The sequence below is a fragment of the Akebia trifoliata genome, chromosome 11, assembly GCF_017979445.1.
Source record: "Akebia trifoliata isolate Shusen 1 chromosome 11, ASM1797944v1, whole genome shotgun sequence".
Lineage (NCBI taxonomy): Eukaryota > Viridiplantae > Streptophyta > Magnoliopsida > Ranunculales > Lardizabalaceae > Akebia > Akebia trifoliata.
In genome coordinates, this window is record NC_141385.1 from 4,759,041 (window position 1) to 4,813,999 (window position 54,959).

Below are 54,959 nucleotides of genomic sequence, written 5' to 3' on the forward strand. Positions count from 1 at the left end.
TCATGATTCTATGAATTTAATTTTCTAGAATGTTTCTTGTTTTTTTTTTTTTTTTTGAATATCATGGCCACTCAATTTTTGTCCTATTGTCAGATTAAAACTTCTCGCAAATCGACAAGAGGAAAAATTCTTTAGAGGGTATGGACAGAGTTGATTAATTCTAGGATTTGTCTTTTGCCCTTTCGTGTGTGGATAAGATACGATTAGACCTAGAAATGTAGATCCGAATTGCTACTAAACTTTTGACTCTTGAGAGTTAAAATATTATTAAAATTCAACTACGAAAGATTATGATTTGACCTCCACATCCATTATCTTTTCCTGTTTTGGCTCTATTTGCCACTGTTATCACTTAACTTAGGAAATATTTTTGTCCTACGAAGATATCTTTTCAGATTCTACATCAAATCAACAAAAGATTAGATGGATAAGCAAAATATTATTAAGAATAATAATTTTCTAATTAGAAAGTTTTCACTTGGTCGGTACTTGGCTGACATGTTAGGACACGAAACCATAGATCTGTTTCCTCATAAACACAAATGCAAATCCCCATAAAAAATGTATATTGGTGTATCCCAAGAAACAAATCTACAATTATGTGTCCATAACACGTCAGTCAAGCATTGATCGAATGAAGACTTTTTAGTTAGAATATCAACACTATATTATGAATCCACAAACAAACTATCGATTTTGGGTGGATAGCTTGCATTTTTTTTCAAGTAGTGATGAATGCACGCGTCTTGGCATGCGGCTATCGTGGAAAGGGCACAAAACCAAGGATCGTTTTCATCAGGATGCATAGAAAAAAGATGTGCAGTTTTGTGCCCTTGTCATGTCAATCACGTACCAAGGTCGCGTGCATTCATCATTATTCTTTTTTTTTCCTCACATCTCTTGTTGGGGGACCCATTTTGTATGTGGTGAGTCGGTAACGAAAATGAAGTTTTTTTTTTTTTTTTAAAAGGAAGATTAAATAATTGAAGCATTTCCTAGAAATTTACGTATGTGATGATGTTATACTAAAGAGAAGTTTTGCTAGACTTTAAAGTAGCCAAGTTTGATATATCTACCATCCAAAATAGCTAGCTACATTGCACATTCTATTGTGATAATTATTTTTTTAAACAATAAGATAATAGGAACAAAATCAGTATCTCTCCAAATGCATATCATAGGCATTTACTGCATTTACTAATAGCATTTGGAGTTTGAACCAATTAAAATATTGGCTTATTTACCAAAAACATATTTTTACTAACTTTGTAAATAGCTTAGAATGTGTATTGCCCTAACAAATAAGTCAAACTCATTAACCCTATGGGGTTGGGTCAATGGCAATTTCGGATCGATAAGCAGTTGATGCCCGTAGATCGTAAGTTTGATACCCAATATAAGCATTAATTCCTCAAGCCACCCATGAGGATACACCCTCACTTATCTGGTGCGTGTGATGTGCGGGTATTGCAAGTGCCACGAGACTAATCCTTGGACAAAATCATGGTCTATGTATTGGGCCAAAGTCCAAATACATGTCCAATCTCCTATCTACAGGGATACCCAATTATTCAAAAAAAAAAAAGACAATTTCATTACTGATAAAAATAAAATTCTCGCATGTCTTGGTAGCATACCCACTTTTTCTATCCAAATGATAAAGAGCATAAGGTGATAAAGATTTCATGATTTTTTAAGAAATAGAATCATGAAGAGAAAGAAAATGTATAAGAGGCACCACCGATACAATTTGCACCACTATCCCCCAAAAAAAGAAAGAAAAAAAAAAAGAGTGGAGTCATGTACGCATATCTTCTTTAGGCACCATGTTGCAAAATCTTTCCACAAACCTACACCCAAAAATTAATTTTATTAGTGATTTCTAGGCTTAATTTTTATATAATCCGACTAGTCCTTGCATCCAAAGATAAAAGAAGGGCTAAGTACTATTGGACCAGTGGGCTCGAAAGAGTGCCATGTGGGGGCATTAAAGAGGACTGGAGTTGTGTAGCATGGTGTAGTGTAGATGATGTTGGTGGATATATAAAACAGAAAAAGTAGAAACCTACAATTTAGATAGAAGACAACAGTCTGCGTAGGATTGTCTACATGATGGCTGTTTAGATAAACTGCTTAGACGACTTTCCATTATCCAATGTTTTAATTACTTTTCAAAACTTAAAACAATGACACACAAATTCATGTTCTCCCACTAATACTTGTCTCTTCCCATTTGATTTTCTCCTACAAATATCGGATTCCATTACCTGTTACTAAACTACTTATAGCCTACTTCACTCATCTTGGTTGCTCAAGCTACAAACCTTCTTCTTAGTACCTTAAGCATTGCAAACACACACACACACACACACACACACACACACACACACACACATATGGCTAATTCAAATGCGGCACAAGTATTCATATTGATTCTGGTCACCCTATCAGCACTCACAGAGAATTCCATGGGACGTGTTTATCCTAGGGTTTCGATTACCCAAATGAAGATTGATAACCATCATATTTTTGAGAAGTTAGGGTTTGGTTTCTTGAAACTGGAGTTACATCGAAGGAGGTCGATGGAAGATTCATCAGGCATGAGACTTGCACCAGGAGGCCCAGATCGCCAACATCACGATGGACCACCAGCATTTCCCTAGATTCGCTTCAAGGAGTGTTTGGTTGCTGGAAATGATCTAATTACTAGGATAAGTAAAAGGATGTTCTACACATTCAGATAAAAGTTTTTCAAAATTTATGTAACTAGTTATGATTTTAAAATATTTACGTACTCAGGTAAATTTATCCGTCTGTTAAAAAACTTTTGTAATAAATTTACTTTTATGCCTATTTGATTTTTCAAAAATTATGAAATCGAATGTTTTAAAACCAATGGTGTACACAAGTAAATTCACAAGAGAAGTTTATAGACAGACGGATAAATTTATCTGGAAATGTAGTATCTGATTACATAATTTGGTCAAAAGTTTTATCTGTTACCATGTTTTTGTTTTCACCTAAATAAAAGCTAGAATAAAATTTTATTCTCTATTTCGCCACCTAGTATTAATAAAGCTGGTAGGGGTGTATAATAAATTATCTAAAGGTTGTCTTTTAGATGGATAAGGCTACGTCCTTTCCAACTATGTTTTACGCTTTACACTTATTAACTCTTAAATCATCCTAAAATAACTGGGACTTGCAACCAAACACTCGAGTGTGAGATCTTGCTGGATTGAGGACAAGAGGCTTGTATTAGAAGCAAATTTTCTAAGGAAATGGAATTAAATCTCTCATGTCTAGTTTTCTTTTCTCTTTCTCACCTTTGATTTAGATCTGTTTGGACTTAAGCCTCAAATGCAGAGTTCTCTTATTAAGATTTCTTTAGCATGGAAGATTGCTCCACATCTATAATTTTCATGAATTCATGGGACTAATATTCCCCAAACTGCATAGGTATTGAAGCCGTTAATGCTTCGACCATGGCCTTCTCTTCCAACTAATAAATTTCTTGCACTGGGAGGTAAGAATACCTCTGTTAGAATACAGATGAGATGAAAAAACACAGGCAAACGATGCTTAAAAAGTAGTGGCCTGGTTAAAATACCAACTCTCACTTAGCTAAAAAAAGTGCTGCCCTTTGGTCCGTTATCATCATCCCTTCTTAAAAACAGTTAACATTAAAGAGAGAGATCATGTATATGGTATGGACTGAGAAGTTTGAGAAAGTGTTTGAAGCATAGAAGATTGCTCCCCATATGAGGAAGTTTCACATCAATTGAAAATCTCATGGGAACCTTAGTATTTTTCACTAAATTTTTTTTCAATAATATCCCTATCTATTTTATCTTTTAGTGAAAAAGACAGGAATATGTTGGTCTTTTATATAATAAATGTTTGTATACATTGATTGTCAAAATATTTATTATAAACAAAATATTTAAATCTAAAGACTAAATATCATTACCATTTATTATGTAAAAAAAACAAATATACCCTTATCTTTTTCACTAAAAGACAGAATAGATAGGGATATTATGGGAAAAAATGGGTGGAGACTGCTAACATCCCCATGAGATCTTGGACATTAGCAGTCCCTATATATATATATGAATCCAGATCCTATGCACCCAAGGTGGAGGAATAAAACCCTCCTCCCACACCTCAACACATGCCATGTTAGCTACATTTAAAAGAAATTTTAAAAAGGAGATATTTTAGGCTTTAATTCCTTGAAATGTTGGTAATGTGGCATGTATTGAGGTGTGGGACAAAGGTTTTATTCCTCTACCTTGGGTGCACACAATCTGTACTCATATATGTATATAGGCATAAAATCCTCGTTCAATGAGAACTTCTATCTATTATCAATAGACGGTTTCCCGATCGGAACTAAGGAGACGAAGGATCAGATAAAGAATCAGAGAGGAACTGCCGATCTATTGGCTATTGTACGTGTAGGCACAGGTGTAAGAACCGCCTCTCCTCGGTTCCTGCACCCGCACTAGTCAAGGCAGGTTGGACGAATGGATTGTCAGGAATGGTATATGGAGCAAGGATGCATAGCAGGCTTAAAACACGACACAAGTGGGACGCACTGAGGCTGAGCTTTCCTCTACTACTCATTGGAGCTAGCATACGAAATTTTCCGTTGAAGGGTTCAACTATCAGGGCGGCCATTTCGAGCGATATTAACTTGAAAGAGTCACCTTGGGTGCACACAATCTGTACTATATATATATAGGAAACAAATCAAGGGACATATGTAAAAACAATGTAACATTAATAAATTTTCAAAATATGGGTTTGAAGTTTCGAATTAAGCTGATTTTTTGTGAGGATGATATCTATGATGAGAAGATCATCCAGAAAAAAAAAAATCGGTCCAATATGAAACTTCTAACCCCATTAAAAGTGATTTAGAATGTGGACCGTCGATTGTTTTTGCCAATTTTTGTTAATAATTTGTAAATCACTTTTGATGGATTTAAAAGTTTCAGATTGAGCTGATTTTTTGTGAGGATGATCTTCTCATCATAGTGACCATCCTGGCAAAAAATCAGCTCAATCCAAAATCTCTAACCCATATTTTGAAAAACCATTGTTTTTCCATATGTCCCTTGAACCGCCCCATATATATATATATATATATAGGGTCCCGTTCAGCAACAAACATTTTGGCAAAACATTTTTCAAAACATGGGTAAGAGGTTTTGGAATGGGCTGATTTTTGGCGAGGATGATCTCTACGGTGAGGAGATCATCCTCACCAAAAATCAGCCCATTCCAAAACTTCTAGCCCCATGTTTACAAGTTGAAAAATTGTGGACCGTCCATTTTTTGTAAATCATTTTTGATGGGGTTAGAAGTTTTGGAATGGGCTGATTTTTGGTGATGATGATCTCCTCATCGTAGAGATCATCCTCACCAAAAATCAGCCCATTCCAAAACCTCTAACCCATGTTTTGAAAAATGTTTTGCCAAAATGTTTGTTGCTGAACATTTCCCATATATATATATATATATATATATATATATATATATATATATATATATATATATATTACTAAGCAAGCGAGATTTTACAAATAAAAAAGGAAAAAGATTACAACTTCCTGGTGTTTGAAAGACACATAAAATCTCCAACAACCGCCTTTTTAACAATGAGAGGAAGTTTATTTACTAAGGTAAAATTAGAAGAAGATTTAGTAGAGGAAGCGAAATTAGCTAGCATATCTGCCGTGGAATTGGCCTCTCCAAACACTTGTCTAATGTCCCATTCAATTTGATGAAGAATGAATGAAAATTTAGCCACCACTGCTTTCCAAAACCCCTCAAAAAGCACCCACTATTCATCAATGAAACCAATAAAGCTGAATCAGATTCGATGTGGATTTTAGAATTTAGCAAGGGAATCAACTGTAACCCGATTAAAAGACTTTGAAATTCAACTAAGTTATTAGAACCCTATATATATTTGTTGAACATATGTTATAATGAAAGCGAATGAAAATATGACTTTCCTTGATGTTGGTTAGAAGATCGATAAGTTCGAGTAAATTTCAAAATTTTGCTCATGTATTTATGTCCATAACTGATATGAAATTAAAACTCGTTTTTCTATAATGAAGAGCTTAAGCCAAAATGGATGAGCATTGTTGTTCGATTTTTTATTGTGGATGTTTTTCTTAGTGTTGTCCTTAGTATGATAGACTATATCCTAGCAATTATTTTGTATGGTTGATTATGATTTCAACCATTTTTATTTTTATTTTTTTCAAATAACAATTTATATGGTGGATTATGCCTGTTTTCGAGATTTAATTTTCAAGTATACTTTTAGATGTTGAATTAATTTGTACCTAGAAAACTCATCCTCCTATATTTGTTCATTTTATACATTATTAAAGTGAAAATCTAAAATAAATAAATAAATGAAATCAAAATCGTTGAGATCAACAATTCAATCATTGAGAAGTCAATGTTTCCTATCATCAAGTTCAACATTTCCAATCATCGATTATTCAAACGTCGATCTCGGCAATTAAAATTATTTTTTATAATTTTTTGAGCTCAATGCTAGATAGATCTTCTCGAAATGTATAGAATATACTTGCGAAATGGACACTCAGATCAAACGTTGCGACCAAATCATCAAAATTTTGAGGATGTCATTCTTTGTTTGCAATTCATTCGCACAAATCATTAAATTAAATATAAAAAAATAACATCTAAATCTTTGAAATTATGAGTATATCATTATCCATTCATCGTTTATTGTCACAAATCTTCGCGATGGATCACAATTGCTGTTGAAAAATTCAGGTGTGTTAAAGAGGTATTTTAGTTACTTTAAAACTTTTTCAGGTGAGGGGGCCATTAAGAAAGAAAAACTCTAATAACTAGGCAATCAAGTCACAACTCACAACCCAGAAGTAAGGAGAAATTAGAAATAAGTTCGTCCCGCATGATTCATTACGAAATTTTCCTTATTTTTTATTAGTTTATCAAAGAAGATTGTGTTGAAGACGTTGAGGAGATGTCAATTTGAAAACATAAGGGTAGTTCAAATGTTCTCCAAAAAATAGAGGGTAATATCTAAAACATCTATTATATTTTATACTTTCTAAGTTCGATTTGAAGTGACCTCCTGCTTCAAAATTTTGGAGAAACCTCTCAAAATAAAACATGGCTGCCTTTTTTTTTTTTTTTTTTTTTTTTTTGTTTTTGTTTTTGTTTTTGTTTCCAAAATGATGACATAACCCTCCAAACGGTTTGATGAATATTTGATGTGGAGATTTTTCAATCCTTCCAATCAATCCTCAAGATATAGGGTGAAGTGGATAAGATGCTCTCTGATGAATTAGGTGTTTGGGAAATCCATCATCAATGTCTTATCCTTCTTAACATCTTTAAGGGCAGTTGTAGTAAATTCTCAAATCCAACATAGTGCAAGAAAGAATGAATGAGAAAAAGGGAAGCCTTAGTATGGTGTATGTCAAAGATTCTTCAACTATCAAATTAGTAATAATAAGAGAAAAAGAGTATAAGTAATTAAAGAAGAGAAAAATTAATGTGAAGATGAATAGTAGATTTGCATAGTATATCTAATGGTGAAAATGACAATTCAGATTGTGAACCCCAGGTGTGGATTTAGAGTGGAGGCAATGGGGGTACTTGCCCCGATAAGAATTTTCAAACCTTCTTTGGAGTAATGAACTGTTGCTCTCCCAATTTGTTTTACACTCTTAGTTGCCCCCACAAAACAGTTTCCATTGTTATGTTGCCCCCACACAAAAAAAAAAATTACAATCTTCGTTGCCCTCACAAAAAAACTTCCACTCTTACATGGCCCCCACATGAGTTAAATCCTGACTCCGCCCCTGGTGAACCCCCATTCTCATCTTTGAAAGGAGTTTTTATTGACAATTTTTCAAGAGAGTTGTTGCTACCTAATTGATTTAGATATATTATCAACTGGATGATGAGTTAGACAAATGGGTAACTGAGAATTACTTGAGTGACATTGGGAGACGTACATGTCACAGTTAATTATGCTACTTGAGTACGATTTGTGAGAGTCGCAGACCATTGAATGTGGGGTTGGTGGGATATTTATTTTGAGGACTTCTCTAAGAAAGAATGCTCCTAACTACCTTTTATAAGGGACAAGTGGTATCTCTTAATATTAAGATTTGGAGAGAGAGAGAGATGTGATCTAAGAGAGCTTGATTCTCTTTATATTTTATTACTAGAGTTTGCCCATGCCTATAACACAAACATCATTTCTTGGGTTAAGAGAGTAAAAACGTAAAAAATAAAGTAGGAAGGGGTATTATTGAAAAAATTTAAAGTTAAAGGGGTAAAAGAAGAAAAATAAAAAAAATAAGTTAAAGAGGTAAAAAATGAAATATCAAAAAATTATAAGGGGTGAAGTGTAAAGTAATAAAGTAGGTCCCACAAAACTATAAAATGATGAGAGGGTTAAGGAGTAAAATTGAAAAAATAAAGTTGGAAGGATATTATTAAAGAATTTTGAGGTTAAAGAGGCAAAAGATGAAAAATAATAAAAAGAGATTAAAAGAGGTAAAAGAAAAAATATAGTAAAATTAGATAGAATGAAGAATAAAAGAAATAAAGTGAATCTCACAAAATTATAACTTGATAGGAGAGTTAAGGGGGGTAAAAGTGAAAAAATAAATTTGGAATGATATTATTAAAAAAATTTGAGGTTAAAGAGGTAAAAGATGAAAAACAATAAAGTAGATTAAAATGGGTAAAAGAGAAAATATAGTAAAGTTAGACGGAATGAAAAATAAAATAAATAAAGTGAGTCCTACAAAATTATAGCTTGAAGTGAAATTTATCACCCCCCTCACCCCTTAAAATGTAACATTGTGAACCCTAAAGTCGAGTTAAAGGAGGTAAAAGCTAAAAAAGTTAAAGTTAGAGGGTAAAAAAATTAAGATTAAAATGATAAAAGATGAAAATAATAAAATGGATTAAAGGGGTACAAGAAAAAATATAATAAAATTAGAAGAGATAAATAATAAAGAAAATAAAATGGGTTCCTAAAAATTTTAGTTTGATAAGAGGTTTATCTCACAAAACTATAAGTGATGGGGCGTTAATCCTAGTTGGATTTGTCTTCACAAAAATGGGTCGTACCGTTGTTATTTAAAAAAAAACTTGAGGTTAAGAAGTAAAAATAAAAAAAGAATAAAATGAGTTAATTAAAATTGAGATTTAATAAAGCTAAAAAGAGTGGAGAAGAAAGACAAAAAAGTGTGTTGTAGGTCCATGTGACATTTGTCCAATTACAAAACTATAGTTGAGGAAACATTTATCCCCAACTCAAAAAATACAAAATTATAACAACTTAGTTGTGTTGTATTATATAGTTGTATTTGCAATTTATGCCAAGATGGGCTGTAAGTACCAAGCTAGTTGAACTTAAATCTTTTAATCGAGCAATGCCTTGCTCTAAATGTGATTAATCTCATATCCTATGATTAAGAAGAATGGAATTCTCAATTTCTTAATCACCACCCAAGCAACTATTAAGTAGGGGCATTACAATGGGTTTGGTCAGCCTTTAGATACTATTAATTGTATTAGGAACGTCATTCCCTCGATTTTATGAAATGTTTGAGCATAAAAATATTCAATTGTCTTTTGCCTCCTGATTCATCTAATTTGGCATTTTGCAATTCATCTTTGGTTAGTTAGATGTAATCAAGTTGATAAAAATTTAGGTGTCAAGGATCCTCATATCGAACTTTTATACTTTTGGACCAAAGATAAACATCTTCCTGCTACTTTTGTATAATCCTAGGTACAAGTTTCATTAAAGGAGAAAGGGTCTCGTTAACATGTGCCCTAAGGGCACACATTAAAGTGAATAAACACACTTTGGGAATTGGATTTTATAATGATAAATGACCTTAAAAAAAAAATTTGTACCAAAATATCATAAGATTCCAATTTTCAAAGTGTATTTATTGCATTTTAACATATACACACATTAAACATCTTCCTACTACTCTTGTATACTCCTAAGAACAAGTTTCATTACCAGGTGAAAGGAAAAAGGGTCTTGTTAACATGTGCCCGAAGGACAAGCATTAAAATGCAATAAACACACACTTTCGGAATTGGATTTTGTAATGACAAATGACCTTAGATAGTGGAACATAACCTCAAATACCCTTATCATTAGGATCAACATCGTCTCATCCAAGCAAGCGAAGATGACTGTTTTTGGAAGAAAAGTTAAGGGTTATTAAGTCATTTTTCATTAGTATATAGGAGAAGACCAAGGTCAAGACGTGTGTCATCAATTATTTGACGAACGTGGGCTCAAAGCGAGGAAGAAGGCTTCTTCAAATTTTTAAAGGGGGGATAGTCGTTTCAGAGTTATTTTTTCAATTGGTGTCGACAGCTGAGAGTCGAAAGTAGTTTGGAAGGATTTGGGTATTGTCGAGTCTTGCTAAGACTCGTTTGCCTGATCGATCCAGAAAACCGAGTTATCATACACTCCTACGTACGTAATAGTTCGCAAACCGAAACGTCTCATCATCGAACACGCTTCTTAAGCAAAACAGAATAACAGCATGACACGGAGACTTTTAGCCCTAATTTTGTATTTCTCTCCGAAAATTCTACTATTTTTTACTGCAAAATCTTAGGGTTTATCTGCATAAATCTTTCCAAATATCAAATCCAAACCATTCTGTTTCTTCTTGGATTGCACTCTGAACGCCTAATTTATCCAAAACAAAACCAGTCTCTTTCCTTGCAAAAATCCTGTTTTGTTTTTTTTCCTCTAAACAGATCGATTTAGGGCTTTCTTTACGTGCATATATATATGGCTTCAGGGCCATTGATCGGTGGAGGCATTGATGAATCTCGAGGAAATCAAAGAGGGACAGAGGGCAAGGTTTACAAGAGAAAAAAGACTCACAAGGGTCCTAATCCTAAGAACATTGCTGAATCTCTCTCCCGTCAAACCTTAGCCCTTGAAAACGAGAACAACTCCTCTCAACAACAACTATCGGCTGGTTTCGATGCGGCCTCGGTGGATTCCTCGAGCCTCAATTGTCTCACAGTTCCAAACTTCAACAGTTCGGTTCCGAGGTTAGATAACCTTGCAACTATTAAACTTTCAGTGAGATCGAAGCAACAAATTCGAGAGCTTCGGTCGAAGCTTGTTAACGAACTCGATCAAGTTCGCAAGTTGGTGAATCAGCTTGAATCTGTGGGGCATTGTGAGCCGACGCCAATGTTGCACGGTGGGGTTGGCAAAATTGTTGAGGAAGAGAAGAGGACACCCAAGGGCAATGACTACCATCAAAATTCGGACTTCATTCTTGGAAACAAGAAATTCCCACTTTTGGAGGGAAACAAGAATTCAAATTTTAATGATGGTAAGATTGAGAAACATGGGTTTGGGACGGATAAGAATTCGAGTATGGTTTTCAAGAGTTGTGGTGCATTGCTCGCGAAATTGATGAAACACAAGGATGGGTGGATCTTTAATACACCGGTGGACGTTAAGGCATTTGGCCTTCATGATTATTATTTGATTATTAAGCACCCAATGGACCTTGGCACAATCAAATCCAGACTGAATAAGAATTGGTACAAATCTTTGAGGGAATTTGCAGAGGATGTGAGATTAACGTTCCGTAATGCAATGACATACAATCCAAGAGGAAATCCTGTTCATACAATGGCTTATCAGCTTTGGAAAATATTTGAAGATAATTGGGCAGTTATAGAGGCCGACGTTGAATCAAGATTGGGTAGGAACCCATCTTTGGAGAAGCAACGGAACATGACGGATGAGGAAAGGCAGAGACTCATCGTAAACCTGCAGAATTTGCCTTCAGAAAAGATCGAAAACATAGTTCAGATTATTAAGAAGAGAAATTCAACTCTATTTCGAAATGATGATGAGATTGAATTGGACATGGATTGTGTTGATTTGGAAACTCTTTGGGAACTTGATGGGTTCGTAACCAATTACACAAAGAGTTTAAGCAAGTACAAGAGAAAAGCTGAAGTTATTGAAGCAGAAATGGTGAGTCCCTAAATCATATATGTATTCTTCCCGTCTTCCACATATTTAAGGTTGGTTGTTAATTCTTGATTTGTTCATTTAATCTTTGCAGAACCCAGCCTCAACCATGGTAGCAACGGCAAAGGAAGCTAAAACAGGTAAACCTTATGCAAATAGGAGGTTTGTTTAAATTTTAAGTTTATCTTTTTACTTGCATATGATAGAGAGAATTATCTCGTACACCAAGATGCACTGAAATCTATGGTGTTTGATGCAGAGGAGAAGAATGAGCGTTCTTCATCACCTGTTCAAGTAGAAAAACAAGGGTATAATGCGAGTAGATCAAGTAGTTCTAGCTGCTCTAGCAGTGATTCTGGAACCTCATCAAGTGGTACAATTATTGTGAATTTCTAATAGTAGTGCCGCTAGACATATTTATAATGGTTATACGTTTGAGATATTTGAATAAATACTGATGCTATTGTAATATTTGATTTTGTTGAACGTCAATTTACTAATTCTATTTTCATGTGTATATTGTATAGATTCTGACAGTGAAAGTTCCACTGCTTTGGATGGTGGGCATTCACCTATGACTTGAATGCATTCAAATTAGGTTGGATTATAATTTTGCACATAATTAACTTCTGTTTTATTCAACAATTCATCATTTATTTGGTTCAGTATATGTTTTTTTCTCCGTTTATCTGGTTGTGCTATAATTGTCAAATATTTGATGATAGCTCGTGTAGTTATTATTATTTTATTTTTTTGGTTCAAGAAATCTCTCTTTTTTAAGTGTTTTTTTTTTTTTATGGGACGGTTGAGCTGCACTCCCATAAGCACAAAGTTGCATAGCAAATATTTCAACCAACAAACTGTAAAAGGGGTTTGATATGTTGAAAATTGAAGACTACATTATTGGTGTATGCTGTAGGTGTCACAATCACCTTATAAAGGGCCATTCAATTGAAATATATGACCTCAAGCAGACATAATTTAATAAATGTAGAATCCCTTTCTGTTCATTTGCAACAAAGACGATAGCACTAGTAGAAGGAACTTGCAGATTTCAGGTTCTGAAAGAGCAAGTTGAAGATAAAATAAACTTGTATCAAGTTATTAAGAGCAGATATGAAGATCCCACATTGTTGAAATTAATATTTGATGATGATGAGTTTTTGTCTGAAACCACAGACATGTATTATCTTGAACTGTTGATTAAATATTAATCATTTTCCTGTATTGGCTCTCGCAAAGTCGTTATACATCTATGTCAGGAGCCATCAAACTACTAGTAAATAAGTGTTGGGCGAGTGTTAGAATACCAGCCCATGATATCTTTTTATAACTGTTGAGGTTGAATCTGCTATTAAATAGCTCTTATCTCTGTCTTTGGGTTGTGTGAGGTGGAAATAGCATGTGTTTTGGGATATCTGGACAAGTCAAAATTATATTCTAGTGTTTCTCTCATTGTTGTTTCTAATGGTTAAGTCATGTTCATGCCATACGAAATGTTGTTAGGGGCCACTTGGAATTTTGGCATGTATGGTTTATGAATGATAATAAAAAAAAAAATATTGGAAAACAATTCTTACCTTGGATCATCCGCGAAGAAGGAAAAAATAAAACTCATTTTGAACGAATTAATGAAATGTGAATGATAGCAGATCCATTTCCCTCACAGATCTGCTCTCTTCCGTGCCCTGTCCCCGGTATCCACGGAGAAAAATCACCAGGTTTGGGTAGTAAAGCAAGATGGGAGATTCTCAATTAGCTTGTCTTATGGCCCTTTGGTTTCCTCCTTTCGAGTTTGGGGTATGATTTTTGTTGATTTTTTGCTTCACTTTCCCATGATATTTAGTACCACTTTATTGCTCTTTCCAGTCTTTGTTGGTGATTTCTTAAGTCTCTCTCTCTCTCTCTTCTTTTTAAAGGTTGCGTAGAACGTGGCCAATGGAAAGAAAATATTTACAAGTATTGAACACCCCCTCTCCGTCTTGCTGTGTGTTGGGGGATGTGGAAGGAAAGAAACAACTGGGCTTTCAATAGAGAGAAGCACTTGAAGTAGGAATTCAATCATATCGATCATGGGTTGCTTGTTTTTTTTTCTTTTTATGTCAAGTTTTTGAAGAGTTTAAGGATGTCTTCTTTGAAGATGTAATTAATAGATTAGAATCGGGGTTGTAAAGAGTCCGCCTAAGTTGTCTTGCATTTTTTATCTCTATATTTTCCTTTGCTCTATCTCTTTAATTCAACCTACATTCATCCAAAAAAAATTATGATAGTTCAGATTTTCAAGTGTTGCTGTTACACTCATGTTTTGATCACAAATATTGAAATAAGAAAATGTTCACTGTTTATAATTACTAATTTTTTTTGTTGTATAAATATTTTTTTGTCCCTCCGACTTGGCTCTGAGTTTCTTGAATGAAATCTGAATCATTTAGATGGACCCCAACTCTTTGGCACAAGGCTTTGATGTAGATGATTATGATGATGACGATTTATGGATGTAATCTTTAATATGCACATTTTACTTGCTTAAAAGGCGTGTATGCCACCAACAATCCTTGGGTATGGGTTTTTCTCCATAGTCATTCTTATTCAGATCTGATATTTTATTTTATTTTTAATTTGGATCCAAATTTGACTCGAATCCTGTTAGATAAAATCATATCTGAATCATTTTGCTTTTACTTAATCTGGATCCAACCCGACCTTAATTGCTTGATTAGATTCCAGTTGAGTTGGATAACTCTGGACCGTTCAACATTTTTTCTACTATATTGTTTTTGCTAATTTCTATAATATTCTATTTTAACTTTATAATCTTTTTATTTTAGAAGAATTCATGTTGTATTAAAGTAGTAGAAAAGGATATTTTAAAAAAACCTAAAAATATAATTTTCAAAGCAATATTTCATTTGAATCTAGATGGATATGACAGGGATGGATCTGTATTCAACCTGGATCCAACTCAGGTCATCAAATCATATTCAATCCATTGTTTATTCGTATCTAGTCTCCGATAAATTTGGATTTTGGATCACTCAAATTTGAATCAAAATTCAACCCATTTTATACCCTAATTTTGTTGGTGCAATCATCCCTTTTTACTAAGCTTTAGGATGTATTGGATGTACTTCATGGCATATTGGGTTGTGACTCTTAATAGGAGACTCTTGTCACTCAACTTAGGATTACCCTGGATTCATTAAAAAATAAATAATAATATCTAATATTAGGCTAAAGGAATTAGGTGATGATTGAGGATAGGGAGAGGTATCAACGGTTCGGTTTTGATTATAAGATTTGGAATTAAAACCAAATTCGCCAAGAACTCTAGGAATCTGTCAACATTGTAGATATTGGTTATCAATAATCATAAATACCTATATAATAGAACCAAATCAACTCTGATTCTCCTTTTAGACCTAATTCTAATTGAGGATATAAAAAATGATTTAAAATTGAAGTTTTCTTGTTCCAATTTCAATTTCTATTCCAATTCCAAGTGTGATTCAATTTTAGTTAAATAGGTACCCATTCACACCTATTAGTAGAAGAAGTAAGAATGAGTATTTTTGAAACTTTAAAATTTTTGTTAAGGTGAGGGTTATTGAGAAAGAAAAACGTGAAGCTCTATTTAAACGCATTCCAAAACAAATAAAACAGTTGGGAAGTGTACTTTTTTATTAAGTGCACATACTTGATATGAAGTAGGCTTTCACCATTGATGATGAACAACGAGTTATGAATTTAAAGAAACTAACAAACCCTTATCATCACAATTTGCTGATTTAAATCTTTCAAGACATCAAACCTAAGTCTCTTCTAATTTTGTAATATATTTGTAAAGGTAAATCACACAAGTAATAATGGTAATAATAAATAAAAAAATTATAAATTTAAGATCAAATGATAAGAATACATTTGATTGTTTCAAAATGTTTAAACACATTCTTATATGGTAATGGTAATAACATGATTTTTAAACTCGTCCGAGACCGAGACGTATCGTCCGAGTTAACTCGGTATCACAGCCTAACGAGACCAACTCACAATGAGTCATGAGACGACCGCGTATCGTGAGTTATGCGAGTTGTCTTGGACGATATTTTCGCAAAACTCGTCAAAAACATTACAAATTTTACATTAACTCGCGAGACAAACGAGTTGTATCGGACGAGATTTTCAAAATCTCGTCCGAATTAACCGAGTTTTACAGAATATTTTTGAAATTAGTGATGGACCAATGATGCACATTGAATCAACACCGTTAAATTGTGGGCCATTTTCCTAAATCGCAAATATAGGATGCTTCTCAACTGCTAATTACTGATGTAATCGAATACTTAGGATCATAAATTACCATGATCCCTTCAATAGTAAGGCAATCAATGGGTCCAAAATCCGATCCATTCAAATTCGATAATTTCATATCTCGATTGAAGATTTGGGTTTTGAAAATAGTTTGGGTGTCAATGGATCGAAAATCCAATTTGTACCTATTAGATAACTTCATACATAGATTAAAGATTTGGATTCCAATAAAAATTAGATCCGATAAGAATTTGATGCAATAACCTATTGGATGGCATATGGATCAATCGTGTCCCTATCCGATAAAATGTGAGAAAGTAGGTCAATTATGTTACATAATTGTGAAGTTTCTTTGTATTTTATATGTCAAATCATACTTATAATATGATGAAAATCAATTGAAACATATTTGGATCATATTGAGATCGAATAAAAATCAATTCCAATCAGGGTTGATTCAATTTTTATAATACCGATTTTTATCGAATTGAAATTAGTGTTTTTATTGATATTTTTGATGGTAAGTTTGATACTCTTTAAATATTGTATTTAGAAAACAAGTTTAATGCACTTGTGCAATGAAAATGAAACAACATAATAATGTAAATATTTAATTTATTTATTTTAATATGTATATTATGAATTTTTTTTTAATTTTATATTTTTTTTTACGTTCATTTTTTAATAGGAATCAATTCTGAATTTTTTATATTTTTTAAATGATTAAAAACTATTGTTTCAAGGTTGAACGAGACAACTCGACGAGACGAGACGTATCGTCCGAGTCAACTCGGTATCAGAAGTGAACGATACGATATGGAATACCGAGTTTAAAAACCATGGATAATAAGGACGGCGTTGATATGCATTAAAATCCACACACACACACACACACACACACACAATGGATCTTTGCATTGTATATATCAGACAGAACGGAGTCGAAATGTATTAAGCTATGTGGACAACTAATTATTACTTAATACCAAACTATTGTACACAATCAATTTATTTCTAAAGGTTTGGTGTTCGGTAAGTAATAAATAAAATTGGTGTGCCAATAGAATCTCTCTAAAAGTATCACAAGTTGGGATACTTGTATCCTTCTCGAATCTCAGTCCTCGAGTCTCGACTGCTTGCGCCCCACTTTACTGCTTATCGCTCATTTCTGCTCTCTCTCACACACAGAGCACAGAGATCAGAAATGAAGGCTTCAATGATCAGATCCATCGAATCAGCTCTAAAGAAGGCTTCCTCAACTTCTTCTTCGTCATCATCATGTCATCTTCTTCGCAGATCTTTCTCTTCTGTGTCAAGCCCAGACCGAAAAGTTGCAGTCTTGGGCGCAGCGGGCGGAATCGGTCAACCCTTAGCCCTCCTCATGAAGCTCAACCCACTCGTCTCCAATCTCTCTCTCTACGATATCGCTGGAACCCCTGGTGTAGCCGCTGACGTCAGCCACATCAACACCAGATCACAGGTCTCCCTCTCCCTTCTCTCACCCTTCTTTTTCTTGATTTTAATTTTGAATTTTTCTTCTTTGATTGACAGTGTGTTTTGTGTTTTTAGGTCTTAGGGTTTATGGGTGACGATCAGTTAGGGAAAGCTTTGGAGGGATCGGATCTTGTTATAATCCCTGCTGGTGTACCCAGAAAGCCTGGAATGACTCGTGATGATCTCTTTAACATCAATGCTGGTATCGTTAAATCTCTTTGCACCGCCATCGCCAAGTACTGCCCCAATGTAAATCTCTTTCTTACTTCTTTTTTACCACCCAATTTTCCTCTTATATTGTTTTTGTTAGGGTTTTAATGGGATTCTGTTTTTTTTTTTTTTTTTTTTTGAATTCGATGTAATCAGGCGCTGGTTATCAGCAACCAAATTTACGTCTGATATTGATTTTTTTAGGGTTTTAATGGGATTCTGTTGTTTTTGAATTAGATGTAATCAGCTTTTGGTTAATATGATAAGCAATCCAGTATAGCTCTGATATTGATTTTGTTAGGGTTTCAATGGTATTTGGGTGTTTCTGCAATTGATGTAATATGCCTCATTGGACAATATGAAAATCAATCCTATTTAACTTTGATGTTAATTTTGTTAGGGTTTTAATTTGAATGATCTTCGGGTGTTTTTGCAATTGATGTAATCAGGCGTTGGTTAACATGATAAGCAATCCTGTGAATTCAACAGTTCCAATTGCAGCTGAGATTTTCAAGAACGCGGGGACTTATGATGAGAAGAAGCTCTTTGGTGTGACTACCCTTGATGTAGTTAGAGCTAGGACTTTCTATGCAGGAAAGGCAAAAGTCCCGGTTTCTGGTATGTTTCCTTCATATTAATTCAAGAAATTATTTTTAGAGTTGGACTATAAAAATGCTGATATTTTAGATTGTTTTTTTTTAATTACATGGGTTTTTTTGTTTTGATTTGCAGAAGTTGATGTTCCTGTTGTTGGTGGTCACGCTGGAATTACCATTCTCCCTCTCTTTTCTCAAGTATGTTTATTTTCTGTCATCTCAATTTGTATTTTGTTTTGTTTTGTTTTTTTTTTTTTTTTTTTTTTTTTTTTTTTTTTTAAAACTTTTTATATGGTTATCGATTGTGGATTCTAAACTTTTGGTTTTCTTGTTTTTTGAAAATAATAGGCCAAACCTAAAGGCAGTAATTTATCTGATGAAGAGATTAAAGCTCTTACAAAGCGGACGCAAGATGGTGGAACAGAAGTTGTGGAAGCAAAGGCTGGAAAGGGCTCTGCAACATTGTCCATGGCGTAAGTCTATAAATTTATTCTTAAAATCTACTTCTTTGATTGATTTTGCTAGTTTTAGAAGATATGTTTATGCGACACACATTCACATGTGCTCGCGCACACACACACATGCATAAACATTTATTATTTCAATAGAATTCGTAAAATTGAAGTTCACACATTTATCCTTTGCAATAAAATTTAAAAAATTGCAATTTTGAAAACTAGTTTTCTTTAATATCTTTTTTGGTTCACAAGTCTCATGAACAAATTTGCTTAGCTGTTTTTACTGAATTTTCTTTTGTTCGGATCTAAGAGTTTGTTTATTTTATTTCATTGATTTAATCCTGTTTGTCGATATCTTTTGCTATGATTTTTAAGCAGAATACTTTCTAAATTAAAATCATTCTCTGTTAAAACTTTCATAAATCTATGAAATAAGAGAGTTTCTGTTGTGGATATCTTTTTTACTTATATATTTGCATATCAAATGTCCTATTTGCACGTTAAAGAATTGTTAGAACTTGTTTAAAATCTCAACTTTATATTTAAATATTGATTATAGTATTTATTTATTTATTTTGTATGACCTTTAAGCAGATATACATTTTTTAGATCAGATGGATACAAAGGAAGAAGGATTTATCCAATGAGTACATGAGAAGATCAGAATTAAAGTGTAAGATTTGAAGACAGTTTGGCTAGAAGAAATAAGTTGGAATAGAAGTTAAGATAGTGATGGCTTAAGGAAGGTGTGGGAAATTCATTTTTTCATAAATTAGCCAATGCTAGAAGGTGAAATAATTTGTCAAGGAATTCTGTGGGAGAGAACGTCTTAGTAGGGGAGGAAAACATTATGGGAGTGACTGTTGAATATTATTCCAGATTCTGCAAGGATCTTGCGTCTTTTAGGCCTACTGTGGAGAATCTCCAATTTAATATTATTTCAGAGAAGAGAGAATTTGGATGGATGGAAAGAAAATAGAGAGAATTCATATATTCAATTTCGTATTGGGATATCTTGCAATATGTAGGTATGAGAGATTGCATATGTCCAATTTATATATTTCTTAAAAAAAAATCCAATTGGAAATGGTGAAACTTACAAACTATGAAAAATGCTAATAAATATATTGCAAATGTCAATAAGGAATAAATAAATAAATAAAAATGTAAAAGTAGACTTTGTGAATATCACAGTAGAGACAGTGAAACATTGGAATCCAATACGAGTGCTTCACTTCTTCATATGCGTATGTGCTACATGGGTTCTGCTGAATGCGTAGTTATAATATATGGACCCACATTTTCTACTTCATCAAATTGTTAGAATTAGTTGCCATATACTTGATTCTAGTAGCGTACCGCAGTCTAAGAGTAAGCTGTCATATTTTCTGCAGCTACGCAGGAGCCGTTTTTGCTGATGCTTGCTTGAAGGGACTTAATGGGGTTCCAGATATTGTGGAATGTTCTTTTGTGCAATCAACCGTCACTGAACTACCTTTCTTTGCTTCAAAGGTGATTGAACAAGAGATTCCCGTAAAAGTAGCTTGACCTTTGATGTTTTCGCTTGTTTGATATCTGTGGCTTCAAGAAAGAAAAGCATTTATTTCTCTGTTATGAAATTTAATAGTTTGATTTCATTTATACAAGTGATTTGCTATTTATTCACTTCTTAAAGCTGTCTGGTAAACATTCCTAATTTGTATTTACAACTGTGTGCAGGTAAGGCTAGGAAAGAATGGTGTGGATGAAGTTCTCGGTTTAGGACCCCTCTCTGACTTTGAGAAACAATGCCTCGAAAATCTGAAGCCCGAACTCAAATCCTCTATTGAGAAGGGGATCAAATTTGCAAAAGAGAATTAATTAAAAAAATTGTATACTGCTGTCAGGATTCCAGGTGCCCTGTATTAGAAACCATAGCAATTTTGCATTTTTACTTTTGAGGTTGCTACTTTGTTCAACTTGAGATTTGCATTAATAAATATCATTTACTAACAATTCAGATTTGTCATTTTTCTAAATTTTGATGGATAAGTTGTAGTAGGCAATTGGTAGCCAAGGTTCTTCTTGTTGGTAGCTTTATTTTAGTTTTGGCTTCGTAGATCAAATAGAATGGCAGTACTATGGTTGTATTATATTATATTTCATCACACTCTCACAATTACATAGGCTGCCTCACCACACGGACAGGACAGCCTAACATGATGTCAGGTCAAGAGAGTCGGATACGGAAGAAATGCACCATGGGTTTTAGGGGTGCAACTTGGTTCGGGTTGGTTCGGTTTAGAGCAAAATTAGAATCGAACCGACCAAGATCGGTTCTATTATATGAAAATCAGAACCGAACCGACTTGGTCTAGAACCGAATCAACCCAAACCGACTTTAATTCGGTTTGGTTCGATGGGTTGTCAAGAGAAAGAGAAAGAGAGAGAGAGATCATTCGAGTTCTACACGAAATTGATCCCCAATTCTTCGATTGAAACCCTATAATCACTAAAGATCAACACAACTAAAGAATACATAAAAAATAAATAAAAAATAAAAACCAAACTCGAACCTATTGCAGGTCGTATATCGCAGGCCGCAGGTTGCAAATCGCAGGTCCCAGTCGCAGAGAGAGAGAGAGAGAGAGAGAGAGAGAGAGAGAGAGGGAGGGAGGGAGATGTGCCGGTTGCAGTCGGTGGCAGCCGTAGGTTGCACCGTCGCAGCCGCAGGTTGCAGGTCTCACCGTCGCAGCCACAAAAACAAAGAGAGAGAGAGAGATGGTTGCAGCCGGTTGTAGTCGATGGCAGCGCAGGTTGTAGCCGCAGTCGCAACACGGAGAGAGACGAGAGAGACGAAGGGGGTTTGGGTTTAAAAAAATATTACATTTTATATTTATATATATATAATATCGGTTTCGGTTTGGTTCGGTTATTTATCAACCCTGAACCGAAAATCGAACTTATCGGTTCTGATTTTCTTTAACCCGAAACCAAACCGCATGTAATTAAAACCGAACCAACCCAATCCAAAATTCATGGATTGGTTCAGTTCTCGGTTTGAACCGAATTAAGTAGCACCCCTAATGGCTTTAGGAACTTTACACTAATTAGATATCAGCGGTCCGTGTATCTTTCTCAAGTTGACTTGCATTGATGGCCATCTTCAGAGTTTCTTAAATTTTGAACAGTTGCATTGTACCAAGGTGTCCAAGAAATTATGTAGAAAATTTTGGACAAGAGAAACACTGAAATTTACATGATCCGACAAGGTTACTTACATCTACTAGTCTACTACGGACGATGATGAGATGATTTCCTTAAAAAACAATGTTACAGCCTCTTGATCTCACTAAAGTAGAATCTTAAATAAACAAGTTTTCTATCAATTTATAGGTCATATAAAGAAGAAATTTCCCTTGGGGAAAATGTTATGAAATTGTAAATGAACTCAGTGTAAGTCAAGGTTTCAAAACTCGTCCAAGACTGAGATGTATCGCCCAAGTCATCTTAGTATTAGGCATAGACGAGATGGACGGACAAGTCAATTTTTCGGACTAGATTTAAAACCCCAAGTTCATTTCTCATTTTTGAACGAGATGTCTTAAATGTATCGAAAAACTCATCCGAGACGACTCGATATCTGACACGAAATCAAGTTTTAAAACCATGGTGTAAGTTGGATCCATGAAATAACACTTGGTGTATAGTCCCTTCTGCCCATTAATACTATCAAATAATGATACAATACAAGGCACAAACATTATATATTTAATGAAGTTTAGGATTAGATGAATAACCTAAGATAGTTTATTCTCATGTGAGATTTCATTAAATAGAGAAATAGAGAAGGATAGATGCTTTATATTGACGCAGTGTTAAACAATGAAGGAACTAAAAAAGAACTCTCAAAAAGAATTTTTTTTTTTTTTTTTCTTTTGAGAATTAAAGATGTCCTTTACATGGCAGTTGGAGTCTTATTTATAGGAAAAAGTTCTAATCCTAGTAAAACACTAAAATAACCAAAAATAGGAAATTACTAGAAGTGTGGTGGAATTGAAAATGTGAGATTCTAACTTTTATAACTAAAGTTATTACCGAATGGAAAATTTTCCTAACAGAATAAAATTACTTGAAAAGTAGTTTAAACGAAGGAATGTGGCCTAATAATGAAAAGTCAATTATATAACTCAACATTTCCACTTAAGAATGGGCCTCCTCAGGTGATTCTGGCTCAGTCGCTCATCCAGGTCTATGGGCCCATGAGTCTCCACTAGTGCGATAAAGCCTTTTTTTCTCAGCAAAATCAACCCATTTTGAAACTTCTAAACCCAGTTTACAAGTTGAAGAATAGCAGACCAGCAAAAGTGATTTACAAATTAACATTATAAATTGAAGTTCCATGATTCTTCAACTTGTAAATTGGGGTTAGAAGTTTCGGAATTGGCTGATTTTTCGTGAGGATGATCTCCTCACCGTAGAGATCATGCTCACCTAAAATCAGCCCATTCCGAAACTTCTACCCATATTTTACAAAAAAATTTGACAATCTTATTGTCCCTTGAACCCAACCCAGATATATATATATATAATCATGTACAATTATCCTAACATAATCATTTAAATTTTCTTCACAAAATGTGATTGGATACATCGTTGTACACCTCACTGCAATGCAACATAATCCAATAATCTAATATTAGATAAAAGTGAACATAATAAGAATTGGGCATTACCGCCTTCACTAAGAAACCATAGACAAAATCTCATAAACCAAAGAAAGGGAGGAAAATGAGGGAAAAACGGTTGTAGAAATAACTTTCGAAATAGAAGGGACTAAATAGGAAGAAAGATCCACCAAAAATGACCTTTTCCCCTTCCCTCTGTTTAGTAGAAAATGATGATTAAAATAAAATAATTAAAGCATTAATGAAGTGCACCGCGTGATCTCGCCAACAAGATCGAGATGTTAGCATAGTCCCTCCCGCATAGCCTAGGTACTCTTGAGCTATGCAATGTATAAAGTGGGGGCAACCTTCTCCTTGTAAGCCAGTTTTCAAGGATAAATTAAACCCATGGGCTTTAACACTTTGTCATAGAAAATCATGCCATTAATTTTTTATTTGAAATTTGTTGGAGTTGGGTAATTAATATTCATGTCCAGTTAGATTTTTCTTTCAACTCCCAACCCTATTTCCAAGCCTTATCACCCCTTGCTTCACTTCCACACAAGAGGTTTTTTTTTTTTTTCAATCCTAGTTATCTATGGAAATACCATCATGTGGAATTAAATCCAAAAATATCCCATTCCACATTAGAAGAATTCATTGATTCAATACCAAATAAATTACCATTCTAATAGAACTCCCATCAGCGAGAGAATTCCGCCATGAGATTGAAAAAAGCGCCTTCATGAGTTTTATGAAGTTGGCAACAGTATAAAATTTTATAGGGAGATCTTTATATTTTGATTTCATTTCATAATGATCTTCATGTTTTTTCTCATTTAATTTTTTCCGTGTTACATTTAGCAACCTTCATGCAGATATCCCGTAAAATGTATTTCTATATTGTTTTTTTTTTTCACTTGAAAGAAAAAACAAATAGTGAATTTTGCAAGAACATGTCTTTTTTATAGTAGAGTACAAAATAGGAATGTAGTTTTAGAAATACTTATGAAAGAAATATGGTTGTGAAGGATGCCAACGTCCAATTAAAGTCTTATGTCATCATTCCCCATCAAATTTATTCTCTGCTACATACATCACTCAAACATCGTCTTCCTCATGATCCATCAACTTCCAAGACCCATCGGCTCCACGCACCATTCCTTTGTTCTTCTCAATCCACCAACTCGTTGGAACAAGATATTCCTGCTTCAATGCATCACTTGATTTGTTCACAAGGGAAATATCACGCTTAATTTCCAACTTAAACCCATTTTTAGTCCCTTGTGTTCCGGCAACTCCATGAAGGTGAATCTCCAAATTATGCCTACTCAATATGTCTCCAGGACCCTTCAAGAATGGTGACTTTTGTGTGTCAATAACTAACTCGACACCCACATCTGAGTAACCCAGAAATGGATAATTTGGAACAATGTCTAAGGTGTTAGACACACGAAGTAATCTTAGATTTTCCATTCGAGAGAAGACCACTTCAAAGTTAGCCTCTCCAACACGAGGACTGGCAAAGACGAAGCCGGTTACAAGGCAGGGCTTTTTGGGTTGGTTTTTGGGCTTGTTCACTCCATTGGCGACGATGTCCACCACGTTTAGTGTCCCAACAGCAGCACCCATGCTATGGCCTGTTATAGTTATGCTGATTTCTTCATTCTTGTACAATTCTACTAGTCTTCTCACCTCAGCTAGAACCTGTGATTTCAATTTAATGCTCTTTTGTTAGCCTTGTTCACACCCAACAAATATTGCTCAATGGGCTGGAGATAGAATATTTAGCGTTACAATTCGGCCGAAGTTGGTAGGCAATTTAGATTGGGCCAAGCTTTACAAGCTAGGGTAATAATGAATCCACTATTCTATTAATCAGGAAGGGTAAAGTGTTTAAATTAAGAAAGCTGCTATTACCACACCAACTTTTACTAATGCCACACTAATTCCTATGTAAAGAATTGCACACAGTTTGTGTGATATTAGTTAAACTTGGTGTGGCAATAGTAACTCTCTAAATTAAACTTCCATAATTGAATGTTAAATGCTCATAGCAAGAGATTCAGCTTTGTAAATTTTGATTTATTTCGAGAACAGATTGAGTATACTTATCCTTTATCGTTAAAAATTGGGAAAAAAATTCAGAAAATTTGATGATTTGTGAATAATATGTGTATAATTTATGGATACATAGCTAGGTCAAAAAATATGTAGACTGCCATGTTGGGATTGATAGAAATGGAAAGAAGAGAAGAGAAAATAAATGAGTTTCTCTCCATTTCTCTTGTTTGGATTGTTAAGTGGAGAGAAAAGAGAAAATAATTGGAGAGAAACCCTTTTTAAATATTTTATAATACCAATTCTACCCTTAGAGATATCTTAAAATTTCAAAATTATCCCAAATTCTCTCTTGTCAATCCAAACATGGAGAGAAATTGAGTTTCTCCGTTCTTCTCTTCCCTTCTTTTGTTATGTTTGGAATGAGAGAAGAAAAACTCATTAAAGAGAAGAGAAGAGAAACTCAATTTCTCTCCACCATATTTTGGATTGACAGGAGAAATCTTAGGATAACTTTGAAATTTTAAAATATCTTTAAATAGATCTAAGGGTAGAATTAAAATTATAAAATATTTTAAAAGAGTTTCTCTCCACTTTTGAAGAGAAAGAAAACTCAACTTTTTTTCTCTCCAATTCTTTTCCCTTGCCTCCCCACTTAACAATCCAAACAAGTGAAATGGTGAGAAACTCATTTATTTTCTCTTCTCTCCATTTCTCTGAATCCAAACATAGCCTAAGAGTTTCTCTTATCTCCACTTCTCTCAATCCAAACACAGCTTATCCACCCCACCCCACGCATAAAGTTGTCGTTATATTTTCTGTAAAAAAAAATAAAAGAGACGTATATAATTTACGAACTTGTTAACAGTGGGCCTACGTGGGAAGATCCAAATACCGGCCTCGGCCGCACATCCAAAGTCAGTCTCATTCTTTAATTCTAACCATTGGATCCAAATACTTTTTCATCATGGACTTGGAGTCCACCCACTTGACTGTTCATAAAGCCAAGATATATAAATAGCTAGACATCACCAATCAAACTGATTTTGATATGTAAGTCCACCAAAGGGTGGGCCAAACATGGGGGTCAATAGGCCTAATTTCACTTGGCAAAAAGGAAAGCCTGGTCTTGGTTAATTTTGATTAACTCATGGAGGATCCACACCATATAATTATGCAAGTTTTTGGTGCCACAGGAACAGCATTAGGAATAACTAGAAAATCAATGCAAACCAGGAAGAAAGGAAGACTACTAGCCTTGTGTGTGTGTGTTTCAGTTAATTATTTTTTAAAACATTTTTAAATGCAAACCAACCCATTAACGGTAAAATCAAAATTCACCTGGTCTCTAGCACTAGACTTATTAAATGGTGACTGAGGATCATTGGACGTGTAGACCGATAACCAACCCTGGTGCACCTTGGCATCACTGGTACCACCTAATATCATAGAAGCTGAAACCAAAGTGAAATCAAAATCATAAACCCAGTCCAACGCTTCAGCTGTTCCCCTCCAAGCAATCACTATATCCCTCCTACCCAATGCTGCCTTCCCTTCATCTGTAGCAACCGCAACATACCCTATCCAATTTGATTCCCTACTCCATGCCTCCCTCGACAATGACTTAATAATAAATGCATCGGGGAGTTGAATTTGCGATGTTGAATAAATAAACTTAGTAACACGATATATGTAAGGATTTCCCTTTGCAAGACCAACCTTAGAGAAGAAATCCTTTTTACCATATCGGCTACTTCCAGCGAATTTCGAAACCTTCTCGGTGTTGAATGCATCATAGGTCGACTGAGCCATATCGCCGTAATGAAGGATGTTTCGTCGAAGATCAATATCGAGTGGGTCCAAAAGGCTCTTCCAGTAATCCTGACCATTGAGGATTCTCCATCTGCTTGCTGTGCTACCCATCATTTGTTGAATAGAAACAAGTGTATGGGCGGTTGGAGTTGTGTTTGTTATTTTGGGATTTTGAGTTTTTTAAGTATTTATAAGCTTGGATTGAGATTGATGACACTTTGTTTATCAGGGCATGGGGACGTCATTGCTTGGTTATGTTTCTAAAATTCTTTTTTGGGTTACCATTGCTTCTCCATTTTGGGTTACCATTAAAATTATGCTAACCATCACAAGAAAGAAACTCAAGAAGACTTCCCTAAACAGAGTACCAAAATTCACCAAAAAAGAAACTATAACAAAAAACTGATGAGCTACCAACTCACATTAAAAACAAGATTCCATCTTCAAAAAGTTTCCATTAAAAGTTTTAGAAGGCAATAATGGTGCAATATCCTAACTGTACACATGTCCAAGCCGATTAATTGGTACTATGTATAAGCCAATATTTTCAACTCTGCCCAACGGCAAGACAAACCAAGATAAAGGTGTCTAACCTAGTTGGTAGGGTTGGGTAGCATTAGTAAAGACCTGGCTTGCATGGCAGGTTAAGCCTGGTCTAAGTATCCACATAATATTGAGTAACGCGTATTAAATCCAGAGATCTCCCAGGAATCATGAACTCAATCTCAAATATCCCAATTCCGTTTAGGATCCTTGTAATTGGGGGATTATACAAGATCACATCCCGATGAAAAGGGAAACCCTGATTAGAAGAAATGATCTATAAATTGAGGAATTAACATAGGCTAGAGGATCTTTTAAATGGACTGAGACAAGAGAGAGTTCTTATTATTATTCTTCTACAACTCTAATTTGAGCGTCGGAGAATTATTGGCAGGTATCACACCGGTATTAATAGGAGAGACGAGGGGAACAACTTCGGATCAATAGAGTAGGGTTTATCGAGGCATCACCAGATTCTTCCTCTACAAAATTTAATGAGCCTAATAGTGGAAGGATGTTAATAAAACCCTTAAACACACAAAATTTTGGGGTCTGCTTGACAATTCATATTCTTCCATTCAATTTCTCTCCAAAACCATGTCTACAACCACCCAATAAGATTAGGCCGCGCTACACATGATAATCTAACGTGCTTTGACCCCCTAATATGTGGGTGTTTTCCCAATAGTGGTGGTCGTAGGGAGGATCCAATTATAATACATTAAGATTGTTATATAAAAAAATTAGTCCATTCGAACAAAACTAACTGTATAAAAAAATTAACTTAAAATGATGATATAAATTAAGGACTTTATAATGGGATAAAAGTTTTTCAAAAATTAATTACATTTGCATATTTAGATAAATTTTTCAGGATACATAAAGATTTTAAAATTGTGTCCAATTACATAATTTGATCAGAAGTTCTAATTTATCTGTTTTCATATTTTTTGTATACCTTAAATTAGCATTCAATAAATGTCACCTAGAACTGTGGTGCCAATTAACCCATTAATATTTGACCCGTTCCACTACCCATCAAAAATATGTTATTAATTCGCAATTTATGGAAGTCGATAGATTTGAATATTTTTGTAATGGATCAGTCAGAGATTCAGGTAAAAACTTTGGCTTCCAAGGTGGCCGTTGCTGAAAATACTCTAATTTGATGGATAATTATCATCCTTGGCACCATGGTTTTAAAACTCATTTTGACATTTTGTCTTGTCCATGAACGGGACCGAGTCATCTCATATGAGTTTTTCAATATGTTTTGAGTCATCTCGTTCAATCATGAGAAAAATGGACCGTGGTTTTAAATCTTGTCCAATAAGTTTGACTTGTTTATCCATCTCGTTGGTGGATGATACCGAGACACATCGGACAAGTCGTCTCGGTCTCAAACAAGATTTAAACTCATGCTTGGCACTGATTTTTGGTTTGTAAATCCATTAAGTATGAAAATTTATGCGTTCACTGGGCCTTCGTGAATTTTTGTATAGTTGTAGTGTCCAACAAAGTGTATTTCCAAACAAAAACAAAAACTAAAATCTTACAACCATTAGCTCCTCTTATTTAAATTTCCTTTTATTAAGAGAAAAGAAAAGTAATCTCCTTGATGGCCTGTATTAATTCTTGACTAATGATAAAATGATTTGCTGACACATACACAGTTGATGTGGCAAGAGCATAGAATCGTAGATCTTTTTCCTTGTGTATCCCGAAGAAAAAGATCTATGATTCTGTGTCTTTATCACATCAACCGCGTACAGACCATATATGTTTTAGCGTGCACCGTAACCACGACTCTTATATCTTTCTTGACCCATGTGGAGCTGTATCACTGGTAATCGTACACACAAGCATCCAGTTGGACCAATAAAAAACCATTTATTTACTTCTTTTGCGTTAGGTGCTTGGATGGGCTTTCTTTCTCTTGCTATTTCTTTACCGTAAAAATTAGGCGAATGTTCTATGAGTGGTAGTTTCCAAATGTTTGTTAGGTAAATGTTCTAAAAAGCGGTAGTTTGCAAATGCTTCTAAGTCTCACCTATCATTGCTGCATTTGGAAGGGCTTATATTGACCAGAAATTGGCCAAGTGTCATGCGTACGTAGAGGAAATTCTCTAAGTGCCACCACAGCTTGTTAATTCCATAAGCAACCAGTTAACATCACTTAAAAGGATGAATTATCATCCCCCCCCCCCCCCCCCCCCCCCCTCTCAAAAAAAAAAAAAAATAATAATAATAATAAAATAGAGCTCCACCCTATAGTTACGAGTTACATTATCAACCATGATTTTCTCAAGTTCTTGAGAAATGGCTCCAATATAATTCTTACCCAAGTGCGTACAATCAATGAACACAACCCTAATTAATTGTCATAAATTTACTTTTTCTTGGCAATCCCTTAATGGTCAAACTTTTTTTAATATATCATTATAGAAGATGTATCCCAAAAAATGTGGTGGGATGGACGAATTATTTTCATTTAAATAATGCTGAAGTGGCCTCAAGATTGTACCTCATGTCGCACATCCTGATGAGAAAGTGTGTATGCTAAGCATCTATGATTCAGACACACTTGTGGTCACTTCGGCACAACTCTTTTCATCTTGAGAATCATTTTTTGTTATAGGTTAAATATTTGTTCTACTTCCAACTGGATAAACATGTTTTTTATGAGATCAATAACTTCACAATAGCAAGAATTGGAACCAGGTATATGTTATCATCACTTGTTTGCTTTACAAATTATGCTAGTTGACACCTTTAAAAAATGGTGTTAAACATTAGTAGGCTAGGCAAATCTATTTTTAATGAGATCAATAACTTGGAAAAATCTAATATTTTAGATCTCATTCTGTTAGTGCTTTCAATTTTTTTTCACTTAACGAGTGAGAAATTTCATACATAAAATGTTGGACCGAATTCAAGGGAATATCCCACTGCTATTACATTTTTAAAAAGGGGTATTTTAGAAATACCCCCTATAAAATTGGTGATATCAGGTTTACCCTCTTGCAAAATGCAAGGTCACATTTATCCCATTTGACTGTAAGTCAACGTTGCGTTTTCTTGATGATTTAATGGTGAAATTTTGATGTTTTTCAAAATTTCAAATGCTTCAAAATTTCACAGTTATTTATTAAGAAAAAACAACATTGCCTTACAGTCAAGGGGGTAAACCTTATGTTACATTGTGCAAGGGGGAAACCTAATATCACCAATTTTACAGGGGTGTATTTATGAAATACCCTTTAAAAATCTAAGGATTGGTAGACTAATTAGATCACCTATGGAATCCTTTGAAACCAAACTAATAGTTTAATCAAAACTTAATTGACCTAGAAGTAAGTGAGTTGAGTTCGTCTCTCTGGCAAATCCTCTGCAGCTCCATTTTCCAGTAGCACTCCTAGACGATTAAGAGAGAGCCATGTCAACCACAAACTTATATTATACCATTGAAAATTAGAGGTTAAGTGATTGTTCCACATTCAAAGTCATGGATCATGTTAAAGAAAAAACTTTTTTTTTTTTGCAAATCTGATCCAAACCATGAGTACAAGAGATCTGAATTATTAATTTTTTTTTTAAGTGATATTTTTTTTATAGAAGAAGAACTATAATGTGCTACAAGAAAATGGGGTTACAGAGGATCCGTTCCCCTAAGTAGAGGATGCCTTCCCTAAAAATGTGGAATACCTCCCAATTAAGATTCTATAGCATTTTTTTCCTTATATGGATCATCCACTATTCCATTAACCAAGGAAACCCTTATCTTCATCTTCTTTGAGACGAAGAATTTAGAATGCTTCTAACGATCCACACAATTGCCAAGCTCATCGTTTTTTATGTCGACCGAGATTTTGTGCCAATTGGAGGGCCCAATTGAGGCCAAGACTTTCTTTTCCTTCTTCGTTCTGCTTTAGACATATAATCAAATTTATCGATCCACCTTATCCCATTATGTGAAAACTGAATATTTTGACGAGAGAATTTGACGGGTCAAAGCCCACAAATTTTAGAAATCGAATTTTGACAGTTCATGGCTGTTGAAATTTTTTATGTTCCCCAATTTGATGGCTCTAAAAAGTAGAGCCATCAAATTTCTACCATCCTCCATTAATTAGATGGTTTCGATCCGTCGGAAAACAAATTTAACAATGAAAATTTTGATGCCTTGGCCCGTCGAAATTCGACAGGCCTTGGTGTAACGGCCAAATCATCTGTCACCTAGAGTTAGGTGTAAGCTCGCCCCGGAGCTACCCGGGAGCACTCATGTAACAGTATGTAAGGCTCGTTATGAAGCCATGTCAGCCCCCATACCAGGGCATATCTGTTAGCTTAGGGTACGTGTCAGCCCCGTGCCAGGGCACACTTGTTAGCTTAGTGGCATTTTCGTAATAAGGGAGTATGACCGGCCTCTACTTTTGATGTTTCCTTCTGGAAACCTAGTAAAGACTTAGCATACACTTTGTAGGAAGGGTGTCAGTGCTATCCCAATCCCCGGCCTACACCCACGTTGTTGAAGCCTTGAAGCCCAGCTCCGTGGAAGTCCCGCGTGTCATAGGATCATCATTTGCTTGTAACGCATCTATTTGCTTTTATACCGCGTTACACCGTGTAATCAATATTATATCAACAAAGTTGCCTTCGGGCTTTATCTCGTGTTGCCTCGTTTACTTGTTTGCTAGCTACGTGTGTGTGGTGTACGATCATTTTACAGGCTTGCAAGTGGATTTGACCCCCTTGCGCCGCACGACCCCGCTTCGAAAGAATAGGGCCGTGACACTTGGGCTGTCAAATATAGGGTTTTTTCACATTTGTGTCCATATAATCTATGCCTACGACCTCATCACTCTTCAATCCCTCCACCACAGATTCGATATATGAGTGGGCCTGGGTAGCACACCCTACAATGCCCAAGAAACAGATTAGTAGACAATTGGCATGTCGAGTCATCTTCATCGGTACCCACATGCATAAACGGAACCCATCTACTCCATAAAGACTTATTATCCTTTACTCTCCAGAAAACTTTAATTGCACTAGTTGATTCCAATCCCTTGCACGCCAAATGCCATGACCACCTTCTTCAACTTCAATAGGATGATGTACCAAACTCCATTTGGAAAGATGGAAGGAGGGACCAAGAGAACAAAGATTGACTCGATTTTTCTGATATTTTTCTTCTTTTTTGGGAAGGTTGAAACATGAGCCCCAATAGAGCTGAGAACTAGCATACTCATAAACTCTCCCCCTCCCCCTTCTTATCTTCTAAGGAAAATCATACTTTATTTTCCAAAATTCTTTCGTTAAGGATTTATTCTAAAATTTTATATTTAGAATTAATTCATAAAACCGATGGTAATGACTTGGGTCATGAACAAAATAATGGATGAAACTTCTAATTGATTTTCTATTATCTAAGATTTTTCTTTTTGTTTAATTGGTAAAGGATTAAGTGTGAAGGTTCAATCTCAATTTTTGGTGAAAGAAAATGACATAAATAAAAGGTATTATTACTAGCTACTAGCTAGGCTGTTGTATATTTCGACTTAGCATCAAGATATTAACTACATTTGTTCGAATCCCACATAGAAATGCCTCAAAGAAAATGACTTCGTCCTCTTGAAATTTTATCTACAATTGAGAAAAGTGAATCAAGGTATTTTGCGGATTTGGATTCAAAATTTAATAGTTTATTCTGTAATTTAGATAATTAAGGTGAATTTAACATGCTACCGAGAAAGATGGAGATGAATATCCCGTTAAATTTGGCACTAACATCCAAGAAGATCAGAAATACCCAATTAAAATTGATGATTTATAAATACGTTAAAGTGACTAATTTCATTTTCTCAAATCTAATATGCATATGAATGAAGAGATTGAGGAAGATATTTCTCATGTAACCAAATGTGGATGGTTAAAGTGGAGGTACACTTCTAAATTCGATTAAGTGACATATGTATATCAATCAAATTAAATTATAGAATTAAATGTTGGGTAGTTAAGAAAGATCATATTAGTCAAATTGAGCATGGCAAAGATGCAAAAATGATAAACTAAGAAAAAGTCGGCCAAGATATTAATTAATTTGGATGCTTTCAACAAAGATCAATTGGAACCTCAATTAAAAAAACATATACATTTAAGTTAATGGTCTTAAAGAACATCAGAGAAAGACCCAAGAGACCTTGGATTGGGGTGGAGACAATAAAAACAAATGCGATTACTCTCAATAACATGAGAATTAGCTTTAAACGGAGTGGAATAAAATTTATTTAGCTTATGAGTTTATGGTAGAGTTGTGATTTTCTTACTCTCCATCTACTCTCCTGACGTGGCATGTGCATAAAACCATAGATTTTTTTTTTGGGATATACAATTACACATATTTATGAAAATGTGTAGTTGTGTATCACGATGAAAATATATGATTCTATGCACATGCCACATCAGAAGAGGGGAGGGGAGGGGAGGGGGGGGGGGGGGGTTGTGTTTAACATCATTATTGTTGGAGTCGTGATTTTGACATGCCACGTCAGAAGAGAGTAAAGGGCGAGTCATTTTGTCATTATTCTTAGAGTAATGACAATATCACGGCTCTTATTCTATTCTTTATGGTATGATATGTAACAGAAGTTGTGATCTTGTACTCTTGGGTCCCTCTCTTTTTGTGTTCCACGTAGCTTCTTTGCAACCCAGCCCATTAAAGTTCATGCACTATGTACAGTTTCATCATTGAGCTTTCCTCATGGCACGCAGAGGTGACTAGTAATCAGTTGGCAAATCAACTCTCAGCAGTACATGATCTCCACTCACGAGGAAAAGGACTTGGGTTCAGATTCAGAATCAGTGTCTCTTATGTCAACCTCAGCTCGTTCTCAACTCAGTTCCTACAACGAATGATTCCTACTTATAACTTCACAAACAATAGAATACAGTAACATAAAACAGCTAATTTCAGTTGATAGTTACCGCTCCCAGATGAATGATGATTAGTCTTTTTCGGTTTAGAATCCAAACCCTTACCTAGGGGTGTCAATGGATAGTTGAAAATTCGAATTCGAATTCAAAAAATTGGATATTATCCAAAAATTTCAAATATCGAATTCGAATTCGGATAGTTTTATATATTCGAATCTTTATTGGATACGGATTTGGTTATTAACATTTCAAATTTTATAATATCTGATTCGAAATAATATATAATATATATTATTTTATTTGATTAATATTTTATATAAATAATATAATCTTTATTATTTTATTTTATTTATTTATTATATAAATAATATAGTATATATATATATAGGGTCGGGTTCCTGCGACACACATATAGACAACGTGTTTGTCTTATATGGGCAAAAATGTTTGGAATGGGCTGATTTTTTGTGAGGATGATCTCTGTGATGAGGGGATCATCCTGGCAAAAAATCATCCCATTCCAAAACTTGTAACCCCATCAAAATTGATTTACAAAAATTGGACGATCTATAATTTTTCAACAAAAATTGGACGGTCTAGACGTTTCATAATGAGCTGATTTTTGGCAAGAATGATCTCCTCACCACAGAGATCATCCTCACAAAAAATGAGCCCATTCCAAACATTTTTGCCCATATAAGACAAAACACGTTGTCTATATGTGTGTTGAAATGGTTGTCGTTTGAACCTGACCCATATATATATAGAGGGTCTCTTTCAACACCAAACATTTTGGCCAACCATTTTTGTCCTATATGGGTTAGAAATTTTGGAATGGCCTTATTTTTGGTGATGATGATTTCCTCGCCGTAGAAATCATCCTCACCAAAAATCAGTTAGTTCCAAAATTTCTAACCCATGTAAGACAAAAATGGTTGGGCAAAATGTTTGTCAAAATGTTTGGTGCTGAACATTTCCCATATATATATATATAACAATTTTTTTTTTAATAGTGAAAAATTAGTTGGATAAGGAAAAATTATGGTTTTTTATATACAAATTATTCGAATTCTAAGCGGATATTATTCGATATCCGATAAGATAATCGGATTCGAATTCGGATACAGTTTTAGAACATTTGTTGGATTCGAATTCAAATTCGGATATCAGATAAAAATTTCAGATTCAGATTCAAACATTGTTGTATCCGAACCGATAGGCATCCGTTGATGACCTTATCCTTACCCAAGTCTATATTATTTACCTCTACTCCCTTTAAGTTGAAATAATTCCCTATAGGTAAAAAATACATCGACATCCCTCCTTAAAAACCCACCATTAATCTGCACTAGAAAGAAAATCCTTAAAAATGACCATAAGTTTTTCATCATTTTGATTATTGGGACATCTTCATTCAAGTTATGTGGACCTTAAACGATAGATTCATGACTTTTCCTCACCTAGGCCAAGCCAAGGATATAATCATGATTGGGTTTATTGATAAAGATTCATTCTAATTGACTTCCCTGGACAAGTTAAAATATCCATAGTTCTTTGTACACTACCATGTCAACATAGTGTTGAACGCAGTGTCTAAGGAAGTTAATAAAACATTTTCCATCATGATTTTAAATCTCATCCGAGATCAAGATGACTCGTTTGATATGTGTTGATATCATCCACCAACGAGACGAATAGACAAGTCAAACATATTGGAAAACTCGTCCGAGATGACTCGGTCTCTTTCATGGATGAGACGTCAAAACGAATTTTAAAATCATGTTTTCTATTGAAAAAATAAAATACAAAAATGGCCAGGTTTCTTACACTATCAATTTTAAATAATGTGGAAACACTAAAATAACACTGGACTTGGACTTGGTCATAGAAATGTTACACTCCATCATTCAATTCTATCGTAGGGCTTAGACCTATAACTCAACTTGGTTTGACACATTGCAAAAAAAACTTTGAGGTCATGGGTTCAAGTCCAACTTACCCATAAATAAATAATTTATCTTAATGAGAAAAAGTCTTGTAAGTCATTTGTTTTTTTTAATAACCCAATTACCCCTCTTTACACCATCGATTGATTATAAATTGTTCAAGGACAATATATTGTCCAATAATGTAAGAGATAAAATGTCTAACACCATGAAATATTAATAATTTTAAATTCTAGAAATATCTTTTAATTTTCAATGGATCAGATTATATTATTTATATATAGAATAATGATTTTTTAACACCCCCCCCCCGACATACACTCTAATATGCTCCCTGACGTGGCATGTGCTAGAACCATAGGAAATCTATGGTTCTAGCCCACGTCACATCAGGGAGCATATGTCAGAGGGGACGTAGAAAATTACGATACATATATAATAAATCTCAAAATCATGGTGGGCTCCCTTACTTCCTTTTTCTTTGACTTTTTTTTCCACCATTAATGCATTCCATAAAAAGAGACCAACATGGTAATGTCCTAAGTAATTTTACTTCTTTTTTTACAATATAAATATTTTGGTCATAAATTTATTATTAAAATTAAAAATCTTTTCCAAGTGATATATATCCTTTGTATTTTTATGTACAACTTGAGAACTTAATTATTAGGAATAAACAAAAAAGGTGAACTTGTCATAATTTTGGATTTTTAATATATGTGCTACAATTTTTCATTTTTTACGGGGTTCTAGACTCATAGGCCTGACTAGCATGGGCAGGGCAATTGGCCTCTTAAAGCACTATATCTCACCCAAATCCCTTGGATACATTCGATACGCTACAAAGCACATATACCAATGACTAGCATGGGCAGGGCAACTAGCCTCTTAATTATCCTTCATTTTTTATCTACAAAGAAATTGTACCAATGACGTGAAAGGTACATTTATATTTTATATGCACATATTATCGTTGAATACTTTAATTATATATCTTTTATTTTTTTTATCTACAAAGAAATTGAACTAATGAGGTGAGAGGTATGTTTATCTTTTTTTTATGCACATATTATCTTTGGATACTTTTAATTATGTATTTTTTTTTTTTCATCTACAAAGAAATGGTAATAATAATGAGGTGAGGGCTATGTTTATCTTGAGAATATTTAATATTTTAATGTTATTAGATTTTTATTTTCTACATTACATGATAAGATACTCATCCTTTTTATAATGTATAATCAATCGTTTAAAAGAAAGGATAAATTTATAATTTAAAATTTTGTGAAGGGAGAATTTGTAACTGAGTTGAAAAAGTAAAGTGTTGTCTATTGACATGAAATTATCAATAAAGTTTTGTTTTGTTTAATGGTATAAAAGTTTAAGCTCTATTGAGAGAGTGATTTTGTTGCACCATGCTTCACCAACAATGCTGAGGATAGGAGAAAAATGGTTGGATCTTATTACTAAGCACTTCTTCCAAGGTCAGCAAATTTCTTCTTTACTTATGTGATTTGATTTTCTTTTGTTCTGATCAAAGTATCTTTTTTTCATTTAGTTTGTTTTCTTATGGAGGATTCTCACTTTAGATAATTTGATATCTCAAGGGTGAATCACTCCAAATTTTAGTCTCATTTGTATGTTAAATGGAAAATACGTGGATTATATTCTCATTCATTATTCTTTCTCTGGAGATGTTTGGGCTTCTTTTTTTCTTTATTCCGTATGACTTGGATTTTCTCCAATAACTTCTTTTCATTGCTTGAAGGATAGGGTTATAATATTTTCTCTCCCAAAAAGAGGTATTTGTGATTTATTTTTCTCTTGGTCATAGCATGGGAACTTTGGAAGGAGAGAAACATGTTGCTCAAAGAAAAAGTAAGAACTGCGTGCTTGGTCTATATGAAGATACTAGGGTTGTTGTTCTTTTGGGCCAAGCTCAATAAGGAATTTGCCTGGATCTTCTTCAAAGATTTTTTTTGCCGCATTCACCTACACTTACAGTAGGTTAAAACAATAAGTGGGTGTAGATAGTGCCCCTTATTTAATCTCAAGAAACATTTCATAAAACGATTCTAAGACCAATGATGTCTTTTGAAATTGAATATCAGGCAGTCAAGAAATATCATGTTAATGAATTGAATATAGAAGAAATGAGGATGTTGAGAAGTTCAAACGAAAAAACTAACAGATAAAAATAAGAAAACACACACGATAGACAAAATGCATGAACAAATATAATAGATGATAAAATAAGAAAACTTTGATAAAGATAATTTGACATGTTCAGTGAAGGTCGATTATTCAAATTAAAATATTTTAAAAGATTAAGAGAAAAATTTTAAGGCATGGATTTAAATAGTTAAAGTACATATGAGCACTAGGAGTGTCAATGGGTACCCATTTACTCTGAATTGAAAACCTTAGTTCCAATTCCCTTTTTATTGGAATTGATTAGAGTCGGATTCAATATGGAAACGAACTGATAAAAAGCGGAACCATTAGGTTCTATTTGATGGATATCCATGGGTACCCAGAACCAATTTCTTTTTTACATTATACATTATTGAAGGTTTTCCTATATTTTAAAATTAATATATTTTACATAAAATTCTTCAAATTTCATATAAACTAAATATTGCAGTTTAAAATGGGTCATTTCTTCTTAAATTTATTACTTATAAAGGAGATGAATTTTAGTTTTTGAAACAAAAAAAAAGAAAAGGTCATTAAATCATCTTTTTTAGTGGAACTGTGGACACGGGATTTTCAACATTCTTAAAAACATCCCTCCACTTTGGGGTGTTTTGGAGTCGCCACCATTCATTTTCGGAAATGGGTGTGAATGGTCACCTGAATTTGTATTTTTGAAAAAATATGTCATTTTGACATTTTTTTTTGATGACTCTCATAGGATAAGGTGCATGGTCCAACTTTTGATTCAAAGGTAAGGGGGTCCATTTATGGAGTAGGGAAGGTGTTAGGCACCCTACTCCATCCACGTAATATGGTAACCTCGGATTCGATTTTTTTGAAATAAAAAGAAAATAAAAATGAAAGAAAATCGATGTGTGCCCTCAAGTGTGAGGGGCTTTTGATATTGGTTCAAATCATTGAGGGCACCCTTATTAAAAAGGGGGCCCTTTGGTGATTTAAACCATGGTGATTGTGCAAATGTGTGGAGAAGGGGAGAATAGAGGAGGGGAGTTGAGGGGGTGTCCATTTTGTCAAACCCACCTTGACCCTTTCTTGACTTCCTTTGACCTTCCTTGACTTCTTTTTCCTTGCTTGATTTGTTTTAGAGAAGTTTGAGAGTTGAGAGTTGTGAGATGAGTTGAGAGTTGGGTGTTGAGAGTAGAGTAAGAGTAGAGAGTTGAGATGAGTTGTGATTTTTTAGAGTTTTTTTTTGTCAAATTTTCATTAGGGGTTAAGAGTTGAGAATGGTGGGGTTTTTATAGAATTTGTAAGTTATTTTGAGGGGTAGAGTTGGGTGAAATGATGAGAAGTGGTAGAATGGTGTAGGGTTTAAGAGAAAGGTATGGGTAAATTGATGGGATTTGAGGGGTATTTGTGTAAGAAGGTTAAATGGATGAGTTTTGACCCAAATGGTTTGGATCCAACCCAACCCATTTGGGTTGAGTGTTTGGTGATGTGAGTTTAAGATGGTGGTTGTGATTAAATAATGTTTGATTTAAGATAATGGGTGATTTAATGAGGTGGTTGATGATATTTTGGGAGGGTGAGGGAGATGATGACATGTGTAAAAGTGGGTGGAAATGAATGGTTGAGATGAGTTGATGGGAAAGGATGAGTGTTTGATTTGAGAGGATGGGTGTAGGTGTAGGTGTAGAGATGGGTTTTGTAGGGAATGATGGGGGTAGATTAGGGGAGGGTGATAAGTTATAAGTGTTTGATTTGAGAGAATGGATAGGATAGGTTAGGGTAGGGTTATGGGTTGAATTAATTTTTGGAAGGAAGTAATGAAGTTAGTTGGTTGATTAGATGAGGGAGGTGGAAGGGGGTAATGACATGTGTCATATTGGGTGATTGGTTGTGATATTGGGCTTGGGTGGAGAATTGGGCTTGGGTAATGTGTTGGATTAAAGAATGGTTGGATTTTAGGTTGTAGGTTGGACTTTGGTGTTTTGATGAGTAGGGTTAATTTAGATGGGTTTAGGTGATGGGTTTAGTTTGGATTGGGTTGAATAGGCTTAGACTTGGGTTGAGTTGGGTTTAGGAGGATGGTAAGAGATTTGGTTCGTGGGCCACGTGAGAGGCCTTGGGCCATTTATTGAGAAATAAATGATAAAAGTCATTGGATTTTTGCAGGTTTAGGCTTCGGAGCCCATTTCGATTTCTACGATTTTTGAGGCATTTTGCGTCGAGGGCCCGATCAAATTTGGGTGTTTACAGGAACAAATTATTATTAAATTGATACTTAGCAAATGATATGTTATCTTTTAGAAGGACAATTTTTCTTATAATGATTTTGAAATATATTTTTTCATTCAACTCTTGAGAATTGGAACCGGCGGGTGCTCATGATTTTTGGTGATTCCGATTCCACTTATTTTAAAATTTCATTCGGAATCGGAACCAATAAGAACCAAACTTGATAAAATATAGTGGTTATGATTCTAATTTCATAGGAATTGACCTATTGACATCCCCAATGAACACACTCTCAACAATAGGGTTGCAACTCGGGCAGGTTGGGGATCAACCCGTGCCCCCAAACTTGACAAACACCAACCCGCAGTTGTGCCCAACCCAACCTTAGGTTTCAAATGATAAACCCTAACCCAACTCAAATTTGGGTTTTTTAGGTTAGTTTATTCCCCATCAATGCTAGATAATTTAGCAATGATAAGGACCAATATAAACAAAAGTGGTATGTAAGGAGAACTTAAAATTTATAATTATCTATCTTAAAATTGTGTTTCAAAATTTACATATATAAAATTATAGAATAATTTAAAAAATACAAAAAAATTATAATTAACTAAATTTATCATCTTATTTCACTTTTGTTAGTCTTAATTTCCAACAAAATAAACATTTCCATTGTATGACAATGTTAAATTACATAAATAAAAACATTAATAACTAAGCAATTGTTTATTTTATGAAAATAATCGTACATTAATTTTTATAAATAAAGAAACAATAATATACATATTAAGTGAATGCAAAAATTTCAGATATAAGAAATATTATTAAATTATAACTATATTAAGTTCGGGATGGGCTAATTAGGTTGCCCAATGCCTATGCCTGAACCCAACCCTATTTTAATTGGGTATTTTATTTTGTTGCCTATATCCGAGATCGAATCCAAGCTAATTATGCCTGGGCCTGAACTTTGCAGTCCTAGACAATAATAAAAGATATAGCAAATGATGGATGAGAGCATTATGGTCATTTTCTATTAGCCTCTCAAATAAAACCTTGGTCAATGAGTAAATCATTATTTAAGAACACAGAGGCATCTCAAATATGCACTAAAACTCAAAAGGGGTTTGTTTGAAAATTACGTAGATCTTTAAAATCTTTTCTAATAAATGGTTCTTATAAATATAGACCGTTCCTCGTGATCTGTGCCGTCCCTCTCGGTGCTCTTAAAAAGTTACACAAAACCCAAGCTTTAGAAGCAGAAAGATTACAAACGGAAGGGTTTTTGATTGAGTGAAAGAGAACCCCAAAAACCAGAGAGAGAAAGAGAGGGTGCAAGAGATTCAATGGTGGCAGGGAAGGTGAAAGAGGCAATGGAGTTGCAGAGATCTTCGTACTCTGTGAGTCCAAAACCAGAGACTCCAAAGTACTTCCCTTCTCCAAGTTCAGGAAAAGCTCCGCCGAAGACCGTTTTCTCTCGTTCATTCGGTGTCTTCTTCCCTCGCTACTCCTCTCAAGTTCAACCTCGCCCACCAGATGTTACAGAGCTCATTCGCCTCGTTGAAGACTTGCATGAAAGAGAATCTCGCCTTCAAACACAACTTCTGGAGCAAAAACTCTTGAACGAGTCCGCATCGCACATTCCGTTTTTGGAGAGCGAAATCTCATCGAAGGATTCCGAGATTGAATGTTCCATGAAGAGGATTGAGTTCTTAGAGGTTGATAACGATAGTCTTAGAGGAGAAATCGAGAGGTTAAATGCGAAGATCGAAGAAGAAAGAAAAGAAAGCGAGAAGAAGATGAAGGAAATGGAGGAGGAGATTTCGGATCTCAAAAGAATAATTTCGGAGCGAAATCGAGTGGAATCGAAGGTGATTTGTAACGAAACAGGGGAGATTGATGAGTTCTCATCATCTAATAAGTTTCAAGGCTTAATCGACATGTCTGCTAGATCAAATCTCTTGAAGAACTTGAAAAAATCAGCAAAAATGGCCGATATTGCTTCGATCGATGAGAATCAGAAGCTTAAAGTTGTAGTAGATCCGAAAAAAGAAGAAATCTCAGAATCTACAATTTCATCTCTCAAATGTCGAGCTCCTAGGGTTCCAAAACCTCCTCCAAGACCTTCTTCATTATCGATTTCTAGTTCTACTTCTGTTACAGAGATCAGATCTTCGTCCGAAGAGACGAAGAATCTAACGAGTCTGCCTCCGATTCCTCCACCTCTGCCACGTGTCAAATCCGCACCGCCTCCACCACCACCACCACCTCTACCATGGCCAGCAAAAGGAGCCGCAGAGAAGGTGAAGCGAGTGCCAGAGGTCGTTCAGTTCTATCGATCTTTGATGCGAAGGGAATCAAGAAGAGAATCTGGTGTCGGAGTTTCAGATATTCCGGCGGCTGCAAACACTCGTGACATGATCGGAGAAATCGAGAATCGGTCGGCTCATCTTCTCGCTGTAAGTTCCCTCCCTCTCGATTACGAAATTGGTGTTTTGAGTTTAATTATGTGATTTTACTAAATTACCCTTATTAGAATGACTAGTCATTGTGCGTTCGTAGTTTGCGCCAATGAAGTTTTCTTTTGGAGTCTTGTTGCTTTTTCAGTCTTCTTTCTAGATTTCCCGGTCTATTGGGCAGGCTTTTATTTCTATTTGACTTAAAAATCCCTACTAATTTCTAAAATTCCTAAAATACCCTTTTGAATTGGAAATTGAATCATGAAACGACCCTTCAATGCCTTAGCTTTTAATTTGTGGGGAACTTGGGTAAAAGATTTTGTACTCCCAGGAGTTGGATAACTATCCAATACTTTATTGGCCTACACTTCAAAATCCACCTCTCAGATAATTTATATTCTAACCATCAAATAGTTTTATGGATTGATTCATCAATGGGAGAAAAAATTCTCTATCAAATGGTTAAATACGTTTTTCATTCCAATAATGGTGGACCACGTGGCACAAAATGTTCGGTAGATATACACTTATCCAGCTACCCGGGATACCATATCTAAACTTTTTTTTTTTTTTTTTCCAATCTCAGATGTGCACTTTTGGCGGTAAACTTTAATAATTTTCTAATTTAATATAATATTCTCCGTGCAATTTTTTAGTGGTCAATCAGGTAAAGTGGATTGGAAGGCCTCTTCGTCCTTTTTGTCTTCTTTTATGTTTCGAATTTGAGTTTTGTGGCTGAAGTAGGTCAACAACTTCAAAATAAAGACAAAGCCACTCAACGAATGGTCGTTAAAAGTTGGAGGACACAACAGTCAATAGGAGAAAGATCAAGGGCAGTTCATGGAATTTCACCACTGATCATTCTTCTTTCTTTTTTTTCCTGTGTTCAGATAAAGACGGACGTAGAAACACAAGGAGATTTCATCCGATTTTTAATAAAAGAAGTCGAGAACTCTGCCTTTACAGACATAGAAGATGTGGTGGCCTTCGTTAAATGGCTCGATGACGAGCTTTCTTACTTGGTACTGCCCCTTAAAACCCGTTAAAACTCCACACAAAACATGTGAAATTCTCAAAATATCTTCACAGAGACAATGCACTTCTTTTTAGGTGGATGAGAGAGCAGTACTGAAGCATTTCGATTGGCCAGAAAGCAAGGCTGATGCATTGCGAGAAGCCGCATTTGGTTACTGTGATCTGAAGAAGTTCGAATCGGAGGCTTCGTCTTACTGCGATGACATTCGCCAACCTTGCAATACTGCACTAAAGAAGATGCAAGCGTTACTAGAGAAGTAAGATTTATATTCAATTATCTTCGGGACTTTTTATTTTTTTGGCTGATTTAGACATACCCATCCACGTTTGGTGAATGTTTGAGATATGCTATGTTTTCATGACCTTGATCTTCCCTTGTAAAAATGTAAATAACCTAAATGTCTTCACTTCCACTTCTTGCCAAAAACCTTTGATTTTTCTACTTGAAGTCTGTCATTTTCAAGTTTTTAATCTCTCTATGGTATATTATGTGGGAAATTTTTTTCCTTAGTGGTTGAGATGGTGGATTGAAATTGAGGAGCTTAAAGATGAATGGTTTTTGGAAGAAACAATCAAGAGTCGCTTATGGAGGATGAAAATGAGAAGCTTGAAGGTGACTGGTTTTAGGAAGAAACTAAATAAGGGTTTCTAGTTACAAGTTGAAGATGGGGGAAGTTAGGTCATTTTTCAGTCAAGAATAAAATACCAAGGCCAAGGAACTTTTTTCATTAGTTTGAAAACACAGGACAAATCTGAAATATTCACCAAAATTTGGAGACCTAGGTCTAAATCACCCATCTTTTGACACTAAATTCCTAAAATAAAAACCCTTATATTCTATTGTTAGTGTAGTGGCAAAATTGATATTTCATCTTAATAGTGTTTTGACTCTTGACCATTTAAAAAACCGGCTTTGTAAACTAGTTTGGAATGTGTGGTCCCAGTAAATAAGATGATTACTCAGCATGATATTGTTAATCGTCTTATCTCAATATTCACCAAAATGTGTTGTTGGTTTATCTAAATTACAGTTTTGAGCAAAATCTAATATTAGCAATACTAAATTGCAACTAATGTGTTTTCATTGATACAGATTAGAGCATGGTGTACACAATTTGTCACGCACGAGAGATTCCGCAACAAAGAAATACAGAGAATTCGATATCCCTACTGAATGGATGCCTGAAACTGGATTTGTTAGCCAGGTATTAATATAATCTGTTTTCCTTTTTTGATTTTTCAAGGCTTTAGTGTATCGGACGAGTGTTATAATAATTGAGCATCCTTGATCGAATGTAATAAATTGACTCATCATTCAGTGAAACTTCCTTGACTGCATCTCCATCTTGCATCCAAAACCATGATCGGATGACACATGGATGTAGTTCACAAAATATTAAACTCTAAAAATTATTTTTCACCGTTGAATTTTTATTTTAAATTTGAGAGTCTAGTTACTGTTCATTTTCAAAACCTTGGATCAAGTCCAGGAAAATTTTAATTTTAATTTTTTAAATTCTGAGTTTACAATGAAATCTAGAGGGGTTGTGGTGTTGGATTGCCAATGTGCCAATCCATGTGGGCCTAAAAACCCTTATTCAATCCATGGCTAGTTTGACTCTTATTCAATCATCTCCCACCATACTTTTACAAATCATCCTAGATCGAGATGACTTGCCCCGAGTCATCTCAACATCGTTTATCAACCAAGGGGATTTTCAATGTGAATCATCCTTCAACATTGACTTGTCCAAGATCTGATATTAATCGTCCAAGTTCCAACATCTTGAAAATATCAACCCAATTTGAGTCAATTTGATGTATTTTTATAAGAATAAATATTATTCTTGTATTTTAAATATTTATGGTTTAATTAGAAATTTTACTCTTTTAATCCATCTTATTTTATAAAAAATTTATGATTATTTGAATACAAAATTACTGAGTTGAACTGTTTATCTCTTCTGAGACGAGGTCTACTCAATATCGGTGGATGACAAGGCGAGATGAAATACGGGGTTCTAAAACTCTCTCTCATACATATATATTGATAAACCACACAGGCACAGATAAAATGACAAACCATTAGTTAAACAATACTGAATATAGGGTGGTCCCTGGGGACAAAATTAGATCTGTTTGATAGTGCCAAGAAATAACAAGGCTTAAAACCAGTGTTTGAGAAAGGACAAAATAGATACCTCTTTACAAAGACTTTGGTTTATTTTATTTTTTATCAACGCACGCCTGCATGGGAACATGTGTAGGTAGGCTCACAGACCCCTAGATTTATTAGTTTATTTCTACTTTCTTAGTTTTACTTACACGACAGAGCATCAGATTCTCTAAAACACTTCTTAGAACACAAAGATCTGAATGTTCTTGCATAATATATTTAAACTAAAGCAATTAAGAACATAGGCAGTTTTCTTTGTGCTTCTTTCACAAGTAACTTAGCTCAGTATAACTTTCTTTGGCACTGGAGCATGACCAATAAAACTGCACAGTTCAAGGATAATGGATATGGATCTTAATTTAGTGAGCCAACCGATTCTATATATTTGATCATCATACTGGCAGAACAACATGAAACCATCCAACTGAAATAATTGGATATAAAAACAAAAAAGCTTCCCTTATGGGAAGAAATCAACCTGATCTGCAACAATTTTTGTTGAGGAGGGTCTACATCAACATGACTGGGATTTAAGGGGAAAAAACAAATTTCCTAGAGATCAAATCCTAGGGATACACATTTTCCTAGAGATCAGTTCCCATGGGTTGAGACTAGCATTTTCCAATTTAACAAGTCCTGAAAATTTGGATTTGAGATGTTGTGTTGTCTAGAACAATAATTGAACAATGTGATAGGATATCTTCTGATATGTAACACATTTATGGACATTAAAGGATATATTTAATGTTACAATAAAAATTTCATTTCGAAAGTGTATAAATTTATGAGGAATGTTCACCAATATCTTGATGTGAGAAATAAAATCAACCTGATCTAATCTGCTTCTACATCTTTATGCTGAACAATGATGCCTGTTAGGTAAATTTTTGGCTCAAGGGTCGCCTAATTTTTTATTTTATTACTAAATGTAAACCATATAGTTTGAAGGGAAATACTATGGCAATGCAGGACATTTCTAAGTTTTCCTCCTTTCGTAAGAAGATTGAAATTCAAATGAAGTTGTTTATGTTAACTACACAGCACCACTGAGTAGGGCTATGTAATTTGTTTAAAGAAAAAAAAAAATTAAATATCACAATTGAGTGCAATAAGATTGGTATTAAAATCAGTCTTTTAGGTCCTGTCCAGGGATTTAATGTACCATTTGTTGCATTTAGATCTCTGCAGTTTTAAGTAAGAAACAAAAACTAGAGTTTGGTAAACAAATATGTTTTATATCATTGCAGATCAAGCTGGCCTCTGTGAAGTTAGCAATGAAGTACATGAGAAGAGTATCTGCAGAGCTGGAAGCCGCAAGTGGTAGTACTGAGGAAGAAGAGCTGATGCTTCAAGGCGTAAGGTTTGCTTTTCGAGTTCATCAGGTAAATATTTCTCTTCTTTAAAGGGATAAAATATTTTGTTCGTTTCATTAATTTTGATTTCTAATTGGGGGTTGTCATTTTTCTAGTTTGCTGGAGGTTTTGATGCGGAAACAATGCGAGCATTCGAAGAGCTGAGAAACAAAGCTAGTTCATGCCATATACAGTGGCAAAACCATCACCAGAAGCTTGTTTGCAGGTCTACATCTTGTTAACCTGTATTAAACTCGGCTTCTAAATTGCTAGGAGTTTTCCTTGTAAAGATGAGAACATTATGATTTTGAAATGTAGTGGTTGTAGTCAATCCTATTAAAAGATCAAAACACAAACTTCACACTACTCATACTGCAAAATATATTTCACAATGAGGATTGTAAAGCAACATCAGGTCAATCTAAACTGATCTGATGGGTGGGATCAAATTTGGGTTTGATATTTTTATAACATAATGATCCATCCTTATTGGTTCTCAATTTCTAATCCAAATCTGCTTTGATATGCTGTAGGATCAGCTCAGTTAATGGAGTATCAACTAATTCTTCATGAAAAGTTATAAACTACTCAATGTAATAACTAGTCCAATCTTTAATGTTCTATCCAAATAATTTTGAGGTACTCTGGGTTTTGGAGAAATTTACAGGTTCTCAACTTTTTGCAGCCGTGAACTCTGTAAGTGGTTTGCTCTGAATTGTTCGATACTTGGCTTGGAAGGTTGGTCCTCAACATTGTTGAAAGACTATAAATTGCACATTTTCCATAGAGTTGCTCAGAATGAGCCATGCCTTTCTTGAGAAACCCACACGTCCAAAATGGACAATCAAAGCTTTGGTTTGCCAAGTACCAAATGAAAGACTCTTTGTTTAGGAATGGTGGAATTACAGATGGAAGATTATGTTGAAACAAAATGAAGATACAATGTGGTTTGGTAGATTGCCTACGTCGCGGAGGAGCGGGAGAAGAATCAATTATCAACGATAAAGATTACAGACTCTGCCCATAACCGCAAGTAACCTCGTAGAATAAAAATATGAAAAAATCCTACTCGAAAATGAATTAAGGTTTGGATTAAGGCTCTATGAATGATGGAGATGGACATCCACCTTGACGTGCTGGGTAAATTATACATGATTTAGACGGCCATGATTGGTTACGTATACGTTGCTCTTCTATTCTATTATAAAATTCTATATTAATTTAATGAAAATGTTTGTCTTTCCCCATCTTTGGAACATATTAAACTAATAGTTAAGATAGGTAGTTCTTAGCTTTTATTTATGATGATTTTCTTGGGTCCCATCATCCTAAATTATTCTATCAAATACTAAGATTTTCGAAATATAATTCGCGTCATGTTAGACCTCAGATGAGTAAATGTGATGGACGACTCACATTGAGTCTTTCACTGGGTTACTTCCATGACCTGAATGAAAACCCAAGAACAGCCGGCCAGAAAGTATCAATTTATGCTTTGGCAAGGCTTTCTTTAAGGACCATAATTTAATTGTCGGTCTCATGAAAGAAACAGATTGAATTATAGAATTAGTAGAACAGAATGTGGAGGCAGCGGAGCAACATACACGGACTAGGCTTCACTTTAACGGCCACTCTACGTATGCAACAGGCTCTATCAAGAAAAATCTGTGACTATATAAACTCAACTTCTCCAAAACATTTGGAGTATCCCTTCAAACCATAACAATAACATTCCTCAAGATGCAATCTCTGCTAAAAATGGCCACCGCATATCAATCGCAATTCATGTGCATAGCCTTTTTCATTATGAGTGTTTGGGCTTCTCAAGCCGTAGCCCGCACACTCCAAGAGGTGTCCATGTCTGACAGGCACGAACAATGGATGGCTCATTATGGGCGCATTTATGAAGATGATTCAGAGAAGGAGATGCGCTTCAAGATATTCAAGGACAATGTGAACTTCATAGACTCTTTTAACAATGCTGGGGACCGATCCTACAAGCTAGGTGTCAATGAATTTGCAGACCAAACCAATGAAGAATTTAAGGAGTCACACAATGGATATAAGATGTCTTACAAACTGAGATCATCAACGACTAAGTCCTTCAGATATGAAAATGTGAGTGCTGTGCCATCTACTATGGACTGGAGAAAGAAAGGAGCTGTTACTCCCATCAAAGATCAAGGCCAATGTGGTAAGCACCAACATATACATACTATATACCTTGACATATACTTGACATCAGTACCTCTACTTTCTCTAATATTTTTTTATGTTATCATATAAATGTTTCAAACACATAGGATGTTGTTGGGCGTTCTCGGCTGTGGCGGCTATGGAAGGTATTACCCAGCTCACTACGGGTAAGTTGATCTCCTTATCTGAGCAAGAGCTAGTGGACTGTGATACAAGCGGTATGGATCAAGGATGTGAGGGTGGTCTCATGGATGATGCCTTTGATTTTATCAAACAAAATCAAGGCCTAACCACCGAAACTAACTACCCATACAAGGGAGTTGATGGAACTTGCAACTCCAAGAAAGAAAACACCCATGCAGCTAAGATCAATGGTTATGAAGATGTGCCAGCCAACAGCGAGAAAGCACTACTGAAAGCTGTTGCCAACCAACCAGTTTCAGTTGCTATTGACGCCGGTGAATCTGACTTCCAATTCTACAAAAGTGGCATATTCACAGGAGCATGTGGCACTGAACTAGACCATGGTGTTACTGCAGTGGGTTATGGGACGAGTAGTGATGGGACCAAGTATTGGTTGGTCAAGAACTCATGGGGCACTACATGGGGTGAAGAGGGATACATTAGAATGCAACGAGATATTGATGCCCCAGAAGGTCTTTGTGGCATTGCCATGGAAGCTTCCTACCCAACTGCGTAAAAACATAAATACAAGATACTAAAATATAATTAGAAAAAAAGGCGATTGTGTGGTCATGAGATCTTCAGGGACTCAGGGTGTTTACAGGATTCTTAAAAGGATTCCCACTTCCATGTAATATGGTGTTTATAGTACACCCACTTTCCCTTGTAATATGTGTATGGGTATTGCCATTAAAGTACATAGTAGTTCCATTTTGTTATGTTTTTACCTTATCATGTTTTGGAGTTACGTTCTTTTACCAAATTTCGCATTTCATTTCTCTAGAGGGAAAATGTGGCATTTTTGGAATTAAAAGGACTAGGTTACGGTTTGGGTAACTATCACACACTGATAATCGAGTTATGTAATTCGATTCGTGATCCGTGACTTAACTTGCGACTCAGAATTCAGGAGAGATGAAGTAAAAATGAGGATTTATTTAATTGATTAATCATTTATCTTTAACTAAAAGAAACTCGCTTCGACTGACTTGAATGACCTAATTTTGATAGATTGATTTTATCTCACTAGAAAAATCATAATTTGATAAAATTAATTCGGGCTTTGATGAATCACAAGTTCCTAGAAAGAGGATTTATTGAAATTTCAAGGAAAAATATAACAAAGACCTTATGTTAAAATAGATAAATTACAATTAAAGTAAGGATAAAAGTGGACAACACATATGTCAGGATGCCGGGTGACCAATGCATGATTTTGAATTTTTATGACAATGAATACCTAGTAAAATTTTACAAATTATATATTTCTAAAATTCTTATAAAAGTGCATTTGATCAAAGCCTAGAAAGTCGTTTCCAGGACCCAATTTACAAAGACTTTAATGTTTAATAATATATAAAATCCCCTAAATAGACATAATTCATTGATAACCCATGTTTATTATGATTTTTTAATAAATTATGATTTTTTGGCCTAATTTCAATTATTTATTTGTATAAGTCAAAGTCACGAGATTCAAAAGGATAAAACATGATAATTGGATAAGTACATTACATTCCAGAACCCAAGACAAGACTATGGAGTAAAATCCAGACCCACTGGGCCCACACTAACTATGGTGCCTAGAACCCCTTGAGCGGCGTGGTGATGTCGACAATATTTTTCTCGAGATTTGTACATTGTTAAGGCAGTATGATTTGTAACATAACAAGCTCGGATTTAGAATCCTTGTAAAACACGTAAGTGTTACGAATCCTAAAAAAATCCTAATTTGGTCTCTATAAATAAGAGATCAAACCAGAGCCAAATCATCTCCTCTTCTCTTATCTTCTTCTACCACTTTTCTTATATATATATATTTTTTCAATTTTTAAGTTTTAGTTTACTTTTTATTTAAACTTTGTAAATAGAATGAGTTTTCTTTCAATTTCAAGCCAAAATTAATAAAATGATCATCACTTTCTTTTCACTAGTTTTTCTATTTTATTTTTGTTTTTTACTTTTATTATTCTTGTAATGATTTGTGGATAGACCTCCATTAGAGATGTCGATGAAACCTAAATAAGGTCATCTTAGATAATTTTATTTGTTTCTAATAATACTTTGATTCTCTATTGATACCAATTTATTAAGTAGTGATCATTAGATACAATATTTATACTAATGATTTTGATAGTTTAATCTTAGATAAATTCAAATTAAACTATGCTTTGTTAGATATTTGATATTTAACCTTTTGAGTTCGTCTTATTAAATATCATCACAGAATTTATGATCAATATTTGAATTAATATATTTCATCTTCCGATCCAATAACATTAGATGTGTTGATTGGATTGAGACAATAAATAAATTAATTAATTAATGAGCTAAATTATATATTTTGGTGGATTTGATTGATCTAATTCTTTACATTGTGAGTTTTATTCTTGTTTATCTTAGATTAGTTTTATTTTAGTTTTCTTTCATTCTTTAAACTATGATTGTTTTTAAGTCCGAAATTGTGGATCAACGTTGTTTCTGTGGATCAATTCTTGCTTACTAAGGTTTTTAGCATTTTGTTATCTTTTATTTTTATTGATAATCTGCACTGAACAACATTCATGGAAAATATAATAAAAATAGAAAACACTTAATTTTCTATAGTTTGAGAGAATGTTTGGTGAACATTTTTCGGAGACCAATGGTCTTAGCATGCATGGTAAAATACAACAATAAAACTTTTAGGCCAAAAATCTTACAAAATACACTTGAACTCAATTCCCTAAATTAGATTAAAATACTATGTCCATTCCACTATGATGAGAAAGCTATCTATTATAGATTACATCCTTTAACCGAATAAGGAGAAATATATACTCCCAAGAAAAACATAACTAGGGTTTATAAAATATCGATGAAAGAATGAAAATACCCATAGGAAAAAAAAATCCATGATCAACATCAAAATACACCATAAAGTAATCTATTGGCAGCATGTTCACCACTAAATTGCTAAGACTTCTTCTTGTAAAGATGAGATCTTGATTAAGAAATGCAGTGGTGGTAGCCATTCTTATTTTAGATCAAAAAAACTTCACACCACACATACTATAAAATATATTTAACAGCAAGGATTGTAATGCAGTATGGTATTATTCGATATCATGTAAAATTATAAACTACCCAATTTGATAACTAGTTGTCCTTTCTGTGGTACTCCGTACCCCTACGGGTTTTGGTGGAAATTAGAGGTACTCATCTCAGGCAGCCATTAAGTCTGTCAGTGGTTTGTTTTGAATTTGTTGATATGTACCTTGGAAGGTTGCTCCTCAACATTGTTGAAAGACACTATAAACTGCGTATTTTCCATGAATGTCTTTAAACGCTGCTCCTTGTCCATGGTGACCTTGTACTTAAAGTAGCTCGAAATGAGCCAACCATTGCTTGTGCCTCTTAGACAAGGGCGACACATGAAGGGTGCAGGACACATGGCTTGAGAAACCCAAAGCCAAAATGAGTAATCAAAGCTTTGGTTTGATAAGTACAATCGAAAGAAAATAAAACATAAATTAAAAGTAAAGAGAACATGAGATGATATTTATGTGGTTTGGCGAGATTGTCTACGTTTGCAAAATTGCAAACAAAGATGAGATCCTTTCACTAATTTAGTGAACATCGGGGTTACAATATCTTAATCTCAATTTCTTTTAGAAAACTAGAAAAATAATTAGTGGAAAATCCTACAACATGTTGGTTATAAGTTTATTGTGTGTATAAAGAAGAAATTTCCCATAGGACAAAAATTACAAAATTGAATGAAAAAAAAAATAGCCCCAAAAAAATTGGGATCACGAAAGTGAGCCATCCATGGCTAGAGCTGCAGAATCTACTACTTGGTGTACAATCCATTATGCCAATACAAAGCCCCCTTCATGAGAAGACAATCTACAAACATAACAGGTCTAGTGACATATTGCATTGCGTCGTGTTGTAGATGGACATTCAATAACAAAAGATGTGGTTTTGGACAGATTGTGGAGTCGAGGAGCAGGATTCGTTTAACTGTCCCCAAATCTTTCGATTACGTCTTTGATGAATGATGGAGATGGACATCCATGCTCCTTGACGTGC

At 34.6% G+C, this 54,959-nt stretch overlaps 5 protein-coding genes across 9 annotated transcripts; 4 read left to right on the forward strand and 1 right to left on the reverse strand.

Moving 5' to 3' along the window:
- The first annotated feature begins 10,442 nt into the window (after nucleotides 1-10,442).
- LOC147390489 (transcription factor GTE4-like) lies at nucleotides 10,443-14,517 on the forward strand. 4 transcript variants are annotated; one of them, XR_015182943.1, is made up of 6 exons: nucleotides 10,443-12,085; nucleotides 12,177-12,222; nucleotides 12,342-12,455; nucleotides 12,610-12,680; nucleotides 13,752-13,882; nucleotides 14,002-14,517. XR_015182943.1 is itself a non-coding variant. In XM_086458925.1 (5 exons), exons 1-4 carry the CDS (start codon nucleotides 10,871-10,873, stop codon nucleotides 12,663-12,665), a joined length of 1,431 nt encoding a protein of 476 aa, XP_086315051.1. In that variant the 5' UTR covers nucleotides 10,443-10,870; the 3' UTR covers nucleotides 12,666-12,680; nucleotides 13,752-13,970. The 4 variants fall into 4 exon arrangements, 2 of the variants coding, with proteins under 2 accessions (XP_086315051.1, XP_086315050.1); XR_015182942.1 differs by having other exon boundaries at nucleotides 12,342-12,390; XM_086458925.1 differs by lacking the exon at nucleotides 14,002-14,517 and having other exon boundaries at nucleotides 13,752-13,970.
- A 2,966-nt stretch (nucleotides 14,518-17,483) lies between these two features.
- Nucleotides 17,484-21,143, forward strand: LOC147390490 (malate dehydrogenase, mitochondrial-like). The gene is made up of 7 exons (XM_086459984.1): nucleotides 17,484-17,870; nucleotides 17,960-18,133; nucleotides 18,544-18,712; nucleotides 18,827-18,888; nucleotides 19,039-19,163; nucleotides 20,543-20,660; nucleotides 20,868-21,143. Exons 1-7 carry the CDS (start codon nucleotides 17,595-17,597, stop codon nucleotides 21,006-21,008), a joined length of 1,065 nt encoding a protein of 354 aa, XP_086316110.1. The 5' UTR covers nucleotides 17,484-17,594; the 3' UTR covers nucleotides 21,009-21,143.
- Nucleotides 21,144-24,671: 3,528 nt separating this feature from the next.
- DSEL (alpha/beta-Hydrolases superfamily protein) lies at nucleotides 24,672-27,810 on the reverse strand. The gene is made up of 2 exons (XM_086458892.1): nucleotides 27,197-27,810; nucleotides 24,672-25,501 (listed from the first exon to the last, which is right to left on the reverse strand). Exons 1-2 carry the CDS (start codon nucleotides 27,779-27,781, stop codon nucleotides 24,896-24,898), a joined length of 1,191 nt encoding a protein of 396 aa, XP_086315018.1. The 5' UTR covers nucleotides 27,782-27,810; the 3' UTR covers nucleotides 24,672-24,895.
- A 14,971-nt stretch (nucleotides 27,811-42,781) lies between these two features.
- Nucleotides 42,782-49,232, forward strand: LOC147390492 (protein INCREASED PETAL GROWTH ANISOTROPY 1-like). Of its 2 annotated transcripts, XM_086417325.1 has the most exons (7): nucleotides 42,782-43,943; nucleotides 44,834-44,965; nucleotides 45,054-45,235; nucleotides 46,072-46,183; nucleotides 48,402-48,536; nucleotides 48,623-48,732; nucleotides 49,040-49,232. In XM_086417325.1, the coding sequence occupies exons 1-7, from the start codon at nucleotides 42,831-42,833 to the stop codon at nucleotides 49,077-49,079; spliced, it is 1,824 nt and encodes a 607-aa protein (XP_086273451.1). In that variant the 5' UTR covers nucleotides 42,782-42,830; the 3' UTR covers nucleotides 49,080-49,232. The 2 variants fall into 2 exon arrangements, with proteins under 2 accessions (XP_086273451.1, XP_086273452.1); XM_086417326.1 differs by lacking the exon at nucleotides 49,040-49,232 and having other exon boundaries at nucleotides 42,783-43,943; nucleotides 48,623-49,007.
- Nucleotides 49,233-50,230: 998 nt separating this feature from the next.
- On the forward strand, nucleotides 50,231-51,421 carry LOC147390493 (senescence-specific cysteine protease SAG39-like). Its single transcript, XM_086459241.1, has 2 exons — nucleotides 50,231-50,700; nucleotides 50,810-51,421. The coding sequence occupies exons 1-2, from the start codon at nucleotides 50,247-50,249 to the stop codon at nucleotides 51,400-51,402; spliced, it is 1,047 nt and encodes a 348-aa protein (XP_086315367.1). The 5' UTR covers nucleotides 50,231-50,246; the 3' UTR covers nucleotides 51,403-51,421.
- Nucleotides 51,422-54,959: the final 3,538 nt, after the last annotated feature.

Coding starts and splice junctions, on each gene's coding strand:
- LOC147390489 (XM_086458925.1), top strand. CDS start 10,871: ATGGCTTCAGGGCCATTGATCGGTGGAGGCATTGATGAATCTCGAGGA. Junction 12,223..12,341: donor GGCAAAGGAAGCTAAAACAG/GTAAACCTTATG, acceptor TGTTTGATGCAG/AGGAGAAGAATGAGCGTTCT. Junction 12,456..12,609: donor TTCTGGAACCTCATCAAGTG/GTACAATTATTG, acceptor TATATTGTATAG/ATTCTGACAGTGAAAGTTCC.
- LOC147390490 (XM_086459984.1), top strand. CDS start 17,595: ATGAAGGCTTCAATGATCAGATCCATCGAATCAGCTCTAAAGAAGGCT. Junction 17,871..17,959: donor ACATCAACACCAGATCACAG/GTCTCCCTCTCC, acceptor TTGTGTTTTTAG/GTCTTAGGGTTTATGGGTGA. Junction 19,164..20,542: donor TCTGCAACATTGTCCATGGC/GTAAGTCTATAA, acceptor TATTTTCTGCAG/CTACGCAGGAGCCGTTTTTG.
- DSEL (XM_086458892.1), bottom strand. CDS start 27,781: ATGATGGGTAGCACAGCAAGCAGATGGAGAATCCTCAATGGTCAGGAT. Junction 25,502..27,196: donor AGTCTAGTGCTAGAGACCAG/GTGAATTTTGAT, acceptor TTGAAATCACAG/GTTCTAGCTGAGGTGAGAAG.
- LOC147390492 (XM_086417325.1), top strand. CDS start 42,831: ATGGTGGCAGGGAAGGTGAAAGAGGCAATGGAGTTGCAGAGATCTTCG. Junction 46,184..48,401: donor AAACTGGATTTGTTAGCCAG/GTATTAATATAA, acceptor ATATCATTGCAG/ATCAAGCTGGCCTCTGTGAA. Junction 48,733..49,039: donor CACCAGAAGCTTGTTTGCAG/GTCTACATCTTG, acceptor GATATGCTGTAG/GATCAGCTCAGTTAATGGAG.
- LOC147390493 (XM_086459241.1), top strand. CDS start 50,247: ATGCAATCTCTGCTAAAAATGGCCACCGCATATCAATCGCAATTCATG. Junction 50,701..50,809: donor CAAAGATCAAGGCCAATGTG/GTAAGCACCAAC, acceptor TCAAACACATAG/GATGTTGTTGGGCGTTCTCG.